A 72,089-nucleotide genomic window follows, 5' to 3' on the forward strand; every position below is an offset into this window, starting at 1 on the left:
CACTATGTGAAATGGTCCCATCCATTTTGGTTCAACACATGCTTTTTTCTACCGTAGTTCAGAATCATTACTACATCTCCCACCTGGTATTCAAAAGGCCGGATCTTTTTATAAAATACTTGTTAACCTGGTTCTTACTCTCCCCACTGTTTTGAGCCAAAAATTCGCTGGTTTTATTCACATAGCTAACTATCTGATCAAACCATTGACGGCCAAATGCTCCAAGTTGCAGTGGAGTCGCCGTGGGCGGGGGTGCACATCAATCTTCCCGTCATAGCCTGGTATGGTGAGATACCTTCAGTGATACTCGGAGTTGATCTGATTGCCATAAGGCACATGGGCACCATATTCACCCGTTGAGTGGGAAGGTCTGCATAAAACTTTTTAAAGCATTGTCTTTAAGGATCGATTACCCCGCTCTACAGTTCCCGATGACTGTGGATGATGTGATATGGGTAGTTTGTGTTCTAATTTCATAAATTTCTGTAGCTCGGTGAAAACTTTGCTTGTGAAATTTGGCCTTGATCACTGTCCACCTGTATCGGCACTCTCCACCTGCAGATCATCTTACTCAACAACAGCCAGGCTGCTATAAGAGCGTTGTAAGTTCTACACTGAAAGGCCTCTTTCCACTTACTAAATCTATCCACTATCACCAGGCAGTGCAACTGGCCTGCGGGAGCCTGATGTCGTGGACCGATGAAATCTATCTGGAGATGGGTCCAAGGACCCTTTGTTGGAGGGGCAGTCCGGATGAAAGTGCGGTTGGTGTGTAGGCTTACTTGTGTTGTAGACACCAGACACCTTACTACCCGATGGGCGATGCCATCTTTCATTCCCCACCGCACTGTTTTGCTAATCATTTGCACTGTATTCTCAGTCGAGCAGTGGTCACCTACAGGTTGAGCGTGGAACGTGTCAAAAAATTCCTCACTCAACACAGGGGCAGCACACACGATGGGAAAATAGTCTGTTTTGGGGTGATACATGGTCATTGGATTGTCCCCTATTTTCGATAAGCACGGTAAGGTGGGCCCATTCAGTGGGCTGGGGTAAAGGTTTGGATTGTCGATGCCAGGCGATGACCCACCGGTAATGCATGTCCGACATATGTAGGGCATGCAAGTCAGTATTGACCGGATTGTGGCTGGTGATAGTCGAGACCTGATCATTGAACAAGGATTTAAATAGAAGCTCGTTAACAGCAGTCTCTTTGGCCGCCTTGTCGGGTTGGTTATTTTTTTATGACCCTTAACTTTTTTGATAAAACACGGATGCTACGTGCCTAATAATGAACCCCACAATAGTTTAAACACCACACCAAGCACAAGAGGCTTACCATCATAAGTCCAAAGTCATCCTTTTGATACAAAGGCAATGACAACGTGGTGTTAACAGCGTAGACACTGTCAGACCAGATATTAATAGGCTGGTCAGAGGTTTCAGCACAGCCGTTAACTGTGCCGTAAGTTCGGCATATTGTGCCGAATGGGGCACGCACTTGTGCTGAATTACTCTATCGGAGAGGATGACAGTAAAACCGGTGCATGGTCCACTCTTGTGGAAGAACGGTGATCCATCGATGTGGACATCCGATACATTTTATAAAGGCTACGTCTGGACTGGGTGGACGGCAAAGTCCAACAATGGTAGGGGACACTCATATGGCTCACCAGTGTACAAAAGCAGTTGGGGCAGGAAGGTGATCTTTTTCGGGGTGATACCGAGTCTTTGCTGTGTCAGTAGCGATGTCCAAAATCTCAGTCGGGGCAACGGAACCAAGGCGTCTCCTGGTTTCATTAACAAGTTAAGGGGTATGTATGGATAATTCAGTATCGTTGTTTGGAACCCGGTAATGTAAGTGAAGTGTTTGACAGCCCGAAAGTTGGCCAATAAATGTCACTCACAGGGGTCATGTGTCGTTTCTACTCCAGTCAGTATTCCTGAGGAACAGCCAATGAGTAACAGCTTGCTTTGTACCCCCGGCACAAAACTGGAGGGAGGCTCCAGACCAAAAATGGTCACTAGCTCCCACCTCCAGGTGAAAGGGTTGGTCATGGTCAGGAGTGATTAAACAGGTGGCCTGCATTATCACTTCTTTTAGTTGCTGAGCTGCATTAGTATGGGACTCTGACCATCGACGTTTCACCTCATCCTTATCCCCTTTTAAACTTCATACAAGGGTTTGGCCAATACGGCAAATCGTGGAATAAAACATCTTTGATATCCCACCAGGCCCAGAAATGACCCTGGCACTGTCTTGGAAACTGGCAACGCCAGTTGCTGAATAACGTCCACCTTATGCTGATCTCGAGTCTGTCCCGCCGCCGAGATCGAGCCTCTCAAAAATGTAACTTGCTCTTTCAGCAGTTGGGCCTTTCGAAGGTTAAGTTTAAGCCTCGCCTCACTGAACACCGTAGCAGCTCGTCGAGAAGCAAAAGGTGCTCCTCTATTGTCGTCTTCGCTAGCAGCAAATCGTCAACCTATTGTAGCAAGCCGTGAGGTTTGACGGCTTTAGCCATTTTCTTGTGGAAGATAGTTGGAGCATTGGGGAAACCCTGGTCTTGGAAAGTAAAGGCGAACTCATACATGTCTTTTTTTCTGGACCGGAATGCTCCAAAACCCGTTGGATACATCTAAGGTCGAAAAGTACTTGCAACCGGTAGGTTTCTGGAACAACAGCATTGGCGTTTCTCTAACCACCGTTGAGCAAGCAGGGGGAACTGAATTTAGTTTGTGATAGTCAATTGTTAATCGCCAGCTATCATGTGGTTTGTTAATGGGCCATATTGGGGAATTTGTGGTGAACGCGCCTGGTCTAACAACACCCTGCTGTACCAATGATTCAAGTGTACCCTTTATGTACGGATAGCTTCCAGGAGGGATGGGTACTGCTTTGCAAATAAATGTGGTGTCCATTTACAAACTCCTCCCCCTCCATCCGGCCAAAATCATGCTTACTAACCATGAATGCCGACATCTCTTTTCGCAACGCAAACTGTACTTCAGGATTCTCATGAACTGGCATCTCATACGTTTCTTGTTTCTTAATTGCGTATACCGAGTGTTCATCTGAAATTGCGCAGCAATTCATCCCGTCAGTAGTTACGGAGTTACCAGTGACATCTGTATCAAACCATAGGCATTCGTTAGCATAGTCTGTAATGACTTGAAACTGAATTAACAAATAGGTTCCCGTTATCCCTCGTTCATCGCTAGACCCCTTAGACACAGCCGTTTCAAGCGTGTACTTGAACCCCATGAGAGTCAGCCGGGTTTGGCCCAACTGGTATGCGTATTGAGCCGAACATTCAAATCCGTTCAAAAGCACGCGTGTCGGTCCCACCGCCTCATGGCGTTCAGGATGTGGGGTATGTTAGATGGTCATCGATGACCCCGTGTCTATTAACATTAACTGCTGCTGACCCCCGTCTATAACAGCGTGACTCCCGGGTCTGGCATGGCCATCACGTCGGAACCCACTGCAGACTGTGTTGGGGAGTCAACTTCCTTCATTGACTGTCATGCCCAGTCAGGAGACGCTAGTCACGAGTTCACGGATGGAGTTGAAGGGGCTGAGGGAATTTCGCGGGTGACCACCGACACTCGTTTGGCCTGCTCGGACATGGCACTATGGGAAAGCTATTAATTTATCAATTCTCAAGTCGGTGGGGGACTGGCGAGATAGTTCGTAGTGGGGGGGGGGGGTGGTCGGACCCTGATGCCTGGCCTCTCCTACCCGTTGACTCGCTTCTAGGCTGTTTACATTCCCTCGTGAAATGTCCCGTCTTGCCGCAATTATAACATAGCAGTCCCCTCTGGGGAAATCTTCCCTTCCCAAATGATTGTTTGCTGTGTCTCCTCGGACCTCCCAGCAGTGAGACAGCTTTGTTTTTACCCCGGCTAGAGAATTGGAAGATATGTGATCTCGCACCTCCTCCCTTGCTCGCACAACAGTATACCTGAGAGTAGCCCAGGCACGATCCTTTGAAACGGACCGTCCCAGAGCTTTTCTCACCATACCGTGCAGCTGATGCAAAAAACATCGTGCAGACCAGGCCCACCCCCTGACGGGTGACGCTGTCAGCTGGGTTCGCTCATAGAGATCCTAGAGGCAATTTGCGAACGCAGTGGGGTGTACGCTGGGGCCCTGCACTGTCTGTGAGCAGCTGAGCTTCAAATAGATGCTATCGATGCCCAATATATTTGTAATTTCCGTGAACAGAAGGTCTGATTTGGCATCCAGCGTGTCGGACGCCGCTGAGAGGCACGCCTTCAATTTTGCCACTGCGGCGGCCAGCAGTACCTTTTTCAGGTCACCGACATCGAACTCGGGATGACCTCCTTTAATGTCTCCCCATGCCCGTGTGATCCCGATCGAATCATCCCTTTCTTTAAAACTGCAAATTCCTCTGGCTAAGGCCAGTGCCGAATTGGGTTTTAGTGGCTCTGACTCGTGCATCGTTGTGGGAATACCACGCTTGTTAGCGGTCGTCTGCATTGTGATCACATTGACGTGCATCGGCCCCTTCTCATCACGATTCGGATCGTAGTCCGAGTAATAGTAAGGGGCAGCTTGTCCTTCCAGCCCGTCCCAATCTAGGTCGCCTCCGTCTCCAGGCTCATGGTAACGGCTGAAACATCAGCTTTATGGTGGTCCTAGTTTGCTCTGCACCTCGTAAATCTTGAGTTCACATTGGGTATGGTCGGCCTCTCAAGCTGGTCTAGTCATCATCTCTCTTAAAGCTCCTCTTGCATCCTCCAGCTGTCGTGCCAAGACCTCAACCTTCCTTTCTCGTTCCGTAATCTTATCCTTCATTTCGCATGACGCGACTACGGGTGAAGCTGAGACACACGCCTGTGTTTTCTGCCGCTGCAGCATACATGACATGTCCTGTGCCCTAGTGAGTTGCGACTCGATATTCTGCTTTGTCTTGCAAAGTTCTTTCTCCAGATCAAGGACTGGTCGTCTTTTTCTGACAAACTTCTTTCTCCAGCTCAATTATGAGCTGCCGACTCTTTTGCACGCAAAAGAGGGCTGCGGAATCAAACAATTGCCTACCCTTTCCTGACTTGATTGCTTTGTCGTCCATTTGTTTCTGGATCAATGCCACCACTGCGCGGAAGCTTTTATCATTTCTGGACATGATCAACGCGACGACATCCCCCACGCAACTTATCCAATTGCTTTTGTAAGGCTTTCTCTATGTCTGTTCTCTTAGGGTCAGCCATCCTATGGGGCGCTATGACTACTGGCAGGTATACCAAAGTTGCCTGCACTTCTTCACGGTTATCATTCCTAAACCGACGTACCAGCAAAATAGGTCGGTCTTGGACCTTATGTAAAACAGAACAAACACCACTGTTAGTCACGCCCTGCCACGGTCGCCAATTTGTAGGGTATCTCTGCTCTGTCGCAATAATTAGCGTGACTCCATTATGGAACAATGGGGTTTTATTAAGCTTTATACAAGGATCAGCACTACGCGCACTTATCAGTAGTTATCAGGACAGAACAAGAGCTATAACACCAGTTCTATGCTGGGTAGAGATCGTGCTCACTTCGCACAGGAGTCGTGACAGTTTACCTCTCATTACCGTAGGCCCCAACCCTGCCTGGGGCTCCTCTGCTCCTAGGCTCCTGGCCTATTCTGATCCCGATCTTCTCCTCAAGGCTGCCTGGTATCACTCCAGGATCAACCTTTACTCCTGCCCTGGTTCTCTGGAGTCTAACTCTCGCAGTGGGTCTCTCTTTTATGCCACTTTTCAGGACAGGCACAGGGGCTGGCATTGAAACTGAATCGGGGCCTTTCCAAAGGGCGAGGTGACCAAAACGGCGTCGAGTATCTTCTGGACAAAGGATGACGTGTTGGCCTACTACTTGTCTCTACCTTTTGCGAGCAGAAGATGATTGAATATACCTCAAGATGCCAAACATCTTAGTTGACCAATCACTGGCCTACAACGTCTAAGAAGAAGCTGCTTCCCCATCGTGTCTTGTTATGCTTCCCTCAAGGCCGAAGTCAGCAGCTTTGGGCACGTTATCTCACAATCTATGCCTGTTCTCTGGCTAACAATTCTAAGTCCCCATTGTTAAGTTTAAAGGTGATTTTTGGAGGTTTGGACAGTTGTCTCATCTTGTGGCCACGACTGAATAACTTTGTTATAATGGCTATAATTACATCTATGTTATGAATTTCGCAATTTTGTGAATTGCATTAATGGCGAAACGCTTCTTTTCTTATACGCCCAATTAATGAAGTCAATGGGAATCAGGGGGAAAACTTTCCAGTGGCTGGAGTCATATCTAGCACAAAGGAGGATGGTAGTGGTTGCAGGAGGCCATTCATCTCACCCCCATGACATTGCTGCAGGAGTTCCTCAGGGCAGTGTCCTAGGCCCAACGACCATCAGCTGCTTCATCAATGACCTGCCCTTCATCATAAGGTCAGAAATAGGGATGTTCGCTGATGATTGCACACTGTTCAGTTGCATTCGCAAGCACTCATATAATGAAGCAGTCAGTGCCCGCAAGCAGCAAGACCTGGAGAACATTCAGGCTTGGGCTGATAAGTGGCAAGTAACATTCGCGCTAGAGAAGTACCAGGCAATCAACATCTCCAACAAGAGAGAGTCTAACTACCACCCCTTGACATTCAACGGCATTGCCATCTCCGAATCCCCCACTATCAACATCCTGGGGGTCACCATTGACAAGAAACTTAACTGGACCAGCCACATAAATACTGTGGCTATAAGAGCGCGTCAGAGGCTGGGTATTCTGCGACGAGTGACTCACCTCCTGGCTCCCCAAAGCCTTTCCACCATCTACAAGGCATAAGCCAGGGGTGTGATGGAATACTCTCCACTTGCCTGGATGAGTGCAGCTCCAACAACACTCAAGAAGCTAGACACTATCCAGGACAATGCAGCTCACTTAATTGGCACCCCATCCACCACCCTAAACATTCACTCCCTTCGCCACTGGCGCACTGTGGCTTCAGTGTGTACCATCCACAGGAAGCACTGCAGCAACTCGCCAAGGTTTCTTCGACAGCACCTCCCAATCTCGCGACCTCTACCACCTAGAAGGACAAGGGCAGCAGGCTCATAGGAACAACACCATCTGCACGTTTCCCTCCAAGTCACACACCACCCCAACTTGAAAATATATCGCCGTTCCTTCATCGTCGCTGGGTCAAAATCCTGGAACTCCCTTCCCAACAGCACTGTGGGAGAACCTTCACCACACATGTTGCAGCGGTTCAAGAAGGCGTCGCACCACCACCTTCTCAAGGGCAATTAGGGATGTGCAATAAATGCAGGCCTTGCCAGCGACGCCCACATCCCATGAATGAAAAAAAAATGGTTTTCTAAAGCTTGACATATTCTACGTTATATGTTGCTAAACACCCTTGTGCAGGTTGGTTAGTGTATATGTGTAGTATTGATACAAAAAATGTGATCATATAAAGAGAGTAAGAGTTCCATATCAAAATACATGTGGTACAATGAGGCAAGGTGAGGTTACAACAACTGTTAATAGTCATCAGATGTATGTTTGATTAATAAAAGGGTGACTACACAAAATACACATGGGATACAGGCTTGACATGTATAGGTATAGTCTTTCAATGGGCAGGTACTCAAATTGGTAGGACGTAACTAGTGGTGTCTCACACGGATCTGTGCTAGGGCCTCAACTATTAACTGCATTTATTAACAGCTTAGATGACGGGATAAAGTGCCACATATCCAAGATTGCCGATGACACAAAGATAGGCAGCATTGTAAGCAGTGTACATGGAAGGATAATATAGAGGGTGATATTAGTAGATTAAGCGAATGGGCAAAACTGTGGCAAAATGATTTCAAAGCGAGGTCACCCACTTTGGATTTAAAATCATAGATCAGATCAATTTCTAAGTGGTGAAAAGCTCGAAAAATTGAAGGTCCAAAGAGATTTAGGAGTCCATGTACATAGGTCACCAAAATATCATGGACAGGTACAAAACCTGATTAAAAAAACTAATGAAATACTGGCCTTTATATCTAGAAGACGAGAGTACAAGGGGGTAGAAGTTATGCTACAGCTATGCAAAGCCCCGATTAAGTCACACCTGGAGTATTGTGTTCAGGTCTGGGTATCGGTCATTAGGAAGGCTATATTTGTCTTGGCGGGAGTACAGTGGAAATGTACTAGAATGCTACCTATAGAATCATAGAATCAAACGAAGGTAACAGCATGGAAGGAATCTATTCAGGCCATCGAGTCCGTGCCGGCTCTGTGCAAAGCAATCCAGCTAATCTCACTCCCCCGCTCTTTCCCGGTAGCCCTGAAAAATGTTCCTTCAATACTTATGCAGCTCCCTTTTAAAGGCCATTATTGAATCTGCCTCCACTACCCCCTCAGGCAGTGCATTCCAGATCCTAAACACTCGCTGTGTAAAATAGTTTTTCCTCGTGTCACCTTTGGTTGTTTTACCAAACACCTTACATCTATGTCCTCTAGTCCTTCCGCCAATCGGAACAGTTTCTCTCTATCTATTCTGTCTAGACCCTTCATGATTTTGAATACCTCTATCAAATCTCCTCCCAACCGTCTCTGTTCCAAGAAGAACAACCTCAGCTTCTCTAGTCTACCAACGTAACTAAAGTCCCTCATCACTAGAATCATTCTAGTAAACCTCTTCTGCACTATTTCAAAGGCTTCACATCTTTCCTGAAGCGCGGTGCCCAGAACGGGACACAATACTCCAGGTGAGGCCGAACCAGTGTTTTATAAAGCTTCATCATGACTTATTTGCTTTTATAATCTATGCCACTATTTATAAAGCCCAGGATCCCGGATGCTTTTTTATCCACTTTCTTAATCTGCCAACTTCAACGATTTGTGCACATATACCCCCAGATCTCTCTGTTCATGTACCCCTTTTAGAGTTGTGCCCTTTAATTTATATTGCATCTCCTAGTTCTTCCTACCGAAATGTATCAATTCGCATTTTTTCGAGTTAAATTTCATCTGCCATGTGTCCTCCCATGCTCCCAGCCTATCTCTATCCTCTTGAAATCTATCACTATCCACCGCACTGTTGACTGCCCTTCCAAGTTTTGTGTCATCTGCAAATTTTGAAATTGTGTCATGCACACCCAAGTCCAAGTCATTAATATATATCAAGAAAAGCAATGGTCCTAAAACTGATCCTTGGGAAACACAACCGTAAACCTCCCTCTAGTCGGATAAAAAAACCGTTCAACACTGATCTGTTTCCTGTCCCTTAGCCAATTCTGTATCCATGTTGTTAATGCCCCCTTTATTCCATGAGCCGCAATCTTGATGATAAGCCTACCATGTGGCACTTTATCAAGCGCCTTTTGGAAATCCATATACACCACTTCAACTGCATTGCCATCATCTGCCCTTTCTGTTACCTCATCAAAAAACACTTTCACGTCAGCTAAACACAATTGCCTTTACCAATTCCGTGCAGGCTTTCCCTAATCAATCCAACCCCATCCAAGTGACTGTTGATTCTGCCCGGTTTATCATCTGTAAAAGTATACCCACCAATGATGTTAAAACTGAATGGACTATAGTTGCTTGGTTTATCCATACAACTTTTTTGAACAAGGGTGTAACATTTGCAATTCTCCAGTCCTCTGGAACTACCCCCGTATCTATTGATGTTTGCAAGATTATGGCCAGTCCCTCTGCAATTTCCGCCTTACGTCCCTCAGCAGCCAAGGATGCATCCCATCCAGACCGGGTGACTTATCTACTTTAAGTACAGCTAGCCTTTTAATTCCCTCTTCTTCATCGATTTTTAGCCATCCATGATCTCAACTATATCTTCCTTTACTGAGACTGCGGCAGCATCTTCTTCCTAGGTAAAGATAGATGCAAAGTATTCATTTTGTACCTCAGCCATCCCCCCTGCCTCCATGAGTAAATCTCCTTTACGGTCCCTGATCAGCCCCGCACCTCGTCTTACTACCCGTTTACTCTTTACATGCCTGTAGAATACTTTTGGATTCCCTTTTAGGTTGGCCGCCAGTCTATTCTCATACTCTCTCTTTGTCCCCCTTATTTCTTTTTGCACTTCCACTTTGAACTTTATATATTCTGCCTGGTTCTCAATTTTGTTATCAACCTAACATCAGTCATGCCCACCATTTTTCAATGTCACCTTACTCACTATTTCCTTTATCATCCAGGGAGCTCTGGCTCTAGTTGCTTTACATTTCTGCCTCATGGAATGTGTCTGGAATGTACCCGAACCATTTCCTCCTTAAAGACCACCGACTGTTCAATTTCAGATTTGCATCCTAATCTTTGATTCCAATTTACCCCGGCCAGATCTGTTCTCATCCCATTGAAATTGCCTCTCCTCCAATTGATTATTTTTACTTTAGAGTGGTCCGTGTCCTTTTCCATCGCTATTCTAAAACTTATGATACTATGATCGCTGCTCACTTAATGCTCTCCCACTGAAACTTGCTCCACTTGGCACACCTTATTCCGTAGAACCAAGTCCAGCAATGCCTCCTTCTCGGTGGGCCGGAAACGTACTGTTTAAAAAACGTATCCTGGACATATTTCAAAAATGCTTCCCCCTCTGTTCCCCTTATATTAGGATAGTTGAAGTCCCCAGTTCGCACTACGTTCTAGCTTTTGCACCTCTCAATAATTTCCCTGCAAATGTGCTCCTCTATTTCATTCCCACTAGTTGGTGGCCTATTGACACATCTTTTATTTATTAACTCTAACGAAATTGATACTGTCCTTGACCACTCCAAGACATCCTCTCTCCCCAGACGGCAATATTCTCCTTAATCAACACTGCCACCCACCCTCCACCCCCTTTATAACCTTCCCTATCTTTCCTGAACACCTTGTATCCAGAAATGTTTAGTACACAATCCTGCCCTTTTTTGAGCCAGGTCTCTGTTATCGCCAGGACATCGTATTCCCATGTAACTATTTGCTAATGCAGCTCACCAACCTTGTTTCCCATGCTTAGTGCGTTTAAACACATGCTCTGCAATCCAGTCTTAGACTTACTTTTACTCTCGCTAAGTCTGATTCCACCTAATGCTGTACTATTACTTGCTTTGGTGCTACTTTTCTCCCCCGATCCTTTGTGTCCCTTTTATCTTCTTCCCATTTCTGCATCGTGGTGCCCATCCCCCTGCCAAATTAGTTTAAACCTTCCCCCACAGCACAAGCGAACCTCCCCGCGAGGACATTGGTCCCAGTTCCGTTGAGGTGCAACCCATCCGGCATGTACAGGTCCCACCTTCCCCGGAACTGGTCCCAAATGCCCATGAATCTAAAGCACTCCCTCCTGCACCATCTCTCCAACCACGCATTTATCTGCTCTATCTTTCTATTTCTATGCTCATAAGCGCGTGGCACCTGGAGTAACATGGTGATTACTACCTTTGTGATCCTGTTTGTTAACCTCTTTCGAAACTCCTTAAAATCTGCCTAGAAGGACCTCATTCCTCTTTCTACCAATGTCATTGGTGCCAATATGAACCACGACCTCTGGCTGTGCACCCTCCACCCCCCCCCCCCCCCCCGAGAATGTTCTGCACCACTCAGTGACATCCTTGATCCCAGCGTCAAGGAGGCAATATATCATTCTGGAATCACGTCTGCGGCTGAAGAAACGCATGTCTGCTCCCCTAACTCTACATTCTCCTATCACTATTGTTCTCCTGACCTTTCCCCTTCCCGGAGGGAGGAGAGCACAATGCAGGTCCAAATATGCAGAGGGGAATACAATGCAGGGATAATGGTATGAGGGGAAAGAGGAGACCACAATGCAGGTATTATGGTGAAGAGGAGAGCACGATGCATCTGTAATGGGGAAGGAGAGAACTATGCAGGTATAGTGGTGAGGAGAGTGTGATGCAGGTCTAAGCGGGAGAGGAGAGCACAATGTGGGTATAGGGGGATGAGGAGAGCATTATGCAAGTGTTAGCAGGGAGCGAAGAGAACAATGCAGGTATAACGGGGAGAGGAGAGCATGATGCAGATGTAAGGAGTGGGGAGACGAGCGAGAGACCCATGTCTTATGTAAGGAGAGGAGAACCCGATAGCCCCAATTCACAGTTTATGGACTTCTTTGTCACAAAGATTTACACCGTCCGTTCAGCTGCCTCTGCTGCTTCCCTCCGTTCCACCAGCCTGCCAAGCCAAACTTCCCCTAAAGCTGCCCCCTGCCCTAGCCCTGAACTCGCATATTTCTCTATTTTCTCTCCTATCTCCCCTCATGCCCTCTCCGAGCTCATCCTGACCATGGGACCCATCTGCTCCTCCCTCGACCCTATTCCCACCAAACTGCTGACATTCCTGGCCCTCATGTTAGCTATTGTTAAGAGTTCCCTCTCCTGCGGTAATGACCCCTCACCTTCAAATCAGCTATCATCACCCCCCTCCTCAAAGAACCGACCCTTGACCCATCTGTCCGTGCAAACTTTTGCCCCTTCTCCAACATCCCTTTCCTCTACAATGTCCTTGAATGTGTTGTCGTCTCCCAAATCAGTGCCCATCTTTCCCGCAACACCATTGTTGAATGCATCCAAACAGGTCTCCGCCCCTGCCTCAGTGCTGAAATGACCCATATCAAAGTCACAAATGACATTCAATACGACTGTGACCATGGGAAATTATCCCTCTTCGTCCTTCTCGACATGTCTGCAGCCGTTGACACGGTTGATCACACCACTCTCGTCCAAAGCCTCCCATCCATCGTCCAGCTGAATTGGACTGCCCTCGCCTGGTTCCATTCTTATACATCCTGTCGTTGAAAGAGAATCACCTGCAATGGTTTCTCTTCCCACTCCTGCACCGTTACCTCTGGAGTTCCAAATGGATCTATCCTTGGCCCCCTTCTATTTCTCATCTACTTGCTGCCACTTGGCGATATCATCTGTAAATTCAATGCCAGATTCTACATTCACGTTGATGACATCCAGTTCTACCTCCACACCTCTCTAGATCCCTCCACTGTCTCTCATTTGTCACACTACCTCTCTGACATCCAGTACTGGATGAGCAAAACATTCCTCCAACTAAATATTGGGAAGACCAAAGCCATTACCTTTGATGGCCACCGCAAACTCAGTTCCATAGCCACTGGCTCCATCCCTCTCCATGGCCACTGTCTAACGCTGATCCAGACCGTTCGCAACCTGGGCGTTCTATTTGATCCTGAGATAAGCTTCTGACCGCATATCCGATCCATCATCAAGATCGCTTACTTTAACCTCCATAACATCACCAGTCTCCACCTTTGCATTAGCTCATCTGCTGCTGAAACCCTCACCCATGTCTTTGTTACCTTTAGACTCGATTATTCTAACGCTCTCCTGGCTCCCATCTTCCACCCTCCATCAACTTGAGCTCATCTAAAATTCTGCTGCCAATATGGTAACTCGCACCAACTCCCGTTCTCCTACTAGAACTGTGCTCGCTGACCTACATTGGCTCCTGATCTGGGAACGCATCGATTTTAAAATTCTCTTCCTTGTTTTCAAATCCCTCAATGGCCTCACCGCTGCTTATATTTGTGACCTCCTTCAGCCCTGCAACCCTCCGAGATCTCTGCGCTCCTCCAATTCTTGCCTCTTGGGTATCCCCGATTTTAATCGCTCCACCATCGGCGGCCGTGCCTTCAGCTGCCTCGTCCCTAGCCTCTGCAATTCTCTAGCTCTCTCTTCTTTTCGGAGGCTCCTACCTCTTTGACCAAGCTTTGGTCAGCTGTCCTAATATCTCCTTATTAGGCTGAGTGTCAATTTGTTTGTTTAAGAACGCTCCTGCCAAGGGCGTTGGGACGTTTTATTACGTTAAAGGCGCGATATAAAATGTACGTTTTTGTTTATGCAGTTCTCGGGAAGGTGGAGGAAAGTGCGATGCTGGTATAGCGGGGAGCGGGGAACACGATGCAGGTATAAGGAGAAGAAGAGAGCACAATACATGTGTAAGAGGTAAAGGGGAGCACGAAGCAGATATCAGTGGGCAGAAGAAAACACAATGCAGATCTAAGGGAACTTGAGAGCGGGATGCAGGCATGAGGGGAGAGGAGCGCACGATGCAGGTATAGGGGTGAGAAGGGGGACAGGAGATCGCTATGCAGGTATAAAAGGGAAAGGAGAGCACGGTGCAGGAATAAAGGGGTGAGCAAAGCACGATGCATTTATGAGGAGAGAGGGAGAACAATGCAGATATAAACAGTGCGAGGAAAGAACGATGAAGGTATAAGGGGGAGAGGAGAGCACGATGCCGGTATGTAAAAGAGGGGGGGGGTGAGTACACTACGCAGGTATAAGGGGGAGAAATTACTCACCTGAGGAGGCCGCTCAATAATGGCGTGCTCTCCAAATCCTCTCGAACAATTGATTGTGCAAGTTCGCAAATACGCAGTTAAACCCCCAAATCAAAAATTTGCTCACATTGGTTAGCCGGCGGTTTGGCAGGTGCAAATTAAAAGGGTACTTACGCTACAATCTATAAAATCAGGAAACATTCGTAAACTTACTCATCTGCGCAGCTGGAACAAAGATGCTTCTGTCACCAAAAAGTATACTGGAAAATATTGTCCCTGCACTACCTATAAAAAAAGCGCGGTGACTGTTATTGACTGTGAAATAACAAAAAATTGAATTTTTAAATCGTGGAAGGTCAAATAACAATTATTTTAATGTTATTTGATCATTAAAAACATTTTTTAAAAATTCAAAATTTTGAATTTTTTTTTAACTTTTAACTTTAATGTCATTAAATTAAATCAGTTGTTTCGCTTTTTATAACAAGTTATGTAGAATTTTTATTTACACTAACATAGACTAGTTCACTTCAAATGAATGAATTTTATTTGCCTGCTTTTGGAAGTGACTTCTCTTCTTGATAAATTCGGTAGGCTTCCATTCCCACATTGTCTATCTGTACGAAGGAAGATGCGTTGATATCACAGCGCTGAACGGAGAAAAAGATACAATGGACGAAGTGGACGTCGGAGACCTTGAGGTAAGTATTTTCGTCGCCTTTGTCCGCAGGATGTGCGGACAGCCTTGCCACGCCGATCGGAGCAAGTTCCGACCTATTAATGTCCTACACTTGGGTGTAGAGGGTATAATTTCAAACTTTGCAGATGACACGTAACTCGGAAATATAGTGAACAATGTGTAACATAGACCAGGAGACATAGACAGATTGGTGAAATGGGCAGGCATATGGCAGATGAAATTTATGCAGAAATATTTTTCTATCAGTCTTCACAGAAGATGACACAAAAAGTATACCAGAAACAAGGAGGAACCAAGGGGCTAACGAAAGTGAGGAACTTAAATTAATTATTATCAGTAGAGAAAAAAGTACTTGAGCAACCAATGGGACTAAAAGCCGATAAATCCCCTGGGCCTGATGGCCCAAACCTGAGGGTTCCAGAGGAGGTGGCTACAGAGATAGTGGATGCACAGGTTATCATGTTCCAAAATTCCCTAGAATCTAGGATGGTCCCAGTGGATTAGACGGTAGCAAATGTAACCCCGCTATCCAAAAAGGAGGGAGAGATAGAACAATGAACTACAGGCCAGTTAACCTGACAGCAGTCGTCGGGAAAATGCTGGTATCCGTTATTAAGGAAGTGGTTACAGGGCACTTAGAACATCGTAATATGATTAGGCAGTGTCAGTATGAGCTTATGAAAGGGAAATCATAATTAACAATTTTATTAACATTTTTTGAAGATGTAACGAGCAGAGTAGGTAAAGGGGAACCAATGGATGTAATATATTTAGATTTTCAGAAGACATTTGATGAGGTGCACATAAAAGGTTGTTACGCAAGATAAGGGCTCATGGGGTTGGGGATATCATATAAACATGGATAGAGGATTGGTTCATGGACAGAAAACATAGAGTAGGGATAAACGGGTCATTTTCAGGTTATCAGGCTGTCCCTAGTGGGGTACCACAATTATCGATGATTGGGCTTCAGCTATTTACAATCTATATTAGTAACTTGGATGAAGGGACCGAGTGTAGTGTAACCAAGTTTGCTGATGATACAAAGCTAGTTGGGAAAGTAAGCTGTGAGGAGAACACAAAGAGTCTGCAAAGGTATATAGACATGTTAAATGAGTGGCCAATAAGGGAGCAGATGGAGTATAATGTGAGGAAATGTGAAGTTAATCACGTTGGTAGGAATAATAGAAAAACAGAATATTTGTTTAAATGGTGAGAAACTATTAAACATTGGTTTCCATGGAGACTTGGGTGTCCTGGTATAAGAAACACAAAAAGTTGCATGCAGGTCCAGCAAGCAATTGGGAAGGCAAATGGCATGTTGACCTTTATTGCAAGGTGGTTGGTGTACAAGAGTAAGGAAATCTTACTGCAATTGTGCAAGGCTTTGCTGAGAACTCACCTGGAGTACTGTGTACAGTTTTGGTCTCCTTACCTAAGGAAGGATATAGTTGCCTTAGAGGCGGTGAAATGAAGATTCACTAGATTGATTCCTGGCATGAGCGGATTGTCCTCTGAGGAGAGGTTGAGTAGAATGGCATTACACTCTCTGGAGTTTAGAAGAATGAGAGGTGATCTCATTGAAACATATAATGTTCTGAGGGGGCTTGACAGGGTCGAGGCTGAGAGGTTGTTTCCCGTGGCCGGAGTCTAGAACTAGGGGACATAGTCATAGGATAAGGGGTCGGCCATTTAACACTGTGATGAGGAGCCATTTCTTCACTAGGAGGTTTGTGAATCTTTCGAATTCTCTACCCCAGAGAGCTGTGGATGCTGAGTCGATGAGTATATTCAAGGCTGAGATAGAGAGAATTTTGAACTCTCGGGGAAACAAAGGAAATGGGGATTGGGCAGGAAAGTGGAGTTGAGGTTGAAGATCAGCCATGATCTTATTGAATGCCGGAGCAGGCTCGAGGGGCCGTATGGCCTAATCCTGCTCCTATTTCTTATGTTCTCACGTTCTTACGTATGAAGTGATGCATTTTGGTAGGTAGAACGAGGAGAGGCAATATAAACTAAATGTTTCAATTTCAAAGGGGGTGCAGGAACAGAGAGACCTGGGGCTGTACATACACAATTCTTTGAAGGCGGAAGGACAATTTCAGAAGGCTGTTGAAAGAAGCATATGGGATCTTGGGCGTTATCAATAGAGGCATAGAGTACAAAAGCAAGGAAGATACGCTAAACTTTAATAAAACACTGGTTAGACCTCAGCTGGAGTATTGTGTTCAATTCTGGGCACCAAACTTTAGGAAGGATGTCAAGGCCGAAGAGAGGGCGCAAAGTGGATTTACTAGGTTGGTGCCAGGGATAAGGGAGTTCAGTTCCGTAGAGAGACTGAAAAAGCTGGGGTTGTTCTCCTCAAAACAGAAAAGGTTTAAGGGGAGATTTGATAGAGGTGTTCAAAATCATGAACGCTTTTGATAGAATGAATAAGGAGAGATTGTTCCCAGTGGCAGAAGTGTCAGTAAGCAGAGGACACAGATTTAAGGTGATCGGCAAAAAAGCCAGAGCCGACACGAGGAAAAGCTTATTTATGCAGCGAGTAATAACCTGGACTGCACTGCCTGAAAGAATCGTTGAAACAGAGTCAATAGTAACTTTCAAAAGGTAATTGGATAAATATTTGAAGGAAAACATTTAGACGGCTATGGGGAAAGAACAGGGGAATGGGCCTAATTGGATAGTTCTTTCAAATTGACGACACTGGCACTACGGGGTGAATGGCCTTATCCTGTGCTTACTATAATACTAGGTTCGAATCCATTCATGACCTTGTCCTTCATTATATCTGGAACCTACTGCAAGTTTACAAGTCCTCCTCTCTGAAAAGAAAATTTCCATGTGTTTTGTTCACACTGTCTCCATTGTCGTTCGTGCCTTCAGCTATCTTAACGCCGTCTTAAGTACTCCTTATTTAGCTCGACGTCTTCTGTATTAAGTCTCTGTTAATCATGTTTTAGCCTTTCACATACATTGGGGTGGTTCCTGTCCCTTTTTACACATGCAATAGTGTTCTTTTGTCGACTCTGATTTTTTTTTTACATTTTAAATGTTTTAAAATACTGACTGACGATTACTTATGTGTCTCGTTGCATTTCCTCTACGTTTTATTCCTTTCTCAGTTGTGCGAGAGACCGTCTAGTTTCATTAATATTTCTAAATGATGTCACACTTTGTAAATTGTTATGTAACAAGTTCACGTATCAAATCTGAGAACTTTAAATTAATAAAACAAAGTCCTGAGGGTAAAAAAACCTAACTTGTTTTGAAAGGTAGGTTATGAACAGGCTAATACTAGTATTATAAACACAGCAAGATATATTACTTGCAGGCACACGTGACTTAATATGATTCTTTGCAAACAACCCTAAGCTTTTAGTTTTGTCTTTATCGTAAAATACAACGAAGGACAGCAACCGATGGTTGTGTAATGCCACTAAAATACCCGGACTACAGAAACCACCTGAACAGCAGCTTGTTGTGCAACACGCCCTATTAAACCGAGCATGAAAGGAAATTGAAACATTCAGAGGTCACCTCAGGCCAACAACTGCAAAAAGGAGTTTCGCAATTTCACACGTTTACACATGCCGAATTTGACAAGATAAACATTACAACAGGTTGCCTGTGAATTCAAGTATATTGAATTAGATCCGTACGTTTTAACTTTATGGAACGTAAAGGTAAGAATGTTTTATGTTAGCTAGAAAACTATGTAGCACAATATGTAATTTTGAGGCTAAGATACACGATGATGTACGGGAAGTTTATTGAAACAAGGGCACTTTAGAGTTGAAAGGACACGATTGGACTGGGTGTAGATGGAAGAACGTCCTCAATGACCGAAAATGTGGTCCGTTAGAAGGACTATTTTGCTTATTCAGGAATTACACTTTAGTTCTCCCCAATTCCGGGCAGGCGTCTGGGAAGCACGTAAAAATTGTAAGCGGTACATGTTCTTGTTCGCTGGAGAAGTGGGAAGGTTTTCTTTCATTAGGAAGACGTGAGCGCCCGGGAGACTGGGGTATATCACTGTGGAGCGAAAGTTTTAAAAGGAAAAAATCAGGTGACAGAATGAAAGCCACACCAAAAAAAAAAGATTAGCTGGTATTTCAATGTTGCTGTGGGCAAATTGGCTGCAGTGATTGTCAGTATGATTACAGCATCGAACTTCAGTAAGTAATAGACTGACGGTAAATTCCATGAAAAAGCATTATATCAGTTTTCTCTCCCTCTCGTTTCATCTGTCCTCTATGAACCTAGAAATAATAATTATAAATCAAAATAACCATGAAAGCTTAGCCACTGGAATATTCAAGTCAGAAGGCAGCAATGTGTTTTAATGGCGAAGGGGCGAAGGTGGGAGCAGACACCTGCATATATAGTAAAAGATTTAAATAATGTAGTTGTGAAAGGCATTAGTTTGTGATATGTGTGAGTGAGTGGAGTTCAAAATACATGTGCTAGACTTGCTAGGATTTAGCAAATGAAACTAAGTGACGACTTCCCGCTAACTATTAACACCAAACAAGATGATTATAAATCATCGCTCAAACCAGCCCAGCAGTGGAAATCACCGAAAACAATACGATAGCCTCTGAAAATAATGAGCTACACAAAGTCATAAAGACTCAGCATTCTACACTAATTTGAGACATAGATGTTACTCGCTGCACTAGTTTAAGATTTGAAAGTTTCAACCTTCATAAACGAAAAGATTTCGGGCAATGAACCAACTGAGAAGTCACGTGAACAGAAGCAGCTCATCGAGTCCAGAAAACAGATTTGAGAATAAGCTGATTTTTATAACTGTTTATGGAGCAGAGTTCCAACCATCTAAAGTAAATTATCATCGGGGTATTAACTAAAAGACATTTGAGTTGCACTACATCGTTTTAGTACCGTTACTGATTGTGTTTTATTCTGAATCCCTATCACTATGTCGTGTACTATCATATTGGTTTAACGTATTGGCAATACATTCCACAGCGGTTCTCCCGATCTCCTGGGAAATGAAGAATAATGGACAACCAGTAGCGGTACCTCCTAATGCCGAAACTAACGAGGCTTTGTTATATGAAGGGAAACATTTCAACCGTATAAATGAGTCGAAATAGCGCTCAGACATGAAGCTCAATAACCAGATTCATAAGGGAAGTAAATATCCTATCACTTTAAATTTCTGATTTTAGCTGGATATTAAGCTAGCCTTGGGACCTTTCTTCCTCTAACTAAATTATATATATTTGTTAATGCTTCTTGTTGGTGAAACGGCCCACGCTGCAACATATCGCTCACAGCAATTTTCAACAAGGAAGTTATTATAAAGTAAGTGAAAACATTTTCTGATTGGAATCAGTGCATGGCCTATGCTAATAAACATTGGAGTTTGCATGATTGCAGCACAATATTTCCACAGGTTTCACATCATTTTAGTATTCATTTGAAGTTGCCAGTCTAAGAGTTTGAATTGTGAATATTGAAGAGTTTCGGGAGATATTGGAAACATTCTGCAGTCGCTTGCTCTTCCACCCAGGGAAAACCTGAAACGCGCTTTGGAGTGGAATTCCACGGGTTTTCTCCCTATCTGCCGCCGGAACTTCGGGAGAAACTCTGGAATTCCAGACGATTCGCTATTTTGATAACTTGCACTTGTACCACATCACGAGTCAGGAGGCCGATCACTGGGAGTTTCAGTTGGAGCTGGTGCCATCGGAGTTATTCCACAGGCCGTGACACACACGTTCCCTCGTCGACGGAGCATTGTGCCCACTCCCTTGCACAGATGCAAAACTACACTCGCTGCGGGCTAATTTTACTTTAAGATTGAATCCTTTCCGCACAATATTAAAAAAACCTAAATATCACTTAGTGGAAACAAACAGGTTAATACTTTTGTAAAACTGCAGATTGCGGACTTATAGATAAACGGACTAAGGTATCTTAACTGCTCTTATATTAAAACGTAGTTCCACGTCATAAGTTTATTTAGTGCCAAAAATATTTTACCGCTATTTTAGACACAGCCTTGCGTCTTCTTGGCCTTATCCTGCAGGTGGAGGGCATTTCACACTGTTGTCATCAGTGTGCAAAGGAGGCAGTTCGGAACCGGACTGACGTCTAATACTGTCACTTTAGCACTGAATCTGATGTGCCTCTAGCCGCCAAGTGCAAAATAAAATGACTTATATTCTTAGACCAAATGTTGCACACGCGGTAAAAAAAATCCCGTTCTGTTATACACTGCAGAGGAGATTAAGATTGTGAAGAAACCACTGCTATAGAATAAACAGACGGCAAGGAGCATGCGTCCACTCTTGGGAAAATTATAAATCAAGGCTATAGCGAGGAACCAATAGGATTATTGCAACAATAACATAATTTTAAAAATAGCCACCATTAAGGGGGCAAATATTAATACATCATAACCTTACCCAACAAAAGAATCCCATGAAGCAACTAGTTCCCTTAACCCAACAGTAAACAAAATATCATCAGAAAATTATTTCGAGGTTCGATACGGTTATTACATCTGCTATCGCAATACCTTCTCTCTCACAATCAAGTCATGCTATCAAGCCACGTAATGGTGGCTATATCCACCAATCCTTTGGATTTCATCGTTTCCAAGTTCTGTTTCATGCACAGAACTAGCAAGATAAACAAGCCGTTTATTGTGATCCTCTCCAGAAAAAAACAATAGACCATCTAATAGATTCTTCAGAATGAATTAGTTCAAAAATTACTGAAGGCCTGCAATATTCGCCCTTCGTGGCGAGTGCAGAAACCATGAACCATGGACGTGTTAGCTCATGTACAATTTTATTCAGCTCCCCTTTTTTGTTATAAATGCAGCCTACTAATTCCTGTTCCCGTGTCTGCTCATAGCCAAACCCGCAGATCTTAATCTAAAGCCCATGCTTTTCTCCACTCCGCAATTAAACAGTCATGTGATATCTGACCTCACAGATAAGCATGAGATTTTACTAGACACACAGCCGCCCGTTCCCCAAACTTTCAAGCATTCCATTCTCATTCGCAGCGTGTGATCTACCGTAATTCATCGCTCGATATGTTTCTGAGTGGAGCTCTTTTGGGCATGTGTTTCCTGGGCATTTTCAATCGAGGTAGATTTCTATTTTTTTTTGTTATAAATTAACCTTTCACAAACTTTCCTGAACAAGATACAACACATGAAGTCGATCTTATAGTTGATATAAAATGGAGCAATGTTTTGGTGCTTTAATTTGATGTAATTTTAGCATGTGATGTGATTGTCAGACGGAAACAATTGGACGAACAAAGTGATGTTATTCATGTTAATTCAGCCAGGAAACACTTTCAGGAACTGGAGAATCATTCTAATAGTTAGGAACATAGAATTATTAATTTACCAATGAACTCGACGCACGTTATTATTTTGGTCGTGCAGATCACTTCCCTATATATGAATTATTTAACCTGAGTGCGCATCTTTTGTTGATAGTTACTGTGGACATTTCGGGCAAGGTGATGCCAGGCATTGTACAAAAGACGGCGCTCAGAGGTACAAAGGTTACCTTCCGATGTCCTTTCCCCTTCGATCTCGATCATTCAAACATAATCCTTTACTGGTGGAGAGATGGTAATAAGACCTTCCTACAAGAAGACAGCAGAAAACAGTTCATTGTAAAGAAAGGCGGTGCCTACCTTCACCTCCTGAATGTGAGTGTCCCGGACGCCGGAACGTATTTCTATGTAGCCAAATATCAGGATAAAACGGTTGTAAAAGGAACTGGTGTGCAACTTGTTGTATATGGTAAGTGTCGCTGGAATTGGACAGGTGAAGCGTTTAGTCGCGCTGAAGCTGTGGTTGATATTCAAACCGCGTTTAGCAAAGAATTTCAACATGAAAATGTCCTATTAATAAAAAGGTACAGCTTTCTACTTGTTCATAAAAATACGGAAACATTCCCAGTTCAAGAATCTCTGAAGAATGTGACGACTGACGCATGACATGAATTGTGATTTAATTTTGTGTTTATGAAGGAAAGTCATCTCGAGGCTGAAGGCTAAGGCGCTTTTTCAATTATTGCACCCACTGCCTAAAAGAATAGTATTGATATTATTCGCAGTGTTATGCTTAAAGGCCCAATACCTTATTTGGAAAGAACAGGGAAATTCCCATTCCAGTCATTTAGACGGCGCGCTTCCAGTTTCTGCCATGCAGGTAAAGTTCCTGAACAGCCGTTCGGCAGAACTAGTGAAATGCACCCGTTAAAGTAAGTGCCGCCGTCCAGCCACAGGTTCGAAGTCGATCCGCTCCGCACATAAGATGAAAATGTTCTTCATGTAACAACAGAAGGCGTCCTGTACAGCAGTTCAACTATATCAGGTCGATTCGAACAGATTGGTATGAAAAAGCACAGCCTCGCTGTTGCAAATCTGTGTTGTTAAATCTAACGGTGATGCGTCATTACAACAGGAGCGGAACTCGGAAAATAACGTGTGGAGAATCAATGGAGAAAAATCTAGATTGGGCTCCAGTCAGGATCAATAATTATCATCGATACAACTACGATGCCACGAAACAACTGTTGATTATTTTATGAAAACGGATAGGATAGAGAATAAGTGTAGAAAATATTTTGCTTCATCTCTTTTTGCTCTTTTCCATTTAGTTGGCCCCGTTCCCCTGAAGATTGTCTCCACGGCATCCGAAGGGGCTTCATCTGCTTCTCTGCGGCTCCAGTGCAGAACGGCTCCTTTTTACCCAAAGGATTTTAACCTCACCTGGCATAAAAATGGTACCGAAATTGTGACTGGATTTAGAACTGAACAACAGGCAAACACAGAGGGACTGTATGAAGTTATCAGCTCCTTACAAGAGATACGGCCAATCCAGCGCGGCACTGTTTATACCTGTCAAGTATATCACGTTTCAAACTCAATACCAGCAAATGTCAACTATACTGTTGGCAACGAAGGTAACATTATAGCATACTTGGTACTTTTATGTTGCCTGGTCACGCAGTAGTCGAATTTCCATTGCAGATACTGTGGGATGCGTTTATTGTAATTGATTTGCATATTATTATGTCATCTTCGAAATCCACAAGCAGTTTAGAAATGTGCACAGCAATAATATAGCACGAATCATGGGTCGGGAAGGATTCAACGTTCCAAAGTTAAATTAATGGAACACCGCTAATTAAAGTTTAAAGTCAGGCACAATATTAAAATGTATAGAGAGTTGAAAACAGCGGGCTGAGGCTACTGCGAAGAAGACTGTAAACAATTTCAAGAGGATGTAGGCAGCTCAGCAGATTTAGCAGAATCAACTCGGATGAAATTGCATGCGTAAATATAAGAGGCGATATCGTTTGGTAGGATGAATGACAGCTCATACATGACAAATGGGGAAAAATAAATGAGTTAAATAGCTGAGCGATTCAGGGGTCGGGTCCATAAATATTTAAAAGTGTCAGGACAATAAAGCTGGGGAAAGTACCTTTTAGAAATCGGGACTTAGGGTTTAAAGGCAATGAGTTAACGCTAAACCGATACACATCGTCGGTTAGACTGTATTTAGAATATTGTGTTTATATTTGGGCAACTTACTGTGTGAATAATATTAAGAACATAGATAAAATATTTTTACTGAAGTAGTGTCAAGGATGCAGCATATCAGTTAAAAGGGGAAACAAAGAGATAAGGAGGGGCTTCATATCCTCGAATGGAGAAAGTTAAGAAGAGATCTGCTTGAGATGTTCAAGACTTCGAAGGAGAAATGGAAAAAAAAATCTGATCAGTGAATCGGTTACCAGATGGCATACATTTAGGGTCATTACCAAAAGGAGGCAGGGAGCGGATATGGTTATTTTTTTTACCGACAACCATAGGAATTGTATGAAGTTCTCAGCTGCTTCCAGCAACCTGTAAAGAGCGGGATAGTTCATACGTTTCTAGTTGCTCCTGATTCTCTCCCAATTCCAGCCAGTCTCAGCGACGCTGTTAACAACAAATGCAATGTTCAGACATACAGCACAATGAGAATGTCGCGGGTTTGGGAGGTGCTGTCAACGAAGAATTACCAAGATGCTGCAGTGCATCCTATGGATGGTACACACTGCAACCACAGTGCGCCGGTGGTGAAGTGAGTGAATGTTTAGGGTGGTGGATGAGGTGCCAATCAAGTGGGCTGCTTTGTCCTGGATGGTATCAAGCTTCTTGAGTGTTGTTGGAGCTCCACTCATCCAGGCAAGTGGAGAGTATTCCATCACACTCCTGACTTGTGACTTGTAGATGGTAGAAAGGCTTTGGGGAGTCACTCGGCGAGACACTCGCTGCAGAATACCGAGCCTCTGACCTGCATTATAGCCACAATATTTATGTGACTGGTCCAGTTAAGAGTCTGGTCAATGGTGAACCCCAGGATGTTGATGGCTGGGGATTCCACGATGGTAATGCCGTTGAATGTCAAGGATTGGTGGTTAATCTCTCTCCTGTTGGAGATGGTCATTGTCTGGCGCGAATGTTACTTGCCACTGATCAGCCCAAGCCTGGACCCTGTCCAGGACTTGCTGTATGTGGGCACAGACTGCTTCATTATCTGAGTGGTTACAAATGGAACTGAACACTGTCCAATCATCAGTGAACATCCCCATTTCTGATCTTATGTTGGAGGGAAGGTCATTGATGAAGCAGCTGAGGATGGTTGGACCCAGGACACTGCCCTGAGGAACTCCTGCAGCAATATCCTGGGGCTGAGTTGATTGGCCTCCAACAACCACTAACATCTTCCTTTGCTGCAGTTGAAACAGAAAAGTCGCAGTGGCGACTGCTGTTTGAAATAGGAACGCCGAAATACGGCATTAGAGGCAGCTGGACGCTTGGTCAGGGAAAACAGTGCAAGGAAATTCAAGAATGTTATGCTTTTCCAACCTGGTCAGATCCAGCACTAGTTCTATCCAAATTTAAGATCGCATTCCATTAATTGGCTGCGAATTTTTTTCCTCGCTCCTATAAATTCGCTTCGAAAGGTATCGTTTGATCATTGTATCTGGAGACTTTCTAATTATTTAAATGTTTTCTTTAGATTTTATTTATAGTATCGCTAAAAAACAAGAGAGGGAAAAAATATTTACAAATCTATCACGATTTGATACAGTACTCAGAGGAATTCTTTACTCAGTGTGCTTTAACTTCAAAAGAAGATCCTGTGCGAGATTATATTGTATATCAAAGAAAGTATAAACCGTCAAAGTTAAATTGTTTCGCATGTGTCCAGAAGAAAAAAATATAATCTTTTTGAAATGGTTTCTGGTTGTTTGCTGTACTTTTTTTCCAGATTACCATTCTGTCCGCCCTGTCCACCTAATGTATCGATCCATAGTTGGGATATTGGTAATTATTCTACTAACGATGATCATCCTCAACCATGTTACATCAGATAACCTCTAAATGTAAGAGATTTTCAAAGCACAATTATAATCTTAAACAACATTTTTCAATTTATAACATAGAAGGAATGTGTGACATATGATTATCAATTCTAGCGATTACTATTCAGTAAACACAAAATGACGACATAATGAGACATGCCTTGTATCCGTAGGATCATACAGCGCAGAAGGAGGCCATTCCAACCAACGATCCTTTTTCGGTACTTTGATAGAACTATGCAATTAGTCCCACTCTCCTGGTCTTTCTCCATAGCCCTGCATTTTTTTTCTTTTTCAATTATTTATTCAATTCCCTTTTGAAAGTTAATAATGAGTATGTTTCCACCGCCCTTGTAGGCAATGCAGTCCAGATAAAAGAAAACGCACTGTGTAAAGAAAAAACTCATCATTCCCTCTGGTTCTCGAGCCTCGCCATATAACTGAAGTCCCCCGTACCTGGTATAAGTTTAGTCAATCTCTTCTGCACTCTCTGCAAGGCATTGACATTCTTCCTAACGTGTGGTGCCCAGAATTGGACACAATACTCCAGGTTTAGCCTCACCAGTGATTGATAAATGCTTTGTATATCTCCAAAAATCCGTTATGCTTCATTTATGCCATACCAATTTCTGTATTAAATTTCAGCTGGAAGTTATTCCTGTTTTTCAGTTATTCTGCATATAACACTTACCAGTCCTGGATTCGATACCAAATTGTAATTCACTTCACGGGGTATACCACTAGGCTCCTCCTTCTCCGTGCGGTTCCAAAATCCCTTGATTCCCTTACAGTACAAAATCTATCGATCTCAGCTTTGAATGTGCGAATCGACTCAACAGCCAAAGCCCTCGGCGGTAGAGAATTCCAAAGATTCACAACCATCTGAGTAAAGAAATTCCTCCTCATCTCAGACTTAAATGGCTGACCCCTTATCCTGAGACTATGCTTCCTATATCTAGACTGTCCAGCAAGGGAAAACAGCCTTTCAACATCTACCCTATCAAATCCTCTAAGAATTTTATGCATTTCAATGTGATCACCTCTCATTCTTCTAAACTCCAGAGAATTTTACTCAATCTCGCCTCATACGAAAACCCTCTGATCACAGGGATCAATCTAGTGAAACTACATTGTACCGCTTCTAAAGCAGATATATCGTTCCTTAGGTAAGGACACCAAACCCGTACACAGTAATCCAGGTTTGGTCTCATCAAAGCCCTGGACAATTGTAGCAAGACTTTTTTACGCTTGTACTCCAACCCCATTGCAATAAAGGCCAACGTACCATTTGACTTCCTAATTACTTGCTGTACCTATATGTGAACGTTTTGTGTTTCGTGTGCAAGGACACACAAATCTCTCTGAACACCAACATTTAATAGTTTCTCACCATTTAATAACATTCTGTTTTTCTATTCTTCCTACATAAGTGAATAAACTCAATCTCCCCACATTACACTCCATCTATCACATTCTTACCAAATCACTTAATCTGTCTATATCACTTTTCAGAATCTTTGTGTCATCCTCACAGCTTACTTTCCCACCTAACTTTGTATCGTGGATGCGAGGTGTATCGAGGAAACTATTCTTCCGTCAGTTGCTGGATATATTGCTCGATTGGTGAAGGGGCCTGAGATTGACCGACTAAGTCGACCGTGTTTTTGTAATAAAATAGTGTTGGTTCAATATTTTTCATTGCTTACTTTCCTGTTCCAAACTTTTCAAACGTTTTTTCTTACATAATTACAAATTTCTTGACAGCTGTGCTCAGAATTTCGCAGATTCTGCATTTTTCTTCCATGGGCTTTACACCTTCAGGGCCATATACAAACGATATGGAATTTTAGGATAGAAAGTTCCACACATTTGACAGGAGACCCCCTTGCAATAAAGTCCAACATACCATTTGCCTTCCCAATTGCTTGCTGTACCTGCATGTTAACTTTCCGTGCTTCGCATACATGGACGCCCGACTCTTTCTCAACACCAATATTTAATAGTTTCTCACCATTTAAAAAACATATTTTGTTTTTCCATTCTTCCTACCAAAGGAATAACCTCGCATTTCCGCATGTTATACTCCATCTGCCACCTTCTTGCCCACTTACTTAACCTCACTATTTCCCTTTGCAGATTCTTTGTGTCCTCCTCACGGCTTGCTTTCCCACCTAGCTTTTTATCGTCAACAAACTTGGATAAATTATACTCGGTCCATTCATTTGAATCATTAATATAGATTGTAAATAGCTGAGGCACAACACTGATCTTTGCTGCTCCCCACTATTTACAGCCTGCCCATCAGAAATTGACCCGTTTATTCCTACTCTATCTTTTCTGACAATTAACCAATCCTCCATTCATGCTAATATATTACGCATAACTCCATGAACCCTTATCTTGTGTAACAATCTTTTGTATGTCAGCTTATTAAATGCCTTCTGAAAATTCAAATAGGCGAAATCCACTCGTTCCCATTTATCTACCCTGCTAGTTAAATTCACAAATAAGTCATAGATTTTTTCATAAAACCATGTTTGACTCTGTCTAATCATATTATGATTTTCTAAGTGCCCTGTTACCACTCCCTTAATAATGGATTCCAGAATTTTCCAGACGACTGATGTCAGGCCAACTGGCCTGAATTTCCCTGTTTTCTCTCTCCCTCTTTTCTTGACTAGCGGTGCTGCATTTCCTATCTTACAATCCGCTGGGTCCGTTCTCGAATCTAGAGAATTTTCGAAGATCACAACTAATGTGTGTAACATCTCTGCAGCCACCTCTTTTAGAACCCTAAGATGTAGGACATAATGTCCAGGAGATTTGTCGTCATTTTGTCCCATTAATTTCTCCAGTACCTTTCATTTACTAATATTAACTACTTTAAGTTCCTCACTCTCATTAGATCATTGGTTCCCCATAATTTCTGGTATGATTTTGTGTCTTCGATTGCGAAGACAGATACTAAATATTTGTTTAACATCTCTGTCATTGCCTTATTCTCCATCATAATTTCTCCTGTCTCAGCCACTAAGGGACCCACGTCTACTTTCGCTACTCTCTTCCCTTTTACATACTTGTAGAAGCTCTTACAATCTGTTTCATATTTCTTGCACGTTTACGAGAGCATGACAGCGAGTGATCTCCGGTGGACTGTGAAGCTCATCGTGAAAGAGTACAGTTCACTGAGATTACAAAAAGTAAATTTCATTAACGGTTGAATTTATTCCTTGAATATGGGATGGACTTTTGTTACCTTGATACAATTGCCATTACTGATGAAGTATCATAAATTGTGGCCCCTAGTTTCCGTGGCAACGATTTTATTCCTGATTTCTCTCCAACCCCGGTGCAAGTTCCAACAAAACCGCGCACACGCGGTTTACACCGATGCTCTTCAGTTCTGCCGTCTCCTCTCAAATTTGGGTCCGGCTTTCAGAAGAACTGCCCGACATTTTAGGACCTTTCTATCCTGAAATTCCAAATCCTTTGTACACTGCTGTGAATGTGTAAAAGTCTGTCGAAGAATAATGCGGTATCTGGGAGATTCACCACAGCTATCAATATTTTTTTTAATTAGACAAGACAAAACGTTTGAAAAGTTGGAACAGGAAAGTAAGCAATGAAAATAATGACCTAACTCTATTTTGTTAAAAAATCACGGTCAATTAAGTCGGAAAAACTCAGGTCCCCTTCACCAATCTAGCAATAAATCTGGCAATTAACGGTGGAATCGTTTCCTCGATACAGAGGGGATTTAAATGCTAATGAATGTCACTTCAATCAGACCAGACGAATTATTTTTGAATGATTATATCAATACACTTGGCAGGTGAACATCATTGGCTCAGGCAATGAATCGTAGTTTGGTGTTAAGGTTTGATATATGTAACTTACAAAAGGATTGTTTATTTCCAGACGATTTGATGCTGATGAAAACCACGGCTTAGAATACTCCAAGAGTTAACATGAAAAGGCAATTTCTCAGCAACGAAGAGAATCACAATATTTGAACGTGACCGGTTAGGATGGATCCTCGAAACGGCCGCAATCCCTTATAACTTGAATCGGATCATGTAATGGACGTCAATGTTGGAGTAAATCTGGTCTGTATGTTGTTAAAAAAGTGACCGCCAGTAACAGTCCGCCAGCATATGAAAATGTTCCTCAATTTTATTGAAAAAGCTTCAGAAAGGGTTTTCTGGTTGCTATGTTTCAACACACTTTACATTTAAATAAACTGACTACTACTGTCAGGCCTACACTGAAATGTATGTGGCGACAGCATTAATTTAATTGAAATAAAATGATCCAATGCTTGGTTATACAATAAGCGGCAGATTGAATATTTCAGAGAAATTTGAAAAGTACAGTTGCAGATTATTTCTTGTGCGAAGTTTAATCGTAAATGGGATAACTCGGAATAGGTTTATCAAATTTCCCAATATGTATAAAAGTAAAAAGCCAAGATCTATTCATTGGACTTCACAAGACGAGTGCACATCGTTTTATAGAAGGTCTTCTTGTCGTTGCCACCATTTACAGAGACGAGTGGCCTACGGTTTGGGAAGCACAGCTGCTCTATATGCAAATGGGGAAATATTGGATTTGCCGTTGATGGTAAAGGTGCAGATTAGTTGAATACGCCGATGTATGCCTGGCTAAGACAGTTTTACAAATAGGCACATTGTACAAATAGCCGAATTTTTGAATGCGGAAACTACTTCAATTGTCATTCATTATGGTCAACATGCAGTGCTGTGTGAAAATTCAAACTGGATCTGTGTGCCATAATCATAGATACAAAATGGTCATGCCTAGCAAAAAACAATATTTGTTTGTGTCCTGTGTTGTGTGGATTGATCAGGATTGAAAAATGGAGGTTAGGCGTGAAAAGGTGAAAAGATGAAATTGGGAGCAACATTTTTCATTGCCCAATGTCTCGTCAGTAGACCATGAAAGTACATTCTGATCGTACCAAGATAGTAGGGCTATCATGAAATTAGATTTGATTAGTATAACCTGATCTGTCACACTGCCTGCCGATGTTACCGTGCACGTTAGGCACTCATTTCCTCTCCTTTGAGTCCAGCGAACGGTAAGTTCTTGGACACAACAGGCATGAATAATGGTTCAGACTTGGGTGTGAGTATGATTTTGGGTGATAATGTAAAACGGACGACATCATGGAGAGGAACATGTGGAGAGATGTGTAACGTGCGGCTGAATCGATATCGCCCGATTTACACTATCAACTCCTTCAGTGGCAAAATGCTGACTTGGACGTTTTGGAAGAGGGTAACCTGGGCATCGCTTAAGTCTCACGAGGACAGGTTGCATAAACTTGCTTTGTATTGGTGTGAGTTTAAACGTTGAGGGCTTATTTAATTGATGCGTTTAAAATCATGAAGGGATTCAATAGGGTAGATACTGATAAGTTATTTCCTCTGGTGGGGTTTGTTGACCTCCTTCCTTCTATGGTTCACCATAACCGCTTCGAGTAAGTTCGAGACACTTGATAGTTGAATAATCGGAACAGACTGTGGATTGTGTATACAGTATAGGCTTGAGATGCTCTTCCGACAGTTGGGTCAAGGACATTATCTTCTTCTTTACCCAGCAACAAAGGGTTAACATGATAATCAATAACAGGATCTGTAAACTCACGATGCAAACGATGGGGTGCAAAACATTATTTGAAACTCCAGGCTAACGCAGTCAAACCGAGCAACGACTACCACTGTGGCTGCTTAATATCATGTTCTATTCTCCTTTGGATCAACCGTATCTGATCTAAGTCGTCTTTAGTTTCCAAATGAGACTTCCAATCAATATCATTTAACTTATCCAATTCCTTCTTCACATGCTCAATATCTGTTAATTGGCTTGATATTTAGTCCCATATCCGCATTAATAATCGAATAGTAATAATCCCCTACAGTCTTATTCCAATTAAAGCATTGTGCAACAGAGAACGAGGAACACTCACATATGCATATCGAACATAGCGTGCACAAAACAATACATATGGTATAGTCTGACAATCGATCATATCGATGGCTACATTATAACACTTGGTTCTGAAGTATAACAGTCTATGTTCAGCATAAAATAACATGGGCCTCACTCGTTTCCGCAAATGGGTTACAGTCACCCGAGTTACGTCCTCCCTTGTAGGCTGAATGGTTGGAAAGCATATCCATTTAAAGTAATTATCCAGGCAACTTGTCACATGATACTGTGAAAAACTGCCTGTTGTGGTAGCAATGTCTGATCCCCAGCCTTTTTGGTCCGTAAAAATGTATCGGAAACCCCGTATTATCAGTCCTACATCAACGTATGGTTATAGCATTTCTTGGGTACCACACTGTGGAATTCACCAGAATTTTTATTTCCGTGCACAATCAGAACTGTAGAACACAGGAGGGTGAATTATCAATCGCAAACTGGCTAACGTTACTAGAGAGTTGACTCCGAACACAATAGGGTAGGCGAATGCTTGTGGTCTGTTGTAGCAACATTTTGTAGCTATCCATGATAACTTGTGTACCGAGACAGACGACAACCCAAGATACCTGCTTAGAAGGGTTAAAGAATTCGGAGTCAATGATCTCCATATTTTCCCATAAACCCTGTGATTCAGTCATTGACATGTTTACAAGCTCATGAGCCATGTCTGATTCAGCCCGGGGGGCACCTTTAATAGAGTAGACAATTGCTCGTAGATCTTTACTCAAAGCTTGTAGTTGTTTCGCTAGGACCTCATTACTCATAGCATTAAGCGATGCCGTTCCCAGTCCTACTCCGGTCGCTAGGGTGTCCAGAAGATCACGTTTTACCCTAATTTGAACGCTGGATAAGGAATGTGAACAATTAACACACTTCCATGACACATCAAACAAAGAAATGGATAAGAAGCATGCACTATTTTCCAACACATAACTTGATACAATATACGATTCAGGTGGAGCAACGAAAAAATAAGACCTGACCTGATTTGGGCCACGCACATGTCGCGCGATGGCATTGTTGTACCACTTCCCGGTACAGCAGTAGTGTAGGTATCCACATTAGGGCAGCGCAAAGGGTTCACACTTATGGAGCCGACATCCTTTTACCTGCTGTTCCACACAGCATGTCAGGACAGTGGAAGTGTTACACATAACCTCCCAATATTGCCTGTGCACGTATGTGAAGTAAATACAGATATTCACGGCAATATTCCACTGTTGGTTGAAAAATGTGTACGCGTCAGAGGTTTTATTATCATGCCACCACGCAGTGAGCAATACAATGAGGATGGTTCCATCATCAGCCAGTCACCAGACCACACCACATGGAGCCGGGCCCTTTTTGTGAACGATCTCATAATGGACATTTATTGTAACCAATCATAATAACCCCTACATTCCTCAGTGTACAGCTGAATAGACCGTACATGGGACAGTCTTCTTCGTATACGTATCAAGCCTGAATCGTTAATTAATTTACACCATTAGCATCCTGGCCTAAATACAACAGTAAGATAACACTCTCCTCGCATTTCCTTTTTGAAAGGATCTTGAGCCTGCCGTCCACAACTGATCTGTTGATTGTCAAAACATCTCACCGAGCCATTATACCAATGCAAAGTCTAATTTCCCACTCCAGAGACTTGAGCACATAATCTCGGCTGACACTCCAGAGGAGTACTGAGGGAATGCTGCACTGTCCGAGGTGCCGTCTTTCTGGATGAGACACACGAACATACAAATTAAGAGCAGGAGTAGGCCATTCGGCCCCTCGAGCCTGCTCCGCCATTTGATAAGATCATAGCTGATCTGATTTTGTCCTTTACCCTACTTTCTCGTCTACCTACTATAAACTTTGACTGCCTTGTTAATAAGGAATCTATCTAACTCAGCCTTAAAAATAATCAATGATCCTACCTCCACCGCTCTCTGGGCAAGACAGTTCCTCAGACTCACCACACCCTGAGTGAAAAAAAATTCTGCTCATCTCCGTCTTAAACGGGAGACCCCTTATTTTTAAACTGTGGCCCCTAGTTCTAGTCTCTCCCACAAGTGGAAACATCCGCGTCGCATCTAACCCTTCTTGTCTCCTCAGGATCTTATATGATTCAATAAGATCACCGCTCATTCTTCTAAATTTCAATGTATACAGGCCCAACTTGTCCAATCTTTCCTCATAAGATAACCCCTCATCACAGGAATTAGTCCAGCTGGATATTTATTTGATTGGCTGCCCATTGTGGAGTGATTTTGGCGCGGAAAAACTGAATGAGATGCTATGGTAATATCAAAGGCATGAAATTAGCCTTTAAAAAAACTATAGCTGAATTGTCCTTTGAAAACAATTTGTGCCTGGAATTTTCGCGAGGACTCTCCAGATCTCTAGGGTCGGAGATCAGCGAAACTCCCAAGAAGTGGTACAATTCGCAAATAAAAATTGAAGCAAAAAAGGCTAAGGTGTATTTAAAATGAAATATCTTACATGAGTTCAGCTATTAATTTATGGTCGTGACAGAAAAGTAATTTCCAATAAATGAATGTGATAACATTTATCAAATTAACGGGTTGACGGGCCCCTCACATTTTTGTAACTATCCTTCCTGTAAAATAAATGTCCAAATAACCTCATTGCAGTGAACCTGTGGAAAATAATTGGTAAGCGTTCCTTCATAGTATACATTTTACTATTCTACTCGTTGGAATGTTAGATCTGTTCCAGTATCGTTCCATTCAAGAAAGTGATCTAAGTGTCTATTCTCCTTTGCAAAGATGAACCATTGTTGCGATTTATTTTGAGAAACGCAGACCTGATAGTAAATAAACGTCAAATTTTACAGCTTTAAGAACACGGGATCCTTAAAAATTAATGTGCGTCCCATCGGTATCCTGTCCATACCCTAAAGAACACGAAATCACCCCTGGTGAACAGAGACAACATTTGATAATTGCCGTTTTCGCAGTTTCTCTGTCATTTATACCGATCTCAACAGATTCGGGGTAAGAATGGTAATAGTCTTATGGGATTTCATTGCTTGGGTTTATGAACGCACTGCATAAGTTTTTTTCTTGCAGGAACACAATCCACTCACATTTCCGTAGGGGCTTCGCCGATCTCCCGCCGTAATTTAGATGGATCAAGTCATTTTAAATGTGCGATAATGTAAATCGGGCGATATCGTACGGCCCGCCGGTCAGAAACCTAACTGGATTTCCTTTTCCATTGAAGTCAATGATAGGAAAATGCGACGAGGTGTACAGCAGGTGACCGATCCCATATCGCATGATTTACATTATCACTAAAGTTAAAATCATCCGATGATCGGCAGAAACCCTAGAAAGTTGGTGTTAGAGACCAAGTTTGGGAAATAAATATTCCAGGATACTTGACATTCCGAAAAGTCAGGCAGAGTGGAAAAGGAAGGATTGTAGCCCTGATAATAAAGGATGACATAAATACAATGGTGAGAAAGGATCTTGGCTTGGATGATCAGAAGTAGAATCCCTATGGGGTGGAAATAAGAATTAATTATGGGCAGAAAACACTGGTGGGTGTAGGCTCCCAAATAGCAAGTATACCGTTGGACAGAGTATTAATCAAGAAATGGTAGGAGCTTGTAACAAAGGTAATGCAATAATCACGGGTGACTTTAATCTACATATAGACTGGACAAATCAAATTGATAAATGTAGTCTGGTGGGTGAGTTCATGGAATGCATTCGAGACAGTTTTCTAGAACAATACATAATGGAACCAAGCAGGGAACAGGGGATTTTAGATCTTGTACTGTGTAATGAGACACGATTAATTAGTAAACTCACAGTAAAGGGTCTCCTGGTGCAGAGTGATCAGAAAGTAATAGCATTTCACATTGAGTTTGTGAGTGACCTACTTAAGTCCGAAACTAGAGACTTAAACGTAAATAAAGTCAATTACATAAGTACGTGGGGCGAGTTGGCAAAGGTAGACTGGGAAATCAGATTAAAGGGTATGACGGTATATAAGTAATTGTAAACATTTAAATAAATATTTCACTATTCTCAATACATACACATTCCTTGAGAAATTAAAACTCCACGTCAAAAGTGATTCATCCTTGGCTGACTAAAGAAGTTAAGGATCGTATTAGATTAAAAGAAGAGGCCTATCATGTTGTCAAGAACATTAGCAACCTGAGGATTGGGCGAGTGATAAAAAAGGGAGAACATAGAATGTGAAAGCAAACTAGCACGAAATATAAAAACGGATTGTAAGAGCTTCGACAAGTATGTAAAAAGGAAGAGATTAGCAAAAGTAAACGTTGGTCCCTTAGAGGCTGAGACAGGAGAAATTATAATGGGGAATCAGAAAATGGCAGAGGCGTGAAACAAATATTTTGGACCTGTCTTCACAGCAGACGACACAAGAAGCATACCAGATAAAGTGGGGAACCAAGGGACTATTAAGAGTAAGGAACTTAATATAATTAATATCAGTAGAGGAAAAGCACTTGAGAAATTGTTGGGAATAAAAGCCGATAAATTGTTTGGACTCATGGCCTACGTCCTAGGGTTCTAACAGAGGTGGCTGCAGATATAGTGGATGCATTGGTTGTGATCTTCCAAATTTCCCTAGATTCTAGAGCAGTTCCAGGCAATAAATGCAACCCCACTATACAAGAAAGGAGAGAGAAAACAGGGAACTACAGATGGTAGCCCGACAACAATCGTCGGGAAAATACTGGAATCCATTATTAAGGAAGTGGTAACAGGGCACTTAGGATATCATAATATGATTGGGCAGAGTCAACCTGGTTTATTGAAAGGGAAATCGTGTTTGGCAAACTTATTAGAGTTTTTTGAGGATGTAACTAGCAGTGTAGATAAAGTGGAAGAAATGGATGTTTTATATTTGGATTTTCAAAAGGCATTCGATAAGGTGCTACATACAAGGTTGTTACCGAAGATAAGGACTCATAGGGTTGTGGGTAATATATTAGAATATAAAGGCCTAGGAAATGGTTCAGAACATGGGCATTAGGTTGATGCCTAGTCGGTCCGTAGTTACGATAATAGTGTTGAGGAGATGGGTGTTTTTATAATAGAAAGGTGTTTGCTTTGGGAAGATTTGATTCATGTCTTTAAATAATGAAAGAATCCGATTTGGTCCATTTGGATAGGCTATTGGAGTTACACAAGTTCGTAACGCCCAAGGGACCTGTGTAAGTTTCACCCGAGTAGAAACATGTTAGATACCTGGTGGTATTTATTTTCAAAGAATCGTCAACGTTTGAAACACGTTGTGGAATGATTACGACAGTATGTAACTGGCATTGGGGAGCTGCTGCTCTATTCCTGTCCTTCAAGTTCGCATGTTCGACTTCTAATACAGTAATGGCCCTATATCAAAGTCTGACAATTACTCATGAACTGCTACTGAGCAATATATTCTCAAATTTCCTCGGGAGCTCTGCTCCAAGCGCGAGGACCAGCATTGATGCAGGTACTGGTAGAACAGAGTCCTTGATAGGTGGATCATTTTTTCATGTGGGGTTCACAATCTCCCGCCTTAATATTGCTGGAAATTCCGGAAGAACGTCGGAAGCGATCCAGACAACCACCACGTAGATCACAGGCGTTTGCAAATCCATCAGGCAGTGTCTTATACTGGCAGCAAACTCTATCATTTATCCGCCAGCTCCATTTCTTCTGGTATACCTAATTGTCAATCTACACTTCCTACAATTCAACTTGCAGTTAACCAGAAAAAAATTGGAAGGCTGCAGCAGAGTGACTATTTGGAACTTTTCTGTCCAGATCAGTGAATTTGAAAGTAGAGGTCTGGACCAACCGAACGCTTCCTTTGCTTATAGGCAGTGCAACGTGGCCTAGAGAGAGTAAAAGACTGAGCTTTCTTGAGTTCAGGGCACGCCTCGGACAGAACTTCTGCACATCTCATCTGTGACTTTTTTAATGCAGATGTTTATTCATCTAGAAATCTCCAGCTATCCCAGAAAAAAAAACTAACACCTTCAATTCATTTGGGGCACACTAGAAGTCCATTTTTGACGCATGTATCCAATTGATTAATTGACCCTCCCCGTTAAATGATAATCTGTTAAACACCTATATCCTGTCCAGTGACGGAAAGTCTGTTATTTTTGTGCTCTTCAAACTGAGGGACGTTATTACTCAGAAATCCCGTTCAATTCTAGTCATCTGACGTCAGCATTAAGCACTCTCGTGTCAGGTGCAGCACAGGTAGATGGGCAGTAGACTGTTCCCTACTCTGCTACAAGCTCCAAAAACCGCCGCATTTTTTTATCCTTATTATTTATCAAACGAACAGATGTCAGGATAGTCTCCATTCGCCTCATTCTTCCTTCCAAAATGCATCATTTCATACTTCTCTGCATTAAATGTCATTTGCCACGTGTCTGCCCATTTAACCAGGCTGCCTATGTCCTCCTGAAGTCTTTTACTAACCTCCTCACTGTTTGCTACATTTCTAAGATTTGTTTCACCTGCAAACTTTGAAATCCAGGTCATTAATATATAGCAGAAGAGCAGTGATCCTAATACCTAACATTGGGCACCACTATATACTTCCCTCACGTCTGATAAAACAACCGTTGAACACTACTCTCTGCTGTCTGTCTCTAAGACAAATTCGTATCCATGCTGTCGCTGCCCGCATAATCCATTTTGTGGCAATTTATCAAAAAACGTATGTACGTCCATATACAACGTCAACTGCACTACCTTGGTCAAAAGCCTCCGTTATTTCATTGAAGAACTCAATTCAATAAGTCAGGCACGGTTTGCCTTTAGCAAATGTGCGTTAGTTGTCATTTATTGGCTGTCATTTGTTAAGCCATGTTTTTCTAATCGACAATTAATTTTGTCCCGAATTATGGTCTAAAGATGTTTCCCCACCACCGACATTAGGCGGACTGGTCTATGTTTACCTGGTCTATGTATCTCCCCTTTTTTTGACCAGAGATTAAACATTTGCAGTCCTCCCGTCCGTGTATGCACTCCCATATCCAAGAAAGTGTTCCACTTGTCCCACTTCATTCTCTAGAACTAGATCCAGCAGTTCATCCTTCATGGTTGGGCGGTAACCACATTGATCAGGAACGTTCTCCTGTACACTTTTCAGAGTCTCCTCCTCGTCCTTGCCCTTTACACTGTTTCCTCCCCACAATGTATATGAGGATAATTGCAATCTCCATTATCACTACTCTATTGTTGCTACATCTTTCTGAAATATGATGAACAATTCACATGAGTTGCAGGAATCCAAATACGCAGGACAAAGTCGTATCCTTATCAGTAATAGTAGTCGGAGGCAGTACAGATGTCATTCCTTTGCTTCCGTTCATCACTTTGTTAAGTAGTTAATTTCTCTTGCCACAAAATGGCCGCTCCATGGAAGTTTATGTCTGAACTCAGAAGCCCCAGTTGTTACCAAAAAAAGCAGCCGCATCCAGGATGTCTAGGTATTCTGCATTATCAGGCTTCGTGCCGCAGTAATCTATTGCTTTTGCGTTTTTGTCACCAGGTACTGCTCCCCTTTACATGGCCCGCTCAGCAATAAGTCAATGATTTGAGGATCCACTGGCACAGACAAAAAATTAGAGAATCCGCCACCGCTTTTATTTGATGGGTGGCAGGTGAAGGGACTTCAAGATAGGTTTATGTAACATTAATTTACAAATTATTAATTTATTGTTTTAAATTCTTCTTTCTCACATACTTCGCCAATTACTAATTAAAGTGAGTTGCAGTCTCCAACTGAGTAACGCCTTATATTGAGTATGCTGTAATCTGATAAACCTCCGTATGGAAATATCGCTAATCAGCCACCCTCCATTCTTTTCGCGTTAATTCTGAGTCCGTGCTCCTTGTTACCAGAGAATCTGTCATTACTCTCCATAACAGAAGCTTTCGATAACTTTTAAAGGCTCCATTAGGTCTTTGTCAATCTTCCCTGTTCCGCTGGAGAAAACGCTCACCTGAATCGTTCTTCATAGGTCCAAACCCGTATTCCTCACAGCACTCTACAAAAACCTTGTTTGTCCTCTCACAATGGCAACAACACACTTTGCAATAATGGAATTGCCTGAACAGCACGCAATGCTCCAAATCATAGAATGATAGAATAATACAGCACGGCAGGAGACCATTCTGCCCAACTTGCCTGTGCTGGCTCTTAGAAAGAGCTATCCAATTAGTCCCAATCCCCTGCCCTTTCCCCATACCCCTGCAATTTTTTCCACCTCAGCTATTTCTACAATTCCCTTTTGAAGGTTTCTATCGAATCTTCTTCCACCACAAAGTCTGGCAGTGCATTCCAGATCATAACAAGCATATGGCATTGGAAAGAGAAAACAAGTTCAAAAAGGATTGGGAGAGAAAGATAGCGCTCGAATAAGAAATAGTACGATATTAGGTGGGAGCAGATTAAGACGGAGTACAAGAAAGGCTAAGATTGGTTTAACGAGCATGTGTGTAAACGCATTAAGCAGGATAAATAAGATTGGAGAGCCGCAAGTGCAATTAACTACTTGGGAATATGAAGTTGTGGCGATAACGGAGACCTGGCTCAAAAAAGGGCAGGATTGGGTTCTAAATATTCATGGATACAAGGTGTTCAGGAAAGATAGGGAAGGAAATAAAGGAGGGATGGCAGTATTTATTAACGAGAACATTGCAATGCTTGAGGAAAAGGATGTCCTGGAGGGGTCAAGGACAGGGTCTAATTGGTTAGAATTAAAAACAATAGAGGGCCATTAAACGACTGGGTGTTAGCTACAGGCAACCAACTAGTGGGAAGGATACAGAGGAGCAACTTTGTACGGAAATTAGAGAGGTGCAAAAGCCATACTGTTGTGATAAGGGGGGACTTCAACTATCCCAACATAGACTGGGATAGTACTAATATAAGGGGCAAAAAGGGGAAGGAAATTTGAAATGTGTTCAGGAGAACTTTCTTTACCAGTACATCATTACGTTTCCAGCCCAACAATGAAGGAGGCATTGCTGTATTTGGTTCTGGGAATGAGGCGGGCCAAATGCAGTAAGAGTCAGAGGGGGAACATTTAGGGAAGAGCGAGCGTAGTATCATAACGTTTGGTATTGCTATGGGAATGCACATGGACCACTCTAAAGTACAAATACTCAATTGGAGGAGGGCCAATTTCAGTGGGATGAGAACAGCTCTGGACCGGGTAAATTGGAATCAAAGATTGGCAGACAAAACTGTAATAAGTGGACATTAAAGAGGTCATGGTTCGGGTACAGTCTAGGCACATTCCCACGAGGCAGAAAGGTATGGTAACTAAAGCCAGAGCTCCCTGGATGACAAAGGAGATAGTGGCTAACGTGAAACGGAAAAAAGAGACGAATGGCAGATGTCAGGTTGATAACACATGTGAGGACTAGGCAGAATATAGAAAGTTCAGAGGGGAAGTGAAAAAGGAAATAAGAGGGGCAAAGGGAGAGTATGAGAATAGACTGGCAGCCAACATAAAAGGAAATCCAATAGTTTTCTACAGCCATGTAAACAGTAAACGGGTAAAAAGAGGACGGGTGGGGCCGAACAGGGACCATAAAGGAGGTGTACTCATGGAGGAAGAGGGAATGGCTGAGGTATTAAATGAATACTTTGCATCTGTCTTTATCAAGGAAGAAGATGCCGCCACACTCTCAGTAAAGGAAAATATAGTTGAGATACAGGATAGCTAAAAATTAATAAAAAGAGGTACTTTAAAGGTTAGCTGTACTTAAAGTAGATAAGTCATTCTGTCCGGTTGGGATGCACCCTAGGCTGCTGAGGGAAGTGAGAATGGAAATTGCAGAGGTACTGGCCATAATCGTGCAAACATCGGTAGATACGGGGGTGTTTCTTCCATAGGCATGTAAGCAGTAAACGCATAATAAGAGGAGTGTTGGGGCCAATTAGGGACCAAAAAGTGATCTACTCATGGAGGCAGAGGGCGTCGCTGAGGCACTAAATGATTTCATTGCATCTGTCTTTACGAAGGAAGAAGACGCTGTCAGAGTCTCAGTAAAGGAAGATGTAGTTGAGATGCCGGCGGGAGTAAAAATCGATAATGAGGAGGTAATAGAAAGGCTGGCTGTACATAAACTAGATAAGTCACCCAGTGCGAATGGGATGCATCCGAGGTTGCTGAGAAAAGTACGGGTGGAAATTGCGCAGGTGCTGCCCATATTTTTCGAAAACATCTTAGATACGGGGGTGGTGCCAGCGGATTGGAGAATTGAAAATGTTCCACCATTATTCAAAAAAGGGTGCAAGGATAAACGCAGCAACTACAGTTTAACCTCGGTGATGGGGAAGCTTTTAGAAACGATAATCTGGGACAGAATTCGCAGTAGCTTGGACAAGTGTGGATTGATTAGGGAAAGCAGCACGGATTTGTTAAAGGCTAATCGTGTTTAACTAACTTGCTGGAGTTTTTAGATGAGGTAACAGAGAGGGTCAATGAAGGCAATGCAGTTGATGTGGTGTATGTGGACTTTGAAAAGGCGTTTGATAAAGTGCTGTATAATAGGCTTGCCATCAAGATTCAAGCCCATGGAATAAAAGGGGCATTAGCAGCATGGAAGCGGAATTGGCGAAGTAACAGGGATTAGAGAGTGGTGGTGAAGGTCTGTTTTTCAGACTGGAGGGAGGTGAATCATAGAATCATAGAACATTTATGGCACAGAAGGAGGTTATTCGGCCCATCGTGTCCGAGCCGGCCGAAAATGAGCCACCCAGCCTAATCCCATTTTCCAGCACTTGGCCCATAGCCTTGAAGGTCGTAGCACTTTAGTTGAACATCCAGGTACTTTTTAAATGAGTTGAGGGTTTCTGCCTCTAACACCCATTCAGGCACTATGTTCCAGACAACTATCACCCTCTGGGTGATTTTTTTTCTGCAACACCCCTCCAGTCCTTCTACCAATTACTTTGAATCCATTCGCCCTGGTTATTGACCTCACTGCTAAGGGAAATAGGTTCTTCATTTCCACTCTATCTAGGCCCCTCATAATTTTGTACACATCAATTAATTCACCTCTCAGCCTCCTCTGTTCCAAAGAGAACAAGCCCAGCCTATCCAATCTTTCCACATAGCTAAAATTTTCAGCCCTGGCAACATTCTTCTAAATCTCCTCAGTACCCCATCTAGTGCAATTACAACCTGCCTGTAATGTGGTGACCAGAACTGTGCACAGTACTCAAGCTAAGGCCTAGCTAGTGTTTGATACAGTTGCAGCATAACCTTCCTGCTCTTATATTTTGTGCCTAGGCTAATAAAGGAAAGTATTCCATATGCCTTCTTAACCAACTTATCTACCTGTCATACTACCTACAAGGATCTGTAGACATGCATTCCAATGTCCCTCTCTTTTTCTACACCTTTCAGTATCCTCCCATTTATTGTGTACTCCCTTGCCTTGTTTGCCCTCCCCAATCACATTACCTTACAATTCTCCGGATTGAATTCCATTTGCCACTTTTCTGCCCACCTGATCACTCCATTGATATCGTCCTGCAGTCTATAGCTTTCTTCCTCACTATCAACCACACAAACATTTTTTGTATCATCTGCAAACTTCTTAATCCTGCACCCTACATTTAAGTCCAAATCATTAAAATATATCACAAAAAGCAAGGGACAGAGTACTGAGCCCTACAGAACCCCAATGGAAACAGCCTTCCAGTCACATAAACACCCGTCGACCATTAACCTTTACTTTCTTCCACAGAGCCAATTTTGGATCCAACTTGCCACTCTCCCTTGGATCCCATGGGCTTGTACTTTTTTAACCAGTCTGCAACGTGGGACCTTGTCCAAAGCCTGGTAAAAATCCATGTGGACTACATCAAATGCACCACCCTCATCGACCCTCCGTGTTATCTCCTCAAGAAATTCAATCAAGTTAGTTAGACACGACCTTCTCTTACCAAATCCATGCTGCCTGTCCTTGATTTCCCCATGCCTTTCTGAGTGATTGTTTAAACTGTCCCTCGGAATCGATCCCAACAATTTGCCCACAACCGAAGTTACACTGACTAGCCTGTAATCACTCGGTCCATCCCTCGCTCCCTTTTTAAACAATGGTACAGCATTAGAAGTCCTCCAAACCTTCATGACGAGCGGTGTTCCCCAGGGGTCGGTACGAATACCACTGCCTTTCTTGTTATATATTAATGACTTGGACTTGAGTGTACAGGGCATAATTTCCAAATTTGCAGATGAAACAAAAGTTGGAAGTGTAATAAACAGTGAGGAGGATAGTGATAGATTTCAAGGGGATATAGACAGGCTGGTGGCATGGGCGGAGATGTGGCAGATGAAATTTAATGCAGAAAAATGCGAGATTTTATATTTCGGTAGGAAGGAAGAGGAGAGGCAATATGAACTAAAGATCACAATTCTAAAAGTGGTACAGGAACAGGGCGATTTGGGGGGATATGTACACAAATCTTTGAAGATGGTCGGGCAGGTTGAGAAAGCAGTTAAAAAATCACACGGAATCCTGGGTTTTATAAATGGAGGTATAAAATACAAAAGCAAAGAAGTCATGATGAACCTTTACAAAACACTGGTTCGACCACAACTGGAGTATTGTGTCCAATTCAGGGCACTGCACTGTAGGAAAGATGTGAAGGCCTTAGAGAGGGTGCAGAAGAGATTTACTCGAATGATTCCAGGGATGAAGGGCGTTAGTTACGTGGATATACTGGAGAAGCTGGCGTTGTTCTCTTTGAAGCAGGAAAGGTTGAGAGGAGATTTGATAAAGGTATTCAAAATCATGAAAGGCCTAGACAGAGTAGATAGAGAGAAACTATTCCCATTGGTGGAAGGGTCACGAATAAGAGGACATGGAATTAAGCTGATTGACAAAGGAACCTAAGCTGACATGAAGAAACACTTTTTCACACAGCGAGTGGATAGGATCTAGAATACACTGCTCGAGGGGGTGGGGAAGGCATATTCAATCATGGCTTTCAAAAGGGAACTGGATAAATACATGAAAGGAAATAAAAAATTGCAGTGCGATGGGTAAAGGGCAGGGGAGTTGGACTTGCTGGATTGCTCTTGAATAGAGCCGAATGGCCATCTTCCGTGTTGTAACCTTTCTATGATTCTATGATTTTATGGCTTAGCATAACGGCCTTACTGTTGTATTCAATGCCTCTATTTATAAAGGATCTCGTACGCTTTTTTAACAGCCTTCACAAGTTGTCTTACTACTTCAAAGATTTGTGTACGTACACACCCAGGCCTCTCTCTTCCTGCACCTTCTTTAAAACTATACTTTTTAGTTTATATTGCATATCCTCATTCTTCAAATGTGATTTGTATGATGTCTTGTTCAAGTTTAAAATTGTTTTGCTTCTTTTATATTTAGTTATCTAATAAATGAAACAAAAATCTACATTTTTACCTTTTTCACCGCCTTTTCTCTCTGTACTTCAAACTTCTAAGTATTACATGGGTGCCTCCAACTGGATGCTCACTCAAATTTCCTATTTGTGGTCCGGATGCATGCAATTTTACCCGGAAAACACAAAGATAAACATTTACCACAAATAATTTTTGAAAGGTATTCTGTTAATAAATTTATAATATTAGATTATTAACAGAATAAAAGAACAAACCTAGTGCAGTCGACACTATTACGTCCTCCTCACAAACTCGAGGGGAAGTTTGCAACAATTGGGAGAGCTGTCACACAGACCAGTCAAGCAACAGTCTGACATAGCCATACGCACAGAATCATATCTTTCAACCAAAGTCCCAGACTCCTCCATCACCATCCCTGTACATGACATGTCCCACCGGCAGGACAGCCCCACCAGAGGTGGTGGTACAATTATATGCAGTCAAGAGGGAGTGGCACTGGGAGTCATCAACATTGACATCGGACCCCATGAAGTCTCATGGCTTCATGTCAAACATGGGCAAGGAAACCTCCTGCTGATTACCAACTACCGCCCTCCCTCAGCTGATGAAAGAGTACTCCTCCATGTTGAGCAAAATTTGGAGGAAGCACTGAGGGTATCAATGACACAGAATGTACTCTGGGTGGGGGACTTCAATGCCCATCACCAAGAGTGACTCGGTCGCACCACTACTGACTGAGCTGGTCGAGTCCTGAAGGATATAGCTGCCAGACAGGGCCTGCGGCAGGTGGTGAGCGAACTAACATGAGGGGAAAACCTAATTGACCTCGACTACATCAATCTACCTGTAACAGATGCTTCTGTCCATGACAGTATTGGTAGGAGTTATCACCGGACGGTCCTTGTGAAGACGAAGTCCCATCTTCACACTGAACACACCATCCCAATGTCTTGTGTGGCACTACCATCGTGCTAAATGGGATAGATTCAGAACAGATCTTGCCGCTCATAACTGGGCATTGACGAGGCACTGTAGGGCATCAGCAGCAGCATAATTGTTTCCATCACAATCTGTAACGTCATGGCACGGCATATCCCTCACTCTACCATTACCAACAAGCCAGGAAATCAACCTCAGTTCAATGAGGAGTTTGGGTGAGCATACCAGGAGCAACACCAGGCGTACCTAAAAATGAGGTGCCAACCTGCTGAAGCTACAACACAGAACAATATACATGCTAAACAGCGGAACCAGTATGCTACAGACACAGCTAAGTGATCCCACAACCAACGGATGAGATCAAAGCTCTGAAATCCTGCCATATTCAGTCGTGAATGGTGGCAGACGAATAAGCAACTAACGGGAGGAGGAGGCTATGTGAACACCCCCATCCTCAATGATGGCAGAGCCCAGCACGTGAGTGCAAAAGGCATGACTGAAGCGCTTGCAACTATCTTCAGCCAGCAGTGCCGAGTGGACGATCCATCTCGGCCACATCTGGAGATCCCCACCATCACAGAAGTCAGTCTTCAGCTAATTCGATTTAATCCACGTGATATCAAGGCACGGCTGAGTGCACTGGATACAGCAAAGACTATGGGCACCGAAAACATAACGGCTGTAGTTCTGAAGACTTGTGCTCCAGAATTAGCCACTCCTCCAGCCAAGCTGTTCCAGTACATCTAAAACACTGGCATCAAACCGACAAAGTGGAAATTTTGCACAAGTACGTCCTGTCCACAAAAAGTACGACAAATGCAATCTGGCCAATTACTGCCCCATCAGTCTACTCACAACCATCAGCAAAGTGATGGAAGGTGTCGTTGACAACGCTATCAAGCGGCACTTACTCACCAATAACCTGCCGGCTGATGCTCAGTTTGGGTTCCGCCAGGACCACTCGGCACAAGACTTCATTACAGACTTGGTCCAAACATGGACAAAAGAGCAGAATTCCAGAGGTGAGGTGAGAGCAATTCCATTTGACACCAAGGTAGCATTTTACCGAGTGTAGCAGCAAAGAGCCCTGGTAAAATTGATGTCAATGCGAATCAGGGGGAAAACTCTCCAGTGGCTGGAGTCATACCGAGCACAAAGGAAGTTGGTATTGGTTGTTGGAGGCCAATCATCTCAGCCTCAGGACATTGATGCAGGAGTTCCTCAGGGCAGTGTCCTAGGCCCAACCACCTACAGCTGCTTCATCAATGACCTTCCCTCCTTCATAACTTCTGAAGTGCGGTTGTTCACTAATGATTGCACAGTGTTCAGTTCCATTCGCAATGCCTCAGATAATGAAGCAGTGCAGCAAGAGCTTGACAACATTCAGGTTTGGGCTGATAAGTGGCAAGAACATTCACGCCAGAAAAGTTCCAGGCAATGCCCATCTCCAACAACATTGAGTCTAACACCTCCCCTTGACATTCAACCTCGTTACCATCACCGAAACACCAACATCAACAACCTGCGGGTCATCATTAACCAGAAACGCAACTCGTCCAGCCACATTAATACTGTGGCTACAAGAGCAGGTCAAAGGCTGGGTATTCTGTGACGAGTCACTCATCTTCTGACTCCCCAAAGCATTTCCACCATCCACAAGGTACAAGTCAGGAGTGTGATAGAATACTCTCCACTTGCCTGGATGAGCGCTGCTGCAACAACACTCAAGAAGCTCGACACCATCCAGGTCAAAGCAGCGCGCTTGACTGGCACCACACCTACTGCCTTAAACATTCACTCCCTCCACCACCGACGCACCGTGGCTGCACTGCGCACCATCTACAAGATGCACTGCAGCATCTCTCCAAAGCTTCTTCGACAGCACCTCCCAAACCAGCGACTCTACCACCTAGAAGGTTAAGGGTAGCAGGCACATGGGAACAGCACCGCTTGCACGTTCCCCTCCAAGCCACACACCATCCTGACTTGGAAATATATCGCCGTTCCTTCGCTGGGTCAAAATCCTGGAACTCCCTGCTTAACAGCACTGAGGGAATACTTTCACCACACTTGGTTCAAGAAGAAGGCTCACCACTATCGTCTCTAGGGCAATTAGGGATGGGCAATAAATGTTGGCCTTGCCAGCGACACCTACATTCCATGAATGAATAAAAACAATTATAAATACACCATAAAACCTTAAATTCTGGCACAACCGAGTTAACATAATTTCATTAAACAACACTGACCTTGCGGTTTGGTACTTACACACAAAATGCAAAAATGAACACTCAACGGCTGTAATGCTACTGACCTAACATGAACCACAGGAACCATCCGCACAACAGCGTGTTGTGCATCATGTCCTATTCAGCCGAGCATAAAAGCAAATGGAAAAATTGTAGAACTGATCTGTGGTCAACAAGTGCAACTTTTTCCACTAGGGCTTTCACACTGTTTCTCGTTGATTGATATTGTTATTTGTCAAGCTAAGCGTTATAAAAGTTCAGACTTCCAGCTTTTGCAGATTTTTTCGTGAAATTGGATAATAGCCAACGCTCTTTACAGCCAATAACAAAATAAACTGGATCTTCTCCTGATGCGAAATGTTAATGCAATACTAAGCTCAGCTCAGCCAATAGCGCCGGTTTGGTGAATTATGTGCAACAGACTGGAGCCATCTCTGATTCACGACTTCACTTTCTTGGGGAAACGGCCTATTGCTTCTGTGACCCTCATAATGTCGGAGCTGATGAGTGTTTGCTGTGGAAAATGAAAGATTCACGGTGGATTTCTCAGTGGTTCCTGGACAAGATTCGCCAAAGTTAAAGGGGAGTTGGGAAGAAACGCTGCGGAAATTCCAGCTGAGTAAAATGAAACAAACGCCCAAGAACGGTTTCTCGGCGACACTGATTAACTATAAGGACCATAATTTCCAATAATTATCAATATTGTATTATTTTATGTCCATGCACAATAACCCATTTCATAAGGCAAGTATTTTTGGGATATAAATTTGTGATTTAATCAGTTTTAAATTTGTGATTTATGTCAGTTGCTAAATTAGCCTTGGGATCTTCCTATCCCCAACTGAATTGAGAATTTCTTTATTTTGTCTTCTTGATGAAACGGCGACGTTGGCATGTATCATTGACAGGAAATTGTAGATATAAATGTTCAATGAAATGTTAACCAAATATCTGTATTGTCCTTGGGAACCTGCTAAAATAATAAGCGATAGAATTTCCGCGGGGCTTCCGCCGATATTCCCCCAAAGTTACAGTGCGATATGGGGGGACAAAACCGTGAAAATGCGCCCCCATTTTCATGTTGGGATTATCTACTATGGGGTGATTTGAATTTCGGGCGATCGTGTACAAAGATTAACACTTCTTAAACTGCAGAGCAGGGAGTGTTAGACAAGCGGGCAAAAGTGACTCAACAGCGATCCATCTTCAACCCAATTTTGCTCCAATAGTTTCTTTAGTGTCCAGGAGAACCTACCGATTTTTTTCACCCAGACTCAGCGGACTGGTTCTCCAGGTCGAATGAATCACACTCTCAAACTATTTGTCTTCCGTGAGCTCTCGAGTTAATTCAGAACCTGACTGACGAGTTATAATGCCACTTTATCACTGAATCTAATGTAACAGTAGCCTTAGAGTTCCCAAGAAAATGACGAATATTCATTGTACATAAAATGCCCTCAAATGTATAAAAGTATACATTGGCGAGACCATGCAGACGCTGCGACAACGGATGAACGGTCACCGCGCAACAATCGCCAAACAGGAGGGTTCCCTCCCAGTCGGGGAACACTTCAGCAGTCATGGACATTCATCCACCGACCTTCGGGTAAGCGTACTCCAAGGCGGCCTTCGAGACACACGACAACGCAAAATCGTCGAGCAGAAATTGATAGCCAAGTTCCGCACCCATGAGGACGGCCTCAACCGGGATCTTGGGTTCATGTCACGCTACACGTTACCCCACCAGCGAACAAATGTTATCTGTTTTTAATATAATGGGTCATTTGCTGGCTTTCTCTGCCTTCCGGATGTTTCTGCCTCTCTCTGTGTTTTTTCCTGTTTGTTTTTTTGTTGAATGTGTATTCGGGGGTTCTGCAGGTGACACCTCTCTGTCTGAACACGGTTATTGCCTTGGCAACGGGCAGTTGCAGGGGCATTCTGTAAACACCATGTATTGTTCTATATGTATAAATGCGTAGGCTTCGAGGAGCTCCTGAACATTTACCTGAGGAAGGAGGAAGCCTCCGAAAGCTTGTGAATTTAAAATAAAATTGCTGGACTATAACTTGGTGTTGTAAAATTGTTTACAATTGTATAAAAGTAACCCGAAGATAAATTTGAAACTGTACACAGATATTCCATTCGCGACCGAATTACCTCCTATCGCAAAATTGAATCGTTCTATCAAGTCATGGAACTGTAGGTCTATCCCCCAAACTATGGGACGCCCTCGCTCCAAATTGTGTTTGCTACACGACTTAGCCGTATAGATAGGACTTTTAGAACTCAGGCGATCCTCTTCAGGTCAACTATAGTCTCAATAAACAGATGCTGCAGAATCAATTAGTTCTAAAAACACGGAAGACATACAATATTCGTCCCTCGTGGCTGGTAAAGAAATTTTGATTTGTGGACTTGTAAGCTCCATATACAATTTTAAAAAGCTCCACGGTTTTTGATATTAATACAGCCTCCTGGTTTCTGCTACCGTTTTTGCTCACAACTGCACCCGAAGTTCGTACCGTAAACGACATGCATTTCTCCAATCCACAATTAAACAGTCATGTGATATCTGATGACACATAATTTTGAGATCATAATCGATACACAGCCGCCCATTCCTCAAACCTTCCTCCATACTGTTTTAATTCACAGCGGATAATCTACCGTATTTCATTGCTCAATATGTTTATGAGTGGGTCACTTTGGCGCATATATTTCCTGGGCATTTTCTATCCTGGTAGATTTTTATTTTTATTCTAATATATTAATCGTTGCTGAGCAAGACACCACACTTGAAATTGATCTAATAGTTGACGTGCAGTCGGATATTGCTTTTTGCTGGTTTAATTTGATTTAATTTTTTGAAGTCATGTGTCTCTTGCCGCATGTAAAATCTAGATGAGAACGCTAATGTTATTTATGGTAATTGAATGGGGAAACACATTTTGGATCTGGAGAATAATTATGATAGTTAGTTAATTCCTAATGTACCCATGGACTGGATGCGCGATAATATTTTGGTGGTGCATATCATCTTTCGCATATATTAATTACTTAATCAGTGTGTCTCCTTTTTTGATAGTTGCTGTGGACACTTCGGGCAAGGTAACTCCGGGTATTGTACAAAAGAAGGCGCTCAGAGGTACAAACCTTATGTTGCAATGCCCTTTCCCTTTCGACCTCGATCATTCAAACGTAAATGTTTACTGGTTTAGAAAGGATAGCGAAACCCTCCTGCAAGATGATAGCAGAAAACAGTTTCACATAAAGAAAGGCGGCGCCTACCTTCACCTCCTGAATGTGACCGTCCTGGACTCCGGAATTTATCAGTGTGTAGCCAAAGATAAGGATCGAACGGTTGGAAAAGGAACTTTTGTACAAGTTGTTGTATATGGTAAGTGTCGGTGGAACTGGAATCGGGAAGAGTTTATTTGGTGTCGATATTCATACTACGTTTAACAAGGAATTTCAATAAGAAAATGCCTTGTCTATAAAACAGTACAGCTTTCATAATTGTTTATAACGACACGTGTTCAAAAATAAAGAAACTTTCCCAGTTCCAGAGTCTCTGAAAAAATGTGAAAAATGACCGAAATCTCCAATTGTGATTAAATGTTATGTTTATCAAGGAAAGTAAATTCAAGGCTGGGAACCAAAACGCTTCTTTTCAATTTTAGCACTAAGGCCCAGTGTCTTATTTGGACATTTATACGGTGCGCTTCCAGTTTCTGCGATCCAGATACAATTCCTGGATCGCTGTTCGGTGGAACTGGCAAGACGCATACCATAAAGCTGGTCCCGTAGTCCAGATGGAGGGTCCGAAATCGCTCCTTTCATGTCCAGATGGAGAAAAAGTTGTCCATGTAACCACAGAACGCGACCTGTACTGTTGCAGCAGTTTAATAACAGAATGCCGATTCGAACACATTGATACGAATAAAAAGAGACCTAATATTCGAAATAAATGCTGTTAAATATAACAATGATACGCCAGTACCGTAGAAGAGAAAGTTCGGGAAATAACGTCTCTAGATGGATTTAAGAATATTACAGAGAGTTACGTAGAATGTACAGCACAGAAACAGACCATTCGGCCGAACAGCTCCATGCCGGTGTTTATGCTGCACATGAGCCTCCTCCCTCCCTACTTTATCTACTCCTATCAGCATATTATTTTAATCTGTTCTCCCTTGTGTGTTTATCTAGCTTCCCCTTAAATGCATCTACGTTCGTAACCTTACCTATTCCTTTTAGTGGTGATGTCCACATTGTAACCACTCTCTGGATAAACATGTTTCTCCTGAATTGCCATTTGGATTTATTAATGACTATATGATATTTATGGCACCTAGTTCTGGTCTCAACCTTAAAGACCTCTATCGAATCACTCCTTAATCTTCTATTTTCAGAAGAAAAGAGCGCCAGCTTGCTCAATCTATCCCGATAGGTATAACCTCTCAGTTCTGTTATAGTCCTAGTAAATATTTTTAAACGTTCTCTAGTGCCTCTATATACTTTTTATAATATGGAGACCAGAACTGTTCACAGTACTCCAAGTGCGGCGTAAACAAAGTTCTATACAAGTTTAACATAACTTCTCTGTTTTTCAATTCTATCTCTCGAGAAATGAACCCCTGAGCTTGGGTTGCTATTGCTATGGCCTTATTAACCTGAATCGCTACTTTTTATTGATTTGTGTATCTGTACCCCCAGGTCCCTCAGCTCCTCAACCCCATTTAGATTCTTGCTGTTCAAGCAGTATGTGCCCCCTTATTCTTCCTACCCAAATATAATACTTCACACTTATCTATATTTATATTCATTCCCCCAATTACACACTTATTCTGCCAGTTTATTAATGTTCTCCTGCATTTTGACGCAGTTCTCCTCTGTATTGACCATACCTCCCAATTTGGTGTCATCCGCAAATTTTAAAATTGTACCCGTGACACGTTCCCTGGATTTGTTCTATCTGCCTTTTTTAAAGATAGGAATCACATTAACTGTCCACCAGTCCTCTTGAACAAATCACTTTTCTATTGAATTTTTAAACATATGTAATAGTGCCTCTGCTATCTGTTCCCTAACTTATTTTAATATGCGTGGATGCAATCCATCCAGACCAGGGGATTTACCCTTTGTAGGTTTGATTAGTTTATCAATTATCTCCCCCCATTCTATCTTAAATGTCTTCATATCCTTTTTGGTCTCTTGTTCTAATGCCATGCCCGCCACATTAGTCTCCCCGGTAAACACCGAGGCAACATAATTATTTAATATTTGTGGCACTTCACTTTCATTACCTGTGAGGTTTTCGTTTGTATCCCTTAGTGGCCTTATCCCTATCATGGTTTTTCTTTTGTTATTTACGTATGTGTAGAATACTTTACAATTTCTTTTTATATTCTTTGATAATTTAATTTCATAGTTTATCTTTGCCTTCCTAATTGTTTTCCTTAAACTCTTTCCTACCCTTTTTGTATACCCCTTTGTCATCCTCTCCTTTGTTGTTGGTGTGCTTAGTGTATGCCGTTTTCTTAGTTTCAACGTTGCCCTTATTTATTTATTCATCCATGGTGTATCAATACTTGTAAGTTTGAGCTTGCTTTTTCGTGGGATATATTTCTCTTGGACGCTTTTGGTCACCGTTAGAAATGTTTCCCACTGCTGTTCTAGTTATTTGTTTATTAGTAAGCTTTTCCAATTTATTTTTCCTAGTGTCATTCTCATCCCTTGAAAATCAGCACTTTTTCCAATTTATTCCTTTGTTTTTTCTCTTACTTTTATCGTTCTCAATCTTTACCTTAAATCTTATTATGTTGTGATTGATATTGCCTAGATATTGCCCGATGCTTACGTTTCCTATCTGTTCTGTTTCATTTCCCATTACGAGATCCAGCAGTGCTTCCTCCTTTGTTAGGCTTTTTACCTAGTGGATAAGAAAGGAGTCCTACAAATATTGTAAAAACTCAATTCCCTCTACACTTTTACCTACCTCATGGCAGATTATTAGGGGATAGTTGAAATCTCCCATGATTATTATTCTACATAAATATAAGATAATAATTAAGAAATCCAATAGGGAATTCCAGGGAAACTCCTTTACTCATTTTACATCTTTCCTTACACATTTCGTCCTCCAACTCCTTTCCACTATTAGGTGGTTTGTAGTATATGCCTGTTAGAGTGATCGATTCCTTCTTATCTTTCATTTCAATCCTTATGGATTCTGCTTCTATCCTTGCATATAACAGTAATATGCCAATAGTGTAGAAGACGAAGTTCGGGAAATGATTTCTGTAGATACAGTGAATAAAATTTAGTTTAGGCTACATTCAAGATAAATAATGATTGTCCGTACAACTACAATGCCCGGACGCAGGCACCGGTTAATTTTTGAGAAAAAAATAGCAGACCATATACGGGTCAAATATTCTTCTTTATCTATTTTTGCTCGTTTCCGTTTAGCTGTCCCCGTTCCCTTGAAGATTGTCTCCACACCACCCGAACGGACTTCATCTGCTTCTCTAAGACTCCAATGCAGAACAGCTCCTTTTTATCCGAAGGACTTTAACCTCACCTGGCATGAAAATGGTACCGAAATTGTGACAGGAATTGAAACTGAACAACAGGCAAAGACAGAGGGACTGTTTGAAGTTATCAGCTACTTAGAAGTGACAGACCCAATCGAACGCGGCACTGTTTACACCTGTCAAGTGTATCACGATTCAATCTCAATTCCAGCAAATGCCAACTACACCGTTGCTAACGACGGTAATATTATAGAACACGTGGTTCTTTTATCGATTTCAGAGATTCATTACCCAGTAATCGAGTTTCCATCAGAGATAATGGGTACAATCAAAAATATGTGGAAAGTGTTTACTGCAGTTGTTTGCATATCATTCTGTCACTTCCGAAGTCCAGTTTTACTTCAGCTCCCATGTGATGATTCCCATTCCGTTGGGCATTAGGATCTGATGAGGAATAAGTTGGTCGCAAGCAGTTTAGGTAATAGTGGACGCCAGTCCACATCGTAGTTTCCATAATTCACTCCATAACTAGCATAATAAGCAAGGAAAATAATGAGATAAATTAACACAGCGATAGATTGGACAGAAGAACCAAGTGATAATAAATAACATTAAATGCAAAATCCTATTCCATACTAAATCCTAGTCACACATCATCCCTGACGTCGCTGACCTACATTGACTTCCAGTCCTCCAATGCCTCAATTTTTAAAAAATCATCTTCGTAATCAAAGCCCTGGATGGCCTCACCCCTCAATATCTCTATTTCTCTTTCCTGAAGAAACAATATCACCAGATTGATATGGTCTCAGGTTATGAGCTATGCATCATTGATTACCTTTTACCTTTTCCAGATTATCGCTCTGCCCTCCCCGTCCACCTGATTTATCGATCCACAGTGGGGGTACTGGTAATTATTCTACTAATGATGATCATCTTCAACCATGTTTCATCAGATAACATCTAAAGGTAAGAACATTTTAAAAAAATTATAATCATGAACAGCATTTTTTCAATTTATAACATGGAAGGAATATGTGACATTTTATTTCTCAATTCAAGAGATTATTACCTGATAAACACACAATAATGAAATACGATGACAAAATCCAGGCTGTGCTATTAGGGCCGCAGTGTAATGCTGCCTTAACGGTACGTAAAATCGGCTTTTACTTTGCCCTCAGATTCATGGCCTTACCAGCATCCATTAAAGAGACAAGCTGTGCACGACTTGTTAGCAGTCGGTTCTGCGCCATTTATGCCATCCTATGTTCTCTATTAAATTATAGCCTGTATCTTATTTTTATTTTCAGTTATTCTATATCTAACCAATTCCAATGCCAGAATTAGATATCCGTTTGTGATTCACTTCAGGATACACAATGGACCTAAAATTCCGTTGGATTACCACCAGCTTCTCGCGGGGGAACGGTGCAATTGCCATAAAAATTGCATACATTCAGAAAACGACCATTTGCACCGTTTCTGCGTGCTTCAACAGTGAACAGGTACAGGAGCAACAGTTGAACAACTACTGCGGTAGGAGCTCCTCCAAAAATGAGCACTTCGATACGTCACTTCTGTACTTTGGCAAAAAGACAATCGTTGATGAGAAGATACAGAACCTCGACACATCATTCGACACATTACTCGTTGTGATAACAGCTCAACGCAGCACCTGTTACCGCAACGATCGACACCATACTTCTAGACGGCTGCCTTGATGTTTAATGTAGGTTGTCTGTGCTACTTGCTTTTGCTTTACGTCTGCTTGTAGGAATCGGGTAGACAGTCCACGTATTAATTGAATTGCTTCATGCTTATGTGCACGTTTTTTTTAAATCATTAAATAATCGCTTTGATTAATGTACCTATTGTGTAAGCGTGCATTTCTTTGCGTGGGTTATTGTCCAGGTCCACGAATCTCAGGGAAAGACCCAAATTTCCCTACACAGTTCTGGTCTCCATATTATAAAAAAAAAGTGTATAGTGGCACTGGAGGAGTTTTAAAAAGATTTACTAGGATGATACAAGATATCAGTTCGCCGATTCGGGGTATCATTCCTTTTCTGTTCTTTGCCTTTAAAAAATCTGGGTAATCTATCAGTGTTACCTACCCCAATAAAATTAATGGCTGGTTTATCTATTCTAACCCTTGGCTCAACTAATTTAAATGCTCCCAAAAGGCTACCTCAAAATTCTCGGATATCTGTGCATCACGAAGTTAAGATGGAGGCCATCTCTCCGAAAAAGCTTATCCTGCCGCTGAAAAAATCCCCAGTTTTCTATAATTGTATGTTTCTCCCTTTTACAGAGATCGCCGAGCTACAGGTTGAGTCCGATGATTCAGCGGTTCCTTTCGGCAGCATTGGAAGAAAGTTAGGCGTGAAAAGATTAAAGGATGTAATGAGTATAACATTTACCATCGGCCAAAATCTGGTCACTAATCCATGAAAGGAAGTTATGCTCTTGAGCCAAAATTGTAGGGCTTCATGAAATTGAATTTGATTAGCCTTATCTCCTTGGTCACACTGCCTGTCGATGATACCGTAAGTTCCCATTCCTCTCCTTTGAGCCCAGCGAACAGTAAGCACGTTGGCGCAACAGTCAAAAATAAGGGTTAAAACATTTTGGGAGCAATATTAACTGTGGGTGATAATGTAAAACCTGAATATCATTGAAATGAAATTGAGAAGAATTGAATAAAGAGCGCCAAAATCGAAACGGCTCGTTTTACATAATCAACCAAACTCAAAATTACTTCCGTTAATTCGGGTCTGCGCCCACATTTCGATGCGCACGGCTCCCGTTCTGTTGCTACTTGGATGATTTGGGAGAGGACAACCTGGCCATGGCGAGGCCTCACGAGGATAGATTATATAATCTTGATTTTTATTGGCCTGCGTTTCGAACGATGAGAGCTTATTGAATAGAGGTGCTTAAAATGATCAAAGGGTTCGATCGGGTAGCTATTCCCTCTGGTAGAGGAATCCAGAATAACAAGACGCAATCTCGGCCATTCAGGAGTGTAATCGGGAAGTACATTCTCACACGAATGATAGTGAAAATCAGGAATTCTCTCCCTCGAAAGGCTTTGACCGCTGGGCCAACTTAAATTTTTAAGACTGAGATCGACAGGTTTTTATTAGTTAAGTGTATCCAGCATGACAACAAATTTTAAAGTTGGAGAGAGCTTTGAAAATAGGTGTAATGATCCAGTACACATTATGGATGTTGATATTATAAACTGTGCTACCTTCGTTGCTTATGATTCGATGCCTCAAGTCCACCAGAGAAAAAACAGACCACCAAAAAGTACACTCTAAAATTAACAGAGAATCATTAGTATATTTATAACATTTCGTGTATATACCTTTCATCAGACATACCTGAAATGTCATATCATGCATTTTCCTTTTATCACTGGTTACTGGCCTGCTGTGTATTTCCAGTATTTCTTGTTTTAAGTGAGATATGAAGCGTTTGAATTTTAATATATTTTATTGTACTCGGGGAATTCTGCTTATTTGGAGACAATATGTGTATTATGAGAGACAATGACAATTAATGTAATCAAATCTGCTTCTGGACACAGCTCCAGACGAGGAGGGTGTGATCCTTTGATCAAGAGTGCAAGATGCTCAAACAGTTACCGAAAATCTCTGATAAGTTTGTGGCCTCACAACTGTCAATGTTGCCCCAAGGGTGGAAAGATAGAAACTGCAAACATCCAACCAGTCAATCATTCACGGAGACGGCTGTTCAACGGTGAGTGAATTACATTGCAGTGCGGCATAGCACAGAGGGGGAGGGGGCATCTAAAGAGCTGAATAATTCTTTGATTGATAGCCTGTTGTTGAGTGGTTTTGGCACGGAAAAAACTGAGTGAGATCTGGCAATGCTTTGGCAATGGTAAAGGTCTGAAATCGGCATAAAAAATTGCAGCTGAATTGTCCTTTGAAAACTATATACGCCTGGAATTTCTGCCGATGTCTTCGGTCCAAGGTCAGCAATAACACTCACGAAACGGCATAGTTCAGAACTAAAAACTAAAGCAAATAGGCTAAGGTGCACTTTAATACGAAAAATCTTCCACCTGTTTACCTACTCACTTATGATAATGCAAGAAAAGCTATTTCAAATAAATGAATGTAATAACATTTATTAAATTGGACATTTATATTTTTGTACCTATCATTACAGTAGTATATATGTGAAATTACGCTCAGTGCAATGGGTCTGTGGAAAATAGTTGGTAACACTTCCTTTCTAGTGTGCATTTTACTTCTGCACATGTTGGAATGTTAAGTCCGCTGATGTGATTTCATTTAAGAAAATGATCGAAGTGGCTTTTGTAAAGATCAACCGTTGGGATTTAATTTGAGAAACGCAGGACTGTTCCTAAAAAATCAACATCAAGTTTTACAGTTTTAACTACGCTGACGCCTTAAAAATCCACGGCCAACCGCTTGTATCCTATGGTGATTTCACAGAACACCGATGCAAATACCTGAAGAATGGTGACAACGTTTGATAATGGCCGTTTACGCAGTTTCGCTGTAAGAGTCATACGTGATTTCCAAGCCTGAATTTATGACCGCCCTGCGCATTTTTTTTCTTGAAGGAACGCAATCTATTCACATTTTCCTGAGGGTTCAGCAGATCTTCCGCCACAACTTCGGTGGGTGGAGTAATTTTAATTTGGCGATAATGTAAATCGGGCGATATCGGATCGGCCGCTGATTATACACCTAGCTGGATTTTCTTTTCCATTGAAATCAAAGAAAGAAAATTCAGGAAGTGTGCAACAGGCGGCCGCTCCGATATCGCATGATTTGCACTATCCCAAAAGCTAATATTACCTCTATGATGGACAGAAAACGAGAGAACTGAGGTGGCCATTTCCGGTTGAAGAGATTTTTCCGATATCTCCCAAAAGTTAGGCCTTAAATTCTTCCGCCCTGTACATTAATAATTAACCAATCTAAAAATATCAAATATATATTATCATAGAAATGATTCGTCGGGGTTTAGATCCAGTGAGGGAGTTCTTTTCTCCAAATAAGGGGTAAGATTCGTGCGCTATTTGCATTTAATTGGTAAGCTAGTTGAGAAACTATTCATAATAAATATTTTTAAATATTTAATTTCAACGCCCCCGCCCCCCCTCCACGAACAATGGGGCGAATTTCCGAGGTGTTAACAGTTCCCACAATTCAACGTGTGTCATCCAGGTGATTAGGCCACTCAGGGACACAGGACCATGAATTTTGTTAAAGTGCAGTCATGTGAATTTGAACACTTGCTGCAAAAGTGAAGGTTGAAGTGCCTGTATTTGTTTTATAAATTTGCACTAAACAGGTGAACTTTTTGCTAAGGGCTAAGCTGCTGTAACGCAACCTGCGAGCTAAGTGGGAGAACATAACGCTATCATCCACAGCACTTGATTCTCTGAAGTTCATTAGGGTATAAGTTCATGCTGGGTGGTAGTGCAAAACGGGTTGCGATTCATTCTTGCCAGTTTTACACTACCGCTGAAGACGATTTTACACCGTATATTATCGAAATAATGCTCGGACTCGCGCTAACTTTAGTCATTTACCCAAGACGATCGGGAGAAAGCCCACGAAAATTCACGTCCGTTGTCTTCTGAAAATTCAAATGACCTGTATAATGTTTTTGAAGTAGGAAAAAAAATCATAGAATAAGGGGTCACCAGCAGACAGTATCTGAGCACAGGACATTGCGAAATGTATAGTTGCACAAAAGATAAGATTTATTTGAAGGATGTGGTAAAAGTATGTTACGGATATATTGGGCAACATCTGTAAAAAATACGTTTCGGCTTACACAGGGCTTGCAGAGATCAAATGAATTAGTAAAAGCAATGAAAGCGATATACGGCTGCCCATGACTAATATTAAATGGACACAGGCTGATAGACAACCAATTGCGGCTTGAAAGCTTTGTCATAAACCTGCTAAATAGTTTAGTTCAGTCTAACTTTGAGAGTGCTATTTTTGTCTGCAACTTTTTTCAGGTCTTGTCGCTAGTTTTCACAGCACTTACTTACTATCGCCCATCGGAAAATAGGAATTCCTGGATGAAAAAAATAACAGGGTCCATCGAATTCTTCTTCCACCCTGGTAGTCGCATGATACCATTATAATGGAGTTGCTAACTAATCATGCCAATCAAACTCTATCAATAAGTCTATAACAGACCCAGACATGAGGCGAGAAAAACACCAGTTTTGGGAACCGTAGTTCCAAAATCACCTCTTCCTACCAAGAATGCTACACTTAACTATCAAATTGTCTCCTCTCAAATTACTCATGTCGTATATTTCTAAAGTTTATTTTCTCAAAGAAATGGATCAAACTTGCATTTGCATGAAGCAACTCTTTCTGCTTAGATCGAGTCCCTGGAAGCCGGTTTCATAGATTTCGCCCACTCAAATAATATTTCCACGGTATAGTTTTGTATTTACCCCCTCTCAGGGCAAAGAGAGTGAAGAGTGACAGGCTAGAGCAAGAACACCAAGATCAACTTACACACACCAACAAGTTTGAAGCACTGGCCCCCTGTGGAAAGGATGCTGACTCATACCAAGACCATCAAATCGACTACAACGGCACTAATAACCTGAAGTGGGTGAAGGGGAATTTTATCAATTCAGAACGGTTGTAGCAGAGTCAGAGAGGTTAGGTGTTCTTATTTATAATTTACTCATCAAATTAATGGGGTTGGTAAATATTGACTATCAAGCGTCACGTATTTATGAAGTATACAGTACATTTCATAGAATCATAGAATCATAGAAGTTACAACATGGAAACAGGCCCTTCGGCCCAACATGTCCATGTCGCCCAGTTTATACCACTAAGCTAGTCCCAATTGCCTGCACTTGGCCCATATCCCTCGATACCCATCTTCCCCATGTAACTGTCCAAATGCTTTTTAAAAGACAAAATTGTACCCGCCTCTACTACTGCCTCTGGCAGCTCGTTCCAGACACTCACCACCCTTTGAGTGAAAAAATTGCCCCTCTGGATCCTTTTGTATCTCTCCCCTCTCACCTTAAATCTGTGCCCCCTCGTTATAGACTCCCCTACCTTTGGGAAAAGATTTTGACTATCGACCTTATCTATGCCCCTCATTATTTTATAGACTTCTATAAGATCACCCCTTAACCTCCTACTCTCCAGGGAATAAAGTCCCAGTCTGTCTAACCTCTCCCTGTAAGTCAAACCATCAAGTCCCGGTAGCATCCTAGTAAATCTTTTCTGCACTCTTTCTAGTTTAATAATATCCTTTCTATAATAGGGTGCCCAGAACTGTACACAGTACTCCAAGTGTGGCCTCAGCAATGCCCTGTACAACTTCAACAAGACATCCCAACTCCTGCATTCAATGTTCTGACCAATGAAACCAAGCATGCTGAATGCCTTCTTCACCACCCTATCCACCTGTGACTCCACTTTCAAGGAGCGATGAATCTGTACTCCGAGATCTCTTTGTTCTATAACTCTCCCCAACGCCCTACCATTAACGGAGTAGGTCCTGGCCCGATTTGATCTACCAAAATGCATCACCTCACATTTATCTAAATTAAACTCCATCTGCCATTCATCGGCCCACTGGCCCAATTTATCAAGATCCCGTTGCAATCCTAGATAACCTTCTTCACTGTCCACAATGCCACCAATCTTGGTATCATCTGCAAACTTACTAACCATGCCTCCTAAATTCTCATCCAAATCATTAATATAAATAACAAATAACAGCGGACCCAGCACCGATCCCTGAGGCACACCGCTGGACACAGGCATCCAGTTTGAAAAACAACCCTCGACAACTACCCTCTGTCTTCTGTCGTCAAGCCAATTTTGTATCCAATTGGCTACCTCACCTTGGATCCCATGAGATTTAACCTTATGTAACAACCTACCATGCGGTACCTTGTCAAATGCTTTGCTGAAGTCCATGTAGACCACGTCTACTGCACAGCCCTCATCTATCTTCTTGGTTACCCCTTCAAAAAACTCAATCAAATTCGTGAGACATGATTTTCCTCTCACAAAACCATGCTGACTGTTCCTAATTAGTCCCTGCCTCTCCAAATGCCTGTAGATTCTGTCCCTCAGAATACCCTCTAACAACTTACCCACTACAGATGTCAGGCTCACTGGTCTGTAGTTCCCAGGCTTTTCCCTGCCGCCCTTCTTAAACAAAGGCACAACATTTGCTACCCTCCAATCTTCAGGCACCTCACCTGTAGCGGTGGATGATTCAAATATCTCTGCGAGGGGACCCGCAATTTCCTCCCTAACCTCCCATAACGTCCTGGGATACATTTCATCAGGTCCCGGAGATTTATCTACCTTGATGCGCGTTAAGACTTCCAGCACCTCCCTCTCTGTAATATGTACACTCCTCAAGACATCACTATTTATTTCCCCAAGTTCCCTAACATCCATGCCTTTCTCAACCGTAAATACCGATGTGAAATATTCATTCAGGATCTCACCCATCTCTTGTGGTTCCGCACATAGATGACCTTGTTGATCCTTAAGAGGCCCTACTCTCTCCCTAGTTACCCTTTTGCACTTTATGTATTTGTAGAAGCTCTTTGGATTCACCTTTGCCTGATCTGCCAAAGCAATCTCATATCCCCTTTTTGCCCTCCTGATTTCTCTCTTAACTCTACTCCGGCAATCTCTATACTCTTCAAGGGATCCACTTGATCCCAGCTGCCTATGCATGTCATATGCCTCCTTCTTATTTTTGACTAGTGCCTCAATCTCCCGAGTCATCCAAGGTTCCCTACTTCTACCAGCCTTGCCCTTCACTTTATAAGGAATGTGCTTACCCTGAACCCTGGTTAACACACTTTTGAAAGCCTCCCACTTACCAGACGTCCCTTTGCCTGCCAACAGACTCTCCCAATCAACTTCTGAAAGTTCCTGTCTAATACCATCAAAATTGGCCTTTCCCCAATTTAGAATTTTAACTTTTGGGCCAGACCTATCCTTCTCCATAGCTATCTTAAAACCAATGGAATTATGATCACTGGTCCCAAAGTGATCCCTCACTAACACTTCTGTCACCTGCCCTTCCTTATTTCCCAAGAGGAGGTCAAGTTTTGCCCCCTCTCTAGTCGGGCCATCCACATACTGAATGAGAAATTCCTCCTGAATACACTCAACAAATTTCTCTCCATCCAAGCCCCTAATGCTATGGCTGTCCCAGTCAATGTTGGGAAAGTTAAAGTCCCCTACTATTACCACCCTATTTTTCTTGCAGCTGTCTGTAATCTCCTTACATAACTGCTCCTCAATTTCCCGTTGACTATTTGGGGGTCTGTAGTACAATCCTATCAAAGTGATCTCTCCCTTCTTATTTTTCAGTTCTACCCATATGGACTCAGTGGGCGAACCCTCGGATATATCCCCTCTCACTACTGCCGTGATGTTCTCCCTAATCAAGAACGCAACTCCCCCTCCTCTCTTACCTCCTGCTCTATCTTTCCTATAGCATCTGTACCCTGGAACATTGAGCTGCCAGTCCTGCCCCTCCCTTAGCCATGTTTCAGTAATAGCTATAACATCCCAGTCCCATGTACCCATCCATGCCCTGAGTTCATCTGCCTTGCCCATCAGACTTCTTGCATTGAAATAAATGCAGTTTAATCTAGACTTCCCTTGGTCTTTGCCCTGCTTTCTCAGACCATCTGTCCGGTCATGTTCTGTACACTCTCCCTTACTGCCTTTTGTTTCTGTCACCACTTTATTTCCCACTGACTTCCTGCATCGGTTCCCATCCCCCTGCCACATTAGTTTAAACCCTCCCCAACAGCACTGGCAAACACTCCCCCGAGGACATTGGTTCCAGTCCTGCCCAGATGCAGACCGTCCAATTTGTACTGGTCCCACCTCCCCCAGAACCGGTTCCAATGGCCCAGGAATTTGAATCCCTCCAGCTTGCACCATCTCTCAAGCCACGTATTCATCTTAGCTATCCTGTCATTCCTACTCTGACTAACCCGTGGCACTGGTAGCAATCCTGAGATTACTACCTTTGAGGTCCTACTCTTTAGTTTAACTCCTAACTCCCTAAATTCAGCTTGTAGGACCTCATCCTGTTTTTTACCTATATCGTTGGTGCCTATATGCACCACGACAACTGGCTGTTCACCCTCCCCCTCCAGAATGTCCTGCAGCCGCTCCGAGACATCCTTGACCCTTGCACCAGGGAGGCAACATACCATCCTGGAGTCTCGGTTGCGTCCGCAGAAACGCCTGTCTATTCCCCTTACAATCGAGTCCCCTATCACTATAGCTCTGCCACTCTTTTTCCTGCCCTCCTGTGCAGCAGAGCCAGCCACGGTGCCATGAACCTGGCCACTGCCACCTTCCCCTGGTGAGCCATCTCCGCCAACAGTATCCAAAACGGTATACCTGTTTTGGAGGGAGATGACCGCAGGGGACCCCTGCACTGCCTTCCTACTCTTCCTCTGTCTGTTGGTCACCCATTCACTATCTCCCTCAGTAATTTTTAACTGCGGTGTGACCAACTCACTGAACGTGCTATCCACGACTTTCTCAGCATCGCGGATGCTCCAAAGTGTGTCCATCCGCAGCTCCAGAGCCGTCAAGCGGTCAAACAATAGCTGCAGCTGGACACACTTCCCGCAGGTGAAGGAATCAGGGATACAGGAAGGAGCCCTGAATTCCCACATCCCACAAGAGGAACATGACACGGCGCTGGGATCTCCTGCCATGACTTAACCCTTAAATTAGCTTAAGAACAACTACAATGTCAAGAGAAAAAAAAAGGAAAGAAAAACTACTTACCACTCCCTTTAAGGAGTTTACTCCTTTAAATTGTTCTCAATTTAGAGAATGTTAACTACACTAGGGACCTTGATTCACTAAAAAATAAACGCTACTTCCTATAAGACCTGCAGACCTTCCCTTTCCTTTTACTTCAGTTACTGCAGATAAGGAGAAATACTCACCTGAACCTACTCACCAATCAGGTGCCTCCCCTGTGTCGCGTCCCGATCTGATTCCTGACGTCACTTCGAACTCGGTCGCAGCTCCGCTCGGCTCCTCTCAGCTGTTCTCAGCGCTCTGAAATCCCGCCTTTTATCGGACGCTCCCTCCGCTCGGCTCGGCTCCTCTCAGCTGTTCTCAGCGCTCTGAAATCCCGCCTTTTATCGGACGCTCCCTCCGCTCGGCTCGGCTCCTCTCAGCGCTCTGAAATCCCGCCTTTTATCGGACGCTCCCTCCGCTCGGCTCGGCTCCTCTCAGCTGTTCTCAGCGCTCTGAAATCCCGCCTTTTATCGGACGCTCCCTCCGCTCAACTAAAAACAATACTTACAACAAAGTCTTGCGGGTTTAGTTGAGGGATTCAAACGCGTCACAATTCGAAGCTAGGCATATAGACTGATCAGACCTTATCGAATCCAAAAACTCATTACAAACGCCAAATTTGATACATTTCTATAACTCCATCCACGTGAAAATCACCTCAATTGTACATTACGTAATAAAACTCCATATACGGAGCATTTTAATGACCTAGTCCCGCATCAATAATTTACATTTTAATAAGTTATTTTACCGCAGACAAGTACAATTCTCCTACTTTGCTATATTATCGATAGTCTCACTCTTGTTACATATAATTGCTATTCTACCAAGTGAAACTTTTAATTATAAGCATGTCTTTGATTCAATACCATTTCATATCGGTTTTCCTGCACTTTTATCAACTGAAGAAAGTGCTCTGCAGGTTGCACTGGCATGTATTTTAATTAGTTTTACTGAAGTGACTAAACTGATGATTGCGCTAAGGTTAGCCCTGTCTAAATAGCCAGAAGGGCACGTTAACATAGTGGTTATGTTACTGGACTAGTAATTCGGAAGCCAGGACTAATCAGTCTGGTCAGTCGATGAGTTCAAATCCCACCACAGCAGCTGGGGAATTTAAATTCAAATAATTAGATACAATCTGGAATAAAAATCTAATATCAGTAATTGTGGCCATGAAACTATCGGATTGTCGTAAAAACCCATCTCGTTTACTAATGACCCTTTAGGAAAGGAAACCGTCCTTACCTCGGTCTGGTCTCTATGTGATTCCACACCCACAGCAATGATTCTTAGTCGTCCTCATAAATGGCCTAACAAGTAATTCAGTTGTACAATCTCGCCACAGAAAATCACCAGAAGAATTAAAACCAGATGGGCCACCCAGCATCGCACTAAGCATCGGACACGACAAAGGCAAACCAAGCCTAGTCGACACTGCAACGTCCTCCTTCACGAACATCTGAGGACTTGTGCCAAAATTGGAAGAGCTGTCCCACAGACTAGTCAAGCAGTAGCTTGACAAAGTCATACTCACGGAATTATACCTTTCAGCCAATGTCCCAGACTCTTACATCACCATCCCTGGGTATGTCCTGTCCCAACAGCAGGACAGACCACACGTGGCCGGTACAGTGCTGCACAGTCAGGAGGGAGTGGCCCTGGGAGTCCTCAACATTGATGCTGGACCCCATGAAATCTCATGGCAATAGGTCAAACATGGTCAAGGAAATCTCCTGCTGATTACCACTTACCGCCATCCCTTAGCTAAGGAATCAGTCCTCCTCCATGTTGAGAAGCACTGAGGGTAACAAGGGCACAGAATATATTCTGGTTAGGGGACTTCAATGTCCATCACGAAGAGTGGCTCCGTAGAACTACTACTGACCGAACTGGCACGAGTCCTGAAGGATACAGCTGCGAGACTGGGCCTGCGGCAGTTGGTGAGTGAACCAACACGAGGGAAAAGCCTACTTGAGCTCCTCACCAATCTACCTGACGCAGATGCATCTGTCCATGTCAGTATTGGTAAGAGTGACCACCACACAGTCCTCGTGGAGAGAAGTACCGTCTTGACACTGAGGACACCTTCCATCGTGTTGTGTGACACTACCACTGTATTAAATGGGATAGATTCAGACCAGAGGTAGAAGCTCAAAGCTGGGCATCCATGAGGCGCTGTGGCCTGCCAGCAGCCGCATAATTGTATTCCAGCACAATATGTAACATCATGGTCTGGCATATTCCACACTCTACCATTACCAACAGGTCAGGGTATCAACCCTTGTTCAATGAGGAGTTGAAGAAGAGCATGCCAGGAGCAGCACCAGGCGTAACTAAAAGTGAGGTGCCAACCTGGTGAAGCTACAACACGGGACTACATGCATGCTTAGAAGCGGAAGCAACATGCTATAGACAGAGCTAAACGTTTCCATAACCAACGGATCAGATCAAAGCTCTGCAGTCCTGCCAAATCCAGTTGTGAATGGCGGTGGAAAATTAAACAACTAACGGGAGGAGGAGGCTCTGTGAACATGACCATCCTCAATAATGGCAGAGTCCAGCAGGTGCGTGCAGAAGACAAGGCTGGATCGTTTTCAACAATCTTCAGTCAGAAGTGCCGAGTGGATGATCCATGACGGCCTCCTCCCGTTATCCCCATCATAACAGAAGCCACTCTTCAGCCAATTTCGATTCATTCCACGTGATATCAAAGGACGGCTGAGTGCACTGGATACAACAAAGTCTGTGGGTCCCGATAACATCCAGGCTGTAGTGCTGAAGTCTTGTGCTCCAGAATTAGCCGCGCTTCGAGCCAAACTGTTTCAGTACAGCTACAACACTGGCATGTACCAGACAATGTTGAAAATTGCCCAGATATATCTGTCCACAAAACGGAGGACAAATCATATCTGGGCAATGACCACCCCATCAGTCTACGCTCAATCATCAGCAAAGTGATGGAAGGTGTCGTCGACAGTGCTATCAAGTGGCATCAGTTTGCGTTCCGCCAGGACCACTCGGCTTCAGACCTCATTACTGCCTTGGTCCAAACATGGACAAAAGAGCTGAATTCCAGAGATGAGGTGAGAGTAACTGCCCTTGACATCAAGGCAACATTTGACCAAGTGTGGCCTAGTAAAATTGAAGTCAATGGGAATCAGGGGCGAAACTCTTCAGTGGCTGGTGTCATACCTAGCACAAAGGGAGATGGTAGTGGTTATTGGACACCAATCATCTCAGCCCCAGGATATTGCTGCACGGTTTGCTCAAGGCAGTGTCCTTGGTGCAACCGTCTTCTGCTGCTTCATCAATCACGTTCCCTTCATCATAAGGTCAGAAATGTGGATGGTCGCTGATGATAAGGAGAGATAAATTCGAGTACGATAGAAAGCTAGCTAGAAATATAAAAACAGATAGTAAGAGTTTCTACACGTATTCAAAAATGAAAAGAATATGTAAAGTGAACGTTGGTCCTCTAGAGAATGATTCTGGGGAATTAATAATGGAGAATAAGGAAATGACGGTTGAATTGAAAGGATATTTTGTGTCCGTCTTCACTGTCGAGGTTACAAATAACATGCCAGAAATAATTGTGCATCAAGAGTTGAAAGGGAGGGAGGAACTTAAAACATTTACAATCACCAGGGAAATGGTTTTGAAAAAAATATTACTACTAAAAGCTGACAAGTCCCCAGCTCCTGACGGACTTCATCTTAGGTTTCTTAAAAGAAGTGGCTGCAGAGACAATAGATGTTTTGGTATTAATTTTCCAACATTCTTTTGATTCTGGAAGGGTCCTTTTCGATTGGAAAATATCGAATGTAACGCCACTGTTCAAGAAAGGAGGGAGATGGATAGCCGGAAACTACAGGCCGTTTAGCTTGACTTCTGTCATAGGGGAAATGCTAGAATCTATTATTATCAGGTTATAAAGATCACTTAGAAAATGTCAATGCAATCAGGCATTGTGAAAGGGAAATCGTGTTTGACTAATTGATTAGAGTTCTTTGAGGAAGTAACATGCAACGTGGAAAAGGGGGATCCTGTGGATGTGGTGTACTTGGATTTCCAAAGGCTTTTGACAAGGTGCCACATCAAAGGCTACTACACAAAATAAGCGCTCACGGTGCAGGGGGTAACATATTAGCACGGATAAAGGATTGGTTAGCTAACAGGAAACATAGAGTAGGCATAAATGTGTCACTTTCAGGTTGGCAAAATGAAACGAATGGAGTGCCACAGGGATGAGTGCTTGGGCCTCAACGATTTACAATCTATGTCAATGACTTGGATGTAGGGACCGAATGAATGGTTGCTAAATTTGCAGATGACACAACGATAGATAGGAAAGTTAGTTGTGAAGAGGACATAAGGAATCTGCAAAGGGATATAGATAGGTTAAATGAGTGGGCAAAAAAATGGAAGATGGAATCTAATGTAGGAAAATGTGCACTTGTCCACTTTGGCAGGATGAATAGGAAAGCAGGATATTATTTAAATGGAGAGAGCATGCAGAACTCTGAGGTACAGAGGGATCTGCGTCTCCTAGTACAAGGATCACAAAAGTTAGTACGCAAGTAGAGCAAGTGATTAGGAAGGCAAGTGAAATGTTGTCATTTATTTCAAGGGGAAAAGTACATAAAACTAGAAATATTTTGCCACAGATATACAGGCCATTGGTGAGACCACATCTATAATAATGTGTGCAGTTTTCGTCTCCTTATTTAAGAAAGGACATAATTACTTTGGAGGCGGTTCAGAGAAGGTTCACTCGAATGATGCCTGGGATGAGGGGGGTATCCTACAAGGAAAGGTTGGGCAGGTTGGGCCTGTATAAACTGGAGTATTGAAGAATGATAGTCGATCTTATTGAAACATATAAGATCCTGAGTGGAGGAGAAGGGGTAGATGCTGAGGGAATGTTTCCCCTTGTGGGAGAGACTAGAACGAGGGGCCACAGTCTAAAAATAATGGGTCTCCCATTTAAGACGGAGATGAGGAGATTTTTTTTTCTCTCTCACAGGGTCGTGAATCTATGGAACTCCCTTGAACAGACAATGGTGGAGGCAGGGTCGTTGAATATGTTTAAGGCTGCGTTAGATAGATTCCTGATTAACAAGGGAGTCAACGTTTATCGTAGTGAGTCGGGAAAGTAGGGCTGAGTCACATTAAGATCAGCCATGAACTTATCAAATATCAGAGCAGGTTCGAGTGGCCGAATGGCCGAATCCTGCTCTTAATTCGTACGTTCGTATGTTCGTACGTTCATTCCCGTTCGCAACCCCTCAGATGATGAAGCAGTCCATGCCCGCATGTAGCAAGACCTGGATAACATCCAGGCTTGGGCTGATAAGTGGCAAGTAACTTTCGCGCCAGGCAAGTGCCAGGCAATGACCATCCCCAACAAGAGAGAGTCTAACCACCTTTACTTGACATTCAACGGCATTACCATCGCCGAATCCCACACCATCAACATCCTGGGGATCGCCATTGACCACAAAATTAACTGGACCAATCACATAATATTGCAGCTACAAAGCCTATGTATTCTGCGGCGAGTGACTCACCTCCTGACTCCCCAAAGGCTTTCCACCCCATCTGCAAGGCACAAG

General features: G+C 42.8%; 2 protein-coding genes across 2 annotated transcripts; both read left to right on the forward strand.

Annotated features, from left to right (window-relative positions):
* Window positions 1-22,050: 22,050 nt before the first annotated feature.
* LOC137333244 (uncharacterized) lies at window positions 22,051-30,765 on the forward strand. The gene is made up of 5 exons (XM_067997402.1): window positions 22,051-22,163; window positions 22,523-22,834; window positions 23,697-24,002; window positions 26,366-26,480; window positions 30,378-30,765. Exons 1-4 carry the CDS (start codon window positions 22,109-22,111, stop codon window positions 26,476-26,478), a joined length of 786 nt encoding a protein of 261 aa, XP_067853503.1. The 5' UTR covers window positions 22,051-22,108; the 3' UTR covers window positions 26,479-26,480; window positions 30,378-30,765.
* A 20,958-nt stretch (window positions 30,766-51,723) lies between these two features.
* Window positions 51,724-57,422, forward strand: LOC137333245 (natural cytotoxicity triggering receptor 3 ligand 1-like). Its single transcript, XM_067997404.1, has 5 exons — window positions 51,724-51,801; window positions 52,147-52,458; window positions 55,533-55,838; window positions 56,452-56,566; window positions 56,972-57,422. Exons 1-4 carry the CDS (start codon window positions 51,747-51,749, stop codon window positions 56,562-56,564), a joined length of 786 nt encoding a protein of 261 aa, XP_067853505.1. The 5' UTR covers window positions 51,724-51,746; the 3' UTR covers window positions 56,565-56,566; window positions 56,972-57,422.
* The last annotated feature ends 14,667 nt before the right edge of the window (window positions 57,423-72,089 follow it).

This window comes from Heptranchias perlo, chromosome 16 (genome assembly GCF_035084215.1).
Source record: "Heptranchias perlo isolate sHepPer1 chromosome 16, sHepPer1.hap1, whole genome shotgun sequence".
Lineage (NCBI taxonomy): Eukaryota > Metazoa > Chordata > Chondrichthyes > Hexanchiformes > Hexanchidae > Heptranchias > Heptranchias perlo.

Bases quoted from the DNA above. Each gene is read 5' to 3' on its own strand.
- LOC137333245 (XM_067997404.1), top strand. From the start codon at position 51,747: ATGTTTATGAGTGGGTCACTTTGGCGCATATATTTCCTGGGCATTTTC. The intron at 52,459-55,532 runs GTAAGTGTCGGT...GTTTCCGTTTAG, and splicing joins TGTACAAGTTGTTGTATATG to CTGTCCCCGTTCCCTTGAAG. The intron at 55,839-56,451 runs GTAATATTATAG...TACCTTTTCCAG, and splicing joins CTACACCGTTGCTAACGACG to ATTATCGCTCTGCCCTCCCC.
- LOC137333244 (XM_067997402.1), top strand. From the start codon at position 22,109: ATGTTTCTGAGTGGAGCTCTTTTGGGCATGTGTTTCCTGGGCATTTTC. The intron at 22,164-22,522 runs GTAGATTTCTAT...TTTTGTTGATAG, and splicing joins CCTGGGCATTTTCAATCGAG to TTACTGTGGACATTTCGGGC. The intron at 24,003-26,365 runs GTAACATTATAG...CTTTTTTTCCAG, and splicing joins CTATACTGTTGGCAACGAAG to ATTACCATTCTGTCCGCCCT.